Genomic DNA, 72,089 nt, shown 5'->3' with positions numbered 1-72,089 from the left:
AGTAATAGTGAGTAATAGAGTTAATACTTATGAGCTGTTATTTATAGATAATTTACATTGGTATTGTTTTTGTATATTGATACAAGTTTAAATTATATTTGTTAATTTTGTTTACATCATTGTACACCTATACAAAGTTATTTTGTCAGATTGTGTATATGCATGTTTATATCTTGGTTTAGAATATTTTATATATTGATACAACTTTTAGGATACATTTTCATATTGTGTAATATATTACTCCTCCCTCCTCAGGCCTTCAATGGGGTTGAAAATTAGCAAGTCATAGTTACTGTACTCTTATGATCTAGCAAAGCCCTTTCCTATACAATACTTAGATTCCATAGAATATAATGTTTATTAAAACATTTAGCATATGATTCTTGCTTAATATTGTTTATGCTGGTTGTAATTCTAATTATACTTGATATCTGTTCCTAGTATATATAGCTTTGTATTGGGTATAAAACTCTCTTATATAAACAAAAATGGGAGATGCTGTGGAAGCACATTGTGCTCTTTCAGCCGATAACCTTTAAGATACCAGCCCACTTGGGCATGGTCTCTTATACTGTAAAAGCAGTGGCAAACATGTGCCTGCTCTCTTGCTTCCAGCTCTCGCTTCTGGCTGCTAGACTCTGTTCCTGTTTGCACAGAGGATTGTTGTCTAGGACAGTGATCTGTAAGTTTTCCCCTTAAATAAATAATCATTTTATTATTCATAATTCTGTACTGGTGTGGGATTGTTTTGTAACTTAACTCATCAAAAGTACATCTGACTTGTTTCAAAAAATGGGTATAATTAACTCAGAAATAATTGAGGTAAACATAACGCCTGTGGGTGTTAAGATTGGCCTGACCTTATGATAATATAGATGCCACTTATCATATTATAAAGTGTAAGTGATAGCAGTCATACAGATGTGTCTTATGGCCTAAAAGCAATGCTCAAAAATTAGGGGAGAAGGGTCTGGAATAAGTAAATCATAAATTCTGAAAGATACGGGTGGGTGCTGTGTCAATATGTACCAAAAAATTTCACAGTTGCAAACTACAGCTAAACACCTCATACCACTGAAGTGATAAGCTGTGCATTTAACTTTCCCAAATTCTTCAGTGATTAAGTGTGTTCACAAGGACTCTCTTACCCTCTATATGTTTCCCAATGAAAAATCCAAGAATACAACATTTGTTGAGTCTCACAAGACTGAATGTCTCTGTTGGTTTTCATTATATGCTAGAATCCAAAAAGTTCTGGTGTCAGTAAAGAAATAAACTAGCAAGCAAAGGCAAGGGCAATAAGGCAAACAAAAATAAATATTCTTTCTTCTTTGTGCTTTACACAGACTGTCACCAGAAAATCCAGATTTAAGGTGGGTCTTCCAACTTCAAATGATCCAGTTAGTTAAAAATCTGTCAATGGTGGTTCCAAAGGCTTGGATTTCAATTAATTCCACATGTAACGAAATTGATAATCTAGAATATCCATTGCAAGTCTATCCCTTATCAAATTAATATAAAATAATATTTTCTTAAATCATGCTTAACTTTTAAGTACAAACAATAATCAGAGCATTACTAAATCTAGCATGATAGAACTATCCCACATACAATTGTAACACATTATATATTTTAGAAAAGGGGTCAGTATCCCTTGAAGTACAATTTTTAGTATCTCAAAATTTAAATGTGATAATCACTGAGATTATATCAATTGGTCTTATTTTACATTTCATTGAGGAATGAAAACAAAAATATTGGCATAATCACAATATTAACAAAATATGACAGAAACAACATTAATGAATTATGATTCTCATTTCTGTAATTTTCTGTAAGTTTCCAATGCATTCATTTGTATTTCATATTTTAGCCAGCCTTTACCTCCAGTGAAATTCCTCAGTGATTTTTCAGTTGTAAACACATAAATGAAATTATATGACTTTGGTCTTTGTCAGAAAATCTGTGAAGACAGGACTACTGGTTTCAAAAGGTGAGATCTCTAATTCAGTGTGGCTGAATGATGTGGGTGCTACTCCAAATAGCTATGGAAGATTATATACCTGTTCCAGTCTTTGTCTTTTTTAGAACCTCTAATTTGGTAGGCATAGAGGGGAAAGCATGTCAACAAAGATGTTTGTAGATGACACAAGAGTTATAATGGTATTATTGAGAGTTGTTTTTTTAATTAATGGTGACGTAAACATCGTATGCATAAAGAGCAATCCATACTGTAAGTTTTAGGTTATTGTCTGTTACCATCCTATATACATATTAGAAATATAGATTTCTAATATTCTGAAATGCAGAAAAGATAAATATAAATGTGTAAAATAAATATGTATTTGAAAATGAATAAATAATAAATTTTTCATGCAATATTCTCAGAAACCATTTACCCTTCCCCAGGTATCCCCAGATTTACAACCACCACCATCCATCTCCAGGCCTTTTTTATATCTATATTTAGAAAACAAACAGGCAGACAAAGCCAAAAAAAAATAGTAAAGAAATAAAAAAGCAGGAAAGTTCACAGACACACACAAGCACATGCATCCACACATGTACATACACAATTCATTAAAAACACAAATTAGAAATCATAATATATAAGCAAAAGTCCAGTAAGACACAAATATTCCTCAGCAAAGCCTTCCAAGAAAAAAAGTCTACAAAAAATGCCATTGCATTGTGTAAATATCTGTCCATTTGAATTATGATGTTACTTAAGTCCACCATTTCTCTGTTTAGTTTTTGTCTGAATTTCCTCTTTATTGTTATGACTGGGAACTCTCCCCAAATCACTGTGTGAGGATCACCATGTAATTTAACTTGTAGTAGGGTATCTTTTATGAATTTGTATGTCATTGCTTTTGGCACATAAATGATTAAAATTGTGATATCCTCTTGGTGAATTTTTTCTTTGATGACTATATAATGTCATTTCCTATCTCTTCTGATCTAGTTTATCTGATATTAAAATGGTTTTGCTGGCTTGTTTATTGTGTCAGTTTGCTTGATATATATTTTGCTAACATTTTACCCAGAGGTAATGTCTATTCTTTATGTTAAGGTGTGTTTCTTGGAAGCAGCATAAGGATGGATTCTGTTTTCTAATCCATTCTGTTCTGTGTCTTTTATTGGGAAATTGAGATTATTAATATTAAAGTTTTCAATATGCACTATTAATTGATTTCTCTTATCATTTTTTTATGGTATAAGCCCCTTTCTGATTAAATGGTTCAGAAATATATATTTCTCATGATTTTATGGGTATGGTTAACCTCTTTGCACTGAAGGTTTCCTTCTAGAACTTTCTGTAAAGTTCAAATGGCAGATAGATACTATTGAAATTTTGTTTTTGTAGACAGATGTTTCTATCATACCAGGTCCTGCAGTGGTTAAGTCCCAAAGAAACACACAGAGGGTTATATTAATTGAAAACCCTTTGACCTATTAGCTCAGGTTTATTACTAACTAGCTCTTACAATTGAAATAACCCATAATTTTATCTATGTTTAGTCATGTGGTTTGTTTCCCTTATATCTGTCTGGTAACTGCATGTGTGTCTTTCCTCTTCCCAAAATTCTCTTTGTCTACTTGTCCCACCTATACTTCTGCCTGGCTCCTGGCCTATCAGTATGTTACTAAACCAATATTGGTGACAAATCTTTAAAATGAACAAAAGCACTATCCCACAGCAGATTTTTATTGTGGGATGATTTTCTTTCTTCTTCTTTTGTAATTTTGCTAGGTATAATACTCTGGGCTGGTCCCTGTAGTTTCTCAAAGTTTATAGAACATCTGTTCAGGCCCTTATGACTTTTAGAGTCTTAAATGAGGTCAGACATCACTCTTATCTGTCTGCCTTTAGATGTTACTTGAACTTTCTCCTTTTCAACTTCTAATATTTTTTTTTTCTTTTTTGTCTGATTAGTGATTTGCTGATTGATAGATTGATTGATTTTACATCCCAGGCACAGTTTCTCCTCCATCCTCTCCTCCAAGTTCTTACCCCCATATGCCCTCTATTCCATCTCCCAATCCACTCCTCCTCTGTTCCTGTTCAGGAAACCACAGGTCATGCAAGGACATAAACTAAACATGGCGTATAAAGTAGCAGTAAAACTTGGTACCTCCCTTTGTATTTAGGCTTGGTGAGGCAAACCAGTATGATAAATAGGGTCCCAAAGACTAGTAAAAGAGTCAGAGGCCCTGCTCCCACTGTTCGTAGTTGTACAAGAGAACCAAGGCACACAATTCTAATGTATAAGCAAAGGGCCTAGGTCACTCCCAGGTAGTCCACATGCTAATCAGTTTAGTCACTGTGAGCCTTTTTGAGCCCTGGTTAATTGATACTGTGGGACATATTCTTGAAATGTGCTTGACCCTTCTGGTTCCTACAATACTTTCTCCCGCTCTTCTGCATGATTCCCTGAGCTCCACCTATTTGTTTTGCTGTGTGTATTTGGAGTTTTTGTTGTGATAACTGGCTCCCCAAATAACCACACAGAGGCTTACTATTAATGATAAATGCTTAGACAATAGCTTAGGCTTGTTACTATCTATTTCAACTTAAATTAACCCATATTTCTTATCTACATTTTTCCACATGGTGGTCCTTTTTCATATGGTAACTGAGACTTCTCTCAGTCTTGCTCTCCCCCAATTTCTTTCTGTCTAGATAATGACTAATTGCCTCTTTATTAAAAAAATGAGAGAAAAACATCTTCACAGTATACAAAAAGATTATACCACAGAATTTATGGATTGGAAACTCTTTCTGTTAATTACTGGATGAGCTCTCTCTGATAACAATTAAGGTTACATGTCTATCTATGAGTATAACAGAATATCATTAGGCATTATTATATTGATATTAACTTTTTCATTGTGTCTGGTTTTATTCTAGGTCTCTGGGTCATTATTATTATGTGTCATGGGGAATTTCTTTTTTGGTTCAATCTATTTGAAGTTTTCTATTCTCCTCTACCTTGATTATCACAACCTTTCCTAGGTGGGGAAACTTTTCTTAATTAATTTTGCTGAAATTATTTTTGTGTGTGTTATTGGCCTGGGTCTCTTCACTGACTTGGGTCTCTTCTTTCTAAATACCTATTATTTGGAGATTTGATCTTTTTATTGAGTCCCAGATGTCCTTGAATATCCGTGCCTATTTTTTTAAGACTTAACATCTCTTTTGATTGAAGTATCTGTTTCATCTACTTCATTATCAATGTCTGTTATTTTCGTTTTTATATCTTGTACTCTGTTGTTGAGGTGTACCTATGAGATTTTTTTTAGTCTGAATTTCTAAATTTTTCATTTCCAGTTTTACTTCATTTGGAGTTTCATTAGTCATTCTATTTCTATGATAAACTCTACTCTCATGTCATAAATTGTTTTTATTATTTCATTCAATTTATTTTATTTTCACAGATTTCATTAAAAGATTTATCTGCTCTTCTTTAATGTCTTTGGGCATACTTATGATTGCTATTTGGAAGTTCTTTACTGTGGAATAATGCTCCACATTATTGTAAAAAACATTGTAAAGTTTTTTCACTCATATTGGTTTAATAAAATGCTGAATGGCCAGTAGCCAGGCAGGGAATATAGGTGGAACAAACAGATCAGGAAAATTCTTGGAAGAAGAAAGACAGAGATGTAGTCATCATCCAGAAGCAGAGGAAGCAAGATGATATTGTCTTACTGAGAAAAGGTAACCAAACCACATGGTTAAACTTAGATAAAAATTATGGGTTAATTTAAGTTATAAGAGGGAGCTAATAATAAGCCTGAGCAATAGGCCAAAGAATTTAGAATTAATACAACCCTCTGTGGTTTATTTGAGACTGAATGACTGTGGGAACAGGTAGGACAGAATCTTCCATCTATATTTTTGTCTTCTGCTTCAGATATATTGCATTTCCCAGAGCCTAATGTCATAGGTTTACAAGGTTCTAGTGGAGGCATATTGTCTTAAATGTTAATTTTTTACATTGTCATGTAGTCTTCTTGAGTTATGATGATCAAGGTGATATTAAGTGTTGGAAACTGATCTTGACTTTGTTGGTTGGCTGTTCAATTCTTTGATTTATGTTGCCCTCTCTGGATATAAGAAAATAGAGTTGCTGTGGTTTCCTTGGAACAGATGGCTTCTAATGGTTGGTAGATGACAGAACAGAATGGAAATATAATAGGAGAGAAGACAAAGAGCAACTGCTGGAAAGAGCTAAGGAAATTCTGTCCAGATCAAGGGACAGTATCTCCAAGTAGTTGAAGTTACAGAGTGAAGAGGGGCTTCAGACAGTAAGCTGAAATAAAACAAGGAAAATTATGGAGAAACAGGAATGAAAGAGGGACAGAGAGATGCTGTGTCTGTATCAAGAACTGAAGTCTACAATGAATGGTGTTGAGGTGGGACAAGGGAAATCTGAAAGCTTGTTTTTACAGGCTGATGCTGGAGACAGAGATATTGCAAGAGAGGACAGGAAGCCTAATATGAAGCACCTTCCTGCCATGGCCATTGAAAGTTCCAAGTAGAAATTGGTTTGAGAAATATAGTGATGACACAAATGAATAGAAATAGACTAGAAAGAAGGGTTGTGAGAGTTGATCGGTAGGAGCAAAGCTGAGTTCTCACTAAGTTTTGGTTCAGGGGAATCAATGTATTTTGGGAAGAGTGGCACTTACTAGACAGGAGACGCTTAATGGAGGAAAGGAAGAAGAGTAAGTATTTCTTACTGAGTCCTCGGTAGGTGTGACTACTGGAGTCATTCTTGGGACATGTTTCTAGGTATCTGGGGCTGAAACAAATGAATGGGAGTGGGCTGTAAGGAAGGACTGAAAAGGTCCACAGGTAAAAACAAAAAATGTTGGTTCAGCACGAAGGTTTGTCAGGTGCCCTCATGAATTGGAGGTAGAGTGGAAGAAGGGGCACCTGCTAGCAGGTGGCTGCAGGGCTGGGAATGAAACTCAGGAGACTGGCAGTGTAAACCAGGAAGAAGCATAACAATCACCTACCTGAGTCCCAGCATGATGTGACCCCTGGGCATTAGCTAGAAATTATTTTTATGCATAAGGAGCTGAACTAAAGGAATCTTATTACAATTTCTATTTACATTAATGTCCTTGGTTTTGTAAGTTCATGAATGAAAAGGAATTTTGTCCTTAGAATAAAGCATATCTTGATTCTCACCCATATCTGATTTAAATGTTTAGATAAAATGTTAGACTTCAGTATTTTGAATTGAATCTACAAGGTATTAAGTGTCTGTGACAGTTCTAATGAAATAACAATTTTACATGTGAAGTTGACATTTATCTTAGAGAATTTATACCTCTTATCTAATTACACATTGACATCTCATTTCCTATTTGTAATGACATTAGAAACGGGAGGATCTTTAAAAAGGAATTGTGATCTCATGAGGACAGAGCTATATTTAATGGATTTAATGTCATTATAGGAACTCTGAGAACACATGTTTTTGTCTATTTTCTATTTTATTAGAGTTTGAGAAGAAATTGGCAACCTTAAAGTAGAAAATGAGCCATCATTAAAATCATGCCATGTGGGCACCCTAACCAAGGAGTTTTATTATCAATCTGTGTAACAAATAAATGTCTATTTTTATAAACCACTATGTCTATGGAATTCAAAGCTATAAAAATATCAATTGTCTGTCATTGTTGATTTTTAGGGTTATTTGTATATTTTTGATAACTGTCTTTCCTTGAAAATATTTACTTCTACCCTGTAGCATTTGTTTTCATTCTCTTCATAACATATTCTATAAGATTTATTTTTTAGTCCAATGAAATACAACTTATGGATTTTTTAATGAGCTATATGTTTGGTGATATACATAGTGAGACTTTTGTTTGGGTCTTGTGCCAGCCCGAACCCTAAATTATTTTTCTGGACCAGACCAGAGGTGTGACATTAAAAATACAACTCACATGGCTTTGTCGGGAGGGAGATTTTCAGTGATCCCTCATAAAATCCTGAATTCATATCCTGAAAATCTTTTGTGTTTATTCTTCAAACATTCTTATAAAACAAAACATAAACTGAGGGGGGATTTCATTAGCATTCTGTTTCCTAGGTAATCAGGTGAATGGCTGTGGTCATGTTCATAACTACCTATGCCATCTCTGTTACATAGGCCTAATTAACATGTTTTCAGGCATCCACCAAATTACAAAAAAAGGGAGCAGAACAACATTACCATATCATGACCCTTTGTTTTTTTCTCTTATTTATTTATTTTGTTTAAAAAAAATCTGCCTCCTCCCTATCTCCCATTTCCATCCCCCTCCTCCCACTCCTCTCCCATTCTCACCATTCCTCTCTCCCTCCCCCCACTCCATTACCCCTCCCTCTTGAGTCTGAAGAATAGTCCAGATTCTCTGCCCTGTGGGAAGTCCAAGGTCCTCCCCCCTCCATCCAGGTCCAGGAAGGTGAGCATCCAAACAGGCTAAGCTCCCACAAAGCCAGTTCATGCAGTAGGATCAAAACCTAGTGCCATTGTCCTTGGCTTCTCATCAGCCTTCATTGTCGGAAATGTTCAGAGTCCCGTTTTATCCCATGCTTATTCAGTCACAGTACAGATGGCCTTCATAAGCCTCGATAGATCAGCCCCACTGTCACAGTGGGTGGGTGCACCCCACACGGTCCTGACTTCCTTGCTCATGTTCGCCCTCCTTCTGTTCCTCATTTGGACCTTGGGAGCTCAGTACAGTGCTCCAATGTGGGTCTCTGTCTCTATCTCCATCCATCGCCAGATGAATGTTCTAAGGTGATATATATGCAAGATATTCATCAGTAGGGCTATAGGATAGGGTCATTTCAGGTTCCCTCTCCTCAGTTGCCCAAGGTACAAGCTGGGGACATCTTCCTGGATACCTGTAAGCCCCTCTAGAGTCAAGTCTCTTGCCAACCCTAGGATGACACCCTTAATTAGGATACATACTTACCTGTTCCCATATCCACACTTCCTTTATCACAACCATCCATTTCCCCAAGCGCCCCCCATCCTCCCCTTCTCACTTTTCGCACCCCATTTCCCCTTACCTCCTTCCCACCTCACCCCCAAGTTTCCAGTTTTTGCCCGGCAATCTTGTTTACTTCCCATATCCAGGCAGATGACTATATGTTTCTCATTGGGTCCACCTTCTTATTTAGCTTCTCTAGGATCACAAATTATAGGCTCAATGTCCTTTATTTATGGCTAGAAACCAATTATGAGTGAGTACATACCATGTTCATCTTTTTAGGTCTGGGTTACCTCACTCAGGGTAGTGTTTTCTATTTCCATCCATTTGCATGCAAAATTCACGATGTCATTGTTTTTTACCACTGAGTAGTACTCTAATATGTATATATTCCACACTTTCTTCATCCATTCTTCCTTTGAATGGCATCTAGGTTGTTTCCAGGTCCTGGCTATTACAAATAATGCTGCTATGAACATAATTAAACAAATGCTTTTGTCATATGATAGGGCATCTCTTGGGTATATTCCCAAGAGTGGTATTACAGAGTCTTGGAGTAGGTTGATACCGAATTTCCTGAGAAATCGCCACACTGATTTCGAAAGTGGTTGCACAAGTTTGCATTCCCACCAGCAATGGATGTGTGTGCCCCTTACTCCACAACCTCTCCAGCAAAGGCTATCATTGGTGTTTTTGATTTTAGCCATTCTGACAGGTGTAAGATGGTATCTCAAAGTTGTTTTAATTTGCATTTTCCTGATTGCTAAGGAGGTTTAGCATGACCTTAAGTGTCTTTTGACCATTTGAATTTCAACTGTTGAGAATTCTCTGTTCATTCAGTTCAGTGTCCCATTTTTTAATTGGGTTAATTAGCATTTTAAAGACTATTTTCTTGACTTATTTATATATTTTGCAGATCAGACTTTTGTCTCTTGTGGGGTTTGTGAAGATCTTCTCCCAGTCAGTGGGTTGCCTTTTTGTCTTATTGACAGTGTCCTTTGCTTTACAGGAGCTTCTCAGTTCAGGAGGTCCCATTTATTCAGTGCTGCCCTTAATATCTGTGCTGCTGGGGTTATACATAAGAAGTGTCCTCCTGTGCCCATAAGTTGTAGAGTACTTAACACTTTCTCTTCTATGAGGGTCAGTGTGTACAGATTGATTTTGAGGACTTTGACCCATTTGGACTTGAGTTTTGTGTATGGTGATAGATATGGATCAATATTTATTTTTCAACAGGTTAACATCCAGTTATGCCAGAACCATTTGGTGAAGATGCTTTCTTTATTCCATTGTTAACTTTTATCTCCTTTATGGAAAATCAGGTTTTCATAGGATTGAGGGTTAAAATCCGCATCTTCTATTTGTTTCAATTAGTAAACTTCTCTGTTGTTATGCCAATACCAAGCTGTTTTCAATATTGTAGCTCTGGAACAGAGTTTTAAATCAGGGATAGTAATGCCTCCAGAAGTTCCTTTATTGTATAAGATTGTTTTGACTATCCTGTTTTTTTTTTTTCATATAAAGTTGATTATTGTCCTCTCAAGATCTGTGAAGATTTTGATGGGACCTTGATGGGGATTGCATTGAATCTATAAATTGCCCTTGGTAGAATTGCCATTGCTATGTTGAAACTCCCAATCCAAGAGCAAGGAAGATCTTTCCATTTTCTGGTATACTTTCTTTCTTTCTTCAATGACTTAAAGTTCTTGTCAAATAGATCCTTCACTTCCTTGGTTAGAGTTACCCCAAGATATTTTATGCTATTTGTGTCTATCGTGAAAGGTGATGCTTCTCTGATTTCCCTCTCTGCTTCCTTATCCTTTCTGTATAGGAGGGTGACAATTTTTTTGGAATTGATCTTATATCCTGTCACGCTACTAAAGGTGTTTATCTGCTGTAGGAGTTCTTTTATGGAGTTTTTGGAGTCGCTTATGTACACTATCATATCATCTGCAAATAATGAAAGTTTAACTTCTTCCATTCCAATTCGAATCCCTTTGATCCCCTTATGTTGTCTTATTGCTATTGCTAGAACTTCAAGCATTATATTGAAAATGTGGGAAGAGAGTGGACAACCTTATCCTGTTCCTGATTTTAGTGGGATGGCTTTGAGTTTCTCTCTGTCTAATTTGCTGTTAGCAGTTGACTTGCTGTAAATATCTTTTATTATATTTAGGTATCACCCTTGTATCACTAATCTCTCCAAGACGTTTGTCCTAAAGGGATGTTGAATTTTGTCAAATGCTTTTTCAGCATCTAATTAAGTGATCATTTGACTTTTTTTTTCTTTCAGTTTATTTATATGATGGATTATATTGATAGATTTTCATATGTAGAACCAGCCCTACAACACTGAAATGAAGCTTACTTGATCAAAATGGATAATTTTTCTAATGTGTTCTTGGATTCAGTTTGCCAGTATTTCATTGAGGATTTTTGCATCGATGTTCATCAGTGAGATTGGCTTGTAATTTTCTCTTTGTGTGGTTTTGGTATCAGGGTAACTGTAGCTTCATAAAAGGAATTTGGCAATGACTTTTCTGTTTCTATATTGTAAAATACATCAGGGAATATAGGTATTAGGTCTTCTTGGAAGTTCTGGTAGAATTCTACATTGAAACCATCTCGACCTGGGTTTTTTTTGGTAGGGAGGTTTTTGATAACAACTTCTAATTCTTGGCAACTAACAGGTCTATTTGGATTGGTCACCTGGTCCTTGTTTAACTTTGGTATATGGTACTTATCTAAAACAGTGTCCATTTTTTTTCCATTTTCCATTTTTTTTTTTTTTGCATACAGGCTTTTGTAGTAAGATCTAATGATTCTCTGAATTTCCTCTGTCTATGGTTGTGTCCCCCTTTTCATTTCTTATCTTGTTAAATTGTGTATTCTCTCTCTGCCGTTTGATTAATTTGGATAGGGTTTCCTCAATCTTGTTGATTTTCTCCAAGAACCAGCTTCTTGTTTCATTGATTCTTTGGATTGTTTTCTGTGTTTCTATTTTGTTGATTTCACCCCTTAATTTGATTATTTCCAGTCTTCTACTCTTTCTATGTGAGTCTGCTTCTTTTTTTTTTAGAGCTTTCAGGTGGGCTGTTAGGTCTCCAATGTGTGCTTTCTCTGTTTTCTTTAAGTGGGCACTTAGTGCTTTGAACTTTCCTCTTAGGACTGCTTTCATAGTGTACCATAGGTTTGAGTATGTTGAGTCTTTATTTTCATTGAATTCAAGAAAGACTTTAATTTCTTTCTTTATTTCTTCCTTGATCCAGGAGTGGTTCAGTAGTTGACAGTCCAGTTTCCATAACTTTATAGGCTTTCTGGGGGTAGCACTGTTGTTGAACTCTAACTTTAATCCATGGTGATCTGATAAGACACAGAAGGTTACTAATATATTTTTTTGTAACTGTGGAAATTTGCTTTGTTTCTGAGTATGTAATCAATTTTCGAGAAGGTTCCATGAGCTGCAGTAAAGAAGGAATATTCTTTCCTATTTGGGTGGAATGTTCTATAGATGTCTGTTAAGTCCATTTGATTCATTATCTCCATTAATTCTCTTATTTCACTGTTTGGTTTCTGTCTGATTGACCTGTCCATTGTTGAGAGAGTAGTGTTGAAGTCTCCTACTATTAGTGTGTGCGGTTTGATGGCAGCCTTGAGTTTTAGTAATGTTTCTTTTACGTACGTGGGTGCTTTTATATTAGGGGCATAGATATTCAGAATTGAGACTTTGTCCTGATGAATTGTTCCTGTTATGAGTATAAAATGTCCCTCTCCATCTCCTCTGATTTTAGTTTGAAGTTAACTTTATTAGAAATTAGTATGGCCACACCTGCTTGTTTCTTAGGTCCATTTGCTTGATAAACCTTTTCCCAGCCCTTTACTCTTAGTAGATGTCTGTCTTTGTGGTTGAGGTGTGTTTCTTGTAAAAAGGAGAATGTTGTATCCTGTTTTTGTATCTGATCCCTTAGCCTGTGCCTTTTTTAGGTGAGTTGAGTCCATTGATAGATATTAAGTGATGTTAATGACCAGTGGTTGTTAACTCCAATCATCTTTTCTTTTCTTTTTTTTTTTTGGTAGTAGAGTTTGTAGTTTCCCTTCTTTGAGTTGTGCTGTTGAACGATCATTAGATGTCTGAGTTATTGTGTACATTGTTGGACTTCTTGGGTTCTGATTTTCCTTTCTATTCCTTTCTGCAAGGCTGGATTTGTGGTTACGTATTGTTTAAATTGTTTTTATCCTGGAAAATTTTGTTTTCTCCATTTATAGTGAATGAAAGCTAGGCTGGGTTTAGTAGTCTGGGCTTGCATCCATGGTCTCTTATTTTCTGCAGTACATCTATCCAGGACGTTTTGGCTTTCAGGGTTTCCATAGAGAAGTCAGGTGTAAGTCTGATAGGTTTACCTTCATAAGTAACTTGGCCTTTTTCCTTTGCAGCTCTTAATATTCTTTCTTTATTCTGTATATTTTGTGTTTTGATTATTATATGGTGAGTGGATTTTTTTTTTGATCCAGTCTATTCAGTGTTCTGTATGCTTCTTGAACCTTCAAAGGAATAGCTTTCTTTAGGTTGGGAAAGTTTTCTTCTATAATTTTATTAAATATATTTTCTGGACTGTTGAGCTGTACTTCTCCTTCTTCTACTCCAATTATTCTTAGGTTTGATCCTTTTATTGTGTCCCAGATTTCCTGAATGTTTTGTGATGAGAATTTGTTGGTTTTGCTGTTTTCTTTGATCAGTTTGTTTATTTTCTCTATGGTATCTCCAGTGTCTGACATTCTTTCTTCTATCTCTTGTAATTTTTGGTAGTACTTGTCTCTGTAGTTCCTGTTCGTTTACCCAGATTTTCCACCTCCATCCTTCCCTCAGTTTGTGTTCTACATTATTTCCATTTCATTCTTCAAGTCTTGAACTATTTCCCTTACCTGTTTGATTGCTTTTTCTTGTTTCTCTTGGTTGTCTTGGGTATCTTTGAGAGATTTATTCATTTCTTCTACCTTTTTGTTTGTGATCTCTAATTGTTTATGGCAGTTTTTCACCTCCTGTTTAAGGTCTTCTATTATTTTCATATAATTCAGTTTAGAGTCGATTTCTTCTGTTTCTTCTGGAGTAGGGTGTACAATTCTTCTTGTTTCGGGATCCCTGGATTCTGGTGATGTCATGTTGCCTTTCAGGTTGTTAGAGGAATTCTTGCATTGTTGCCTTCCCATCTCTTCCTTCAGATAGAGCCAGGAGAGGCCTGGTGTCTTGGTCCAGTCTTTGCTGTGACTGACTCTCTGGGTGGATCTCCTCATTGTAGAAGCAGGAACCGTTCCCGTGCAGATGGAACTCATCAGCACTGAAACAGGGATGCCTGGTATCCCAATTATCCAATGACAAAAGGGCGAACTTGGGGGGCATGGCGGGGTCAAGTAGAATGCAGGAGACCCTGCAGCACAAGCTGAAGGTGCCCGCACTCCCTTGCAGGGGACCTTCAGGCCTGTCCGGTAGGCAGGCACTCACTGCTCTGGGTGAGTAGCCTTAGTGTATCCTGACCCTTTTTATGGAGGTGACCACCTCTTGTGTGGCAGGTGCAAATTATATCCTGGAAGTCTGACTGTCATTCAATGTAGAAATACGGGAATACAGACATTATTAAAACAAGGCCAACTTCAATTGCTTCAAGTGTTACAATTTAGGAGTTACTTTTAGATTTTAAAGTCATTTTGAAATAATGTTCAGAAAGAATAGTATTTTCTGAACTAATTTTATGGGAATATCTTTTTGTTGAAAAACTTACCTCAGTCAATTATATTAAATTTATTCATTTGTTTGTTTATTGAGCTGAATAGTTTTTTTGTTGAAAACAATTTCTATACTATAAATGATGGCATGCATTGGACATACTATCATGTATAAAACCAAGAATTTTCTTGTGATCTGAAGAAGAGAATTATGTTTCTCACAGATTTTAATACTTGCTCAGTCAAACAAATTAAGATGCATTGGGCTGGCCGGAAATATCCTATTTGTTCAGATAAAAATTCTGAATCAAGTTTTGTTAGTGTAGAATTGGCAGAAATAAGACAAATGTAAATATGAAGATTTGTGAAGGTATGGATTTCAAAGATAGTCATCTGATTTTCTCCTTTTTAAATCTATTTTTTTATAAAGCTATCTTGTCTCATTTTTACATGCCAATTCCATTTCCTACTCTCTCCTCTCCTTCTGCTCCCCCCACCTTCCTCTCTCGAACCCCCCATCCCATGCCCATTCAATCCTCAGTGCCCTGATAAGGCTTCCCATAGGGAGTCAAAGAAGTTTAGCACATTGCTTTCAGGCAGGATCAAGCCCCCCCCCCCCCATTTCTAGGCTGAGTAAAGTATCTCTCCACAGAGAATGGGTTCCAAAAAGCCAGAAAAAGCAATGGTACTAAATCCTGGTTCTACTGTCAGTGGCCCCAAAGTCTATACCAGCTATACAACTGCAATTCACATACAGAGGGCCTAGTTTGGTCATCTGCTGGTTCCCTCATGGTAAGGCCAGAGTTGGAAGGCTTCCATTAACTTAGGTAAACTGTTTCAGTGGATATCTCCATTATGTTCTTGACCTATTTGCTTTTGTTCTCACTCGTCCTTCCCTTCCACTTGACTTTGGCAGCTCAGCCCAATGCTCCACTGTTTTTCTCTGCATATGCTCCCATCCGTTGCTGGATAAAGTTTCTATGGTAACATTTAAGATAGTAATCAGCCAGACTACAGGTCAAGGCCACTTCAGGCACCCTATCCATTATTGCTTAGGGTCTTACCTGGGGTCATCCTTGTGGATTCCTGGGAATTTCTCTAGTGCCAGGTTTCTAGATAGTCCCATAATGGTAGCCAAAATAAAGATATCTCTTTTTTTTTTGCTCTTTATCTCTGTCCTTCCCCTATCTCAGCCATCCTGTTCCTTCTAGTTCTTCTCCCTTCTACTTTCACTTCTCCCCTCACCCCAAAGCTCCCAATTATCTCACAAAGGTTGACAAATGGAATAAAATAAAAAAAGATGAGCATGGTATGTACCCATTCACAAGTGAACACTAGCTCTAAAGCAAATGATAAGGAGCCTTTAGTTTGTGACTCCAGAGAAGCTAAGTAGCAAGGACTATCCTAAGAAAAATATGGATAGATACTCAGGGGAAGGAGAAATAGGCAAGATCTCCTGAGAGCTGGGTGGGTGATCACTCACCTCCCCATCACACAGGTTAAGGTACCAAGTTAAATAAGGTTGTCAACAACTTGGCATGTTACCTGTCAAATGATGGCACAGATGGTCAGTTTTACAGTAATCATTACATGGTACTAGAAAACTAACTGTGTCCACATTAATGCCTAATCAAATAAGTATACATAAAAAACAGTGTTGTACTGATTTTGTTGTTTTTTATTATTATTTTCCATCTTGATTTGTTTCTGTTTAAATGCTTATTGACTTCACGGAGAACTGCATAAGACACCTTGGGCTTCCATTTTACAGCTGCATTTGAAAATAATGCTAGGCCACTCTAGCATAGAATGAACAAAAAAGGAAGTGAAAAGAATCTGAGCAGATGTGACCAAAATGGATGGAGACCTACAAAGGCCTAGACACAAAAATATAGCTATATTTGTCACAGCAAAACATAACTTGGAAATGAAGTGAAGGCAGGTCCTTCTGGTCATTTATTGATGGAGATCACCTTTCAAGGCAGATGCAGTTAGGGAAATGTCTTAGATATTGGTTTATTGCTGTGTAGAGACACTATGACCAAGGTAATTCTTAAAATTAATGTGTTTAATTGGGTACCTGTTTACAGTTTCAGAGGGTTAATTCACTTTTATCATGAGAGGGGAATGGATGGACATGGTGCAAGAGAAGTAGCTAAGAGGTTTTTTATTCTGATCCACAGACAACAGGCAAAGAGAGAAAGAGAGAGAGAGAGAGAGAGAGAGAGAGAGAGAGAGAGAAAAGAGAGAGAGAGAGAGAGAGAGAGAGAGAGAGAGACTTGACTTGCCATGGGATTTTGAAACTTCAAAACCCACTCTCAGAGGCATAACTGTCCCACAAAAGACATAACTACACCAACAAGGCCACACCTCCTCATCCTTTCCAAATAGTCCATTGACTGGGTAATAAACATGTACATAAATGAGAGTTTAGGGGCCATTCTCACAAAACTACTACCAAAAATGAGTTTTAATTAATGCATTCTTTCTATGAGTATATGAATGCATACATTTAAACACTTTACAATTAGTAGACAAAAATGTTGCTTCTTGATATATATCATTTATATGTATACATATGACAGTCGACTATAACATAAACTAGGAAATGAAATGACCAGTGCCAGAAATCTGTAACTTGTTGTAGAAAATTATTTTAAGGTGTGTTACTTTTGTTTATGCTATATTTGTTTAACTCTGTGAAGCTGTGATCCTTTGTCTGTCTAAAATAGATGATGTTCTAATAAACAACTGAGTGGCAAATAGTAAAGCAGAGAAAGTATAAGTAGGGCTGGTAGGAAAAGAGTATAAATAGGAGGTGGAATCTTGGGAAAAGAAGGGGCAAGACAGAATGAGGAGAGGAGAAAGTCAGAGTTCAGCCACCTAGCCAGCCACAGAGTAAGAGTGAAAGTAAGATATACATAAGCAATAAAAAAGTCCAAAGGCAAAAAGTAGATGGGATAATTTAAAATAAGAAAAGGTGTCTAGAAAAAAGCCAAACTAAGGCTGGTTGTCCACAAATAATAATATATCTCTCGGTTTGTGATTTATTTTGTACCTGGGTGGCAAGCCCCCCAAAAGAGTCCAAAGACCAAAGTATAAAGGACAACAGAGTAAAAAGGGGGAGAAACAACCAACAACAGGAAACTCTTTTGGAATTGATTGCTGGTGGGATCATGTAGACTTCTAGAGATTACACCTTTACCCCAAGAAATTGACGATAAGATTATATTGCTGATGGTATCATATATAGGCAATATATATATATATATATATATATATATATATATATTTCATAAAATTTAGAGAAATCAAGCTAGTACTGCCCTAGAAGCTTCTTATCTATTCTCCAGCATTCAGAGTGCTGGGAGGTGCTATGCACCCTACCAAAAGAGAAAAGTAGTTAGCAGTCTTACCCAACTGTGAATCTTGAAGGATACCATAATGACTGTTCCAGCACGATATGCCTATTGGCAAGATTGTGGCACAAATGTGTAGTTATATTTCATTTCTATTCTAATAAATAAAGTTTTCCTGAAATTCAGAGAGTAAAACATCCATCCTCATCAACCGTACAAACCAGGAAGTCATGAAACACATTTTCAATCCCAGTAGCCACATTAGTTTGCCATAGAAACTAGTCATTTTGGTGCATGTCTCTTCAATACCAGAACTAGAGAGGAATATAAGACAGGAGAAGATAATTCTCAGGCACAGTTTCATTTTGAGGATTCCTGGAAGCAGGATCACTATTTTGGGCTGAGGTAAAGGTAAGAACAAGTGACTAGCTGTTCTGTTTTGCTTACCTTCAGGTTCAACCATAAGAACTGTCTCTGGGTTTTTATTAATTGTGATACACAAATGTTATGGAGAATAGCCAAACACTTTAAGATTGGATTACCACCCTGTCCACAATATGGACCCTATCTATACCTGGCACCAATATTGGCATCAGCAACCTGTGACTAGGCAAATCATAGGCTCTATGAGAGAACTTACTGTTATTATCCTGCTAAATGGACTCCTAATGACTTCTGACTTTAACCACAGAATAGTACATCTCTCAACCCTCATAGAGAAACTTCATTTTGCAAGAGATACTGATATACAGTAAGGCCTATAGCCTTTTCACATGTGGAACATAAGAAACTGTGGAATGCTTAACCATAAATAGTAAAATTACATCTTACAGGAGTAGGGAAATAGATATCTTAATTAAGGGAGCCATTTTAGGGTTGGCAAGAGACTTGACTCTGGAGGGGTTCCCAGGTGTCCAAGGAGATGCCCCAACTTTTTCCATGGGCAGCAGAGAAGAGGGTGCCTGAACTGGCCCAATCCTATAGCCACACTGATGAATATCTTGCATATCACCATAGAACCTTCATCTGGCGATGAATGGAGATAGAGACAGAGACCCACATTGGAGCACTGGACTGAGCTCCTAAGGTCTATATGAAGAACAGAAGCAGGGAGAACATGAGCAAGGAAGTCAGGACAGCGATGGGTGCGTCCACCCACTGAGACGGTGGGACTGATCTAATGGGAGATCACCAAGGCCAGTTGGACTGGAACTGATGGAACATGTGATCAAACCAGAATCTCTGAATGTGGTTGACGGTGAAGGCTGACGGAAAACTCAAAAACAATGGTGCTGGGTTTTGATTCTACTGCATGGATGGGCTTTGTGGAAGCCTAGTCTGTTTGGATGCTCACCTTCCTGGACCTGAGGGGAGCAGGGAGGACCTTGGATTTCCCATAGGGTAGGGAACCCTGACTGCTCCTTGGACTGAAGAGGTAGGGAAGTGGGAGGAGGGGAGGAAGTGGAAATTCTTAATAAAAAATAAAAAGTTACATCTTACCCCAGCCTCCCAAATCTCAGGGTTCTTAGAAGAATAGAAAACAGAAAGATATGCAAGAGTCAAGGTGGTAGAGTACTAGAGTTAAATTGTATTTTCTGAACAAATAGAAGAATTAAACATATGATCTTTCAGGAGCTATAATAGCATATTCAATAACTTTACAAGCTCAAGTCAAACAAAATGTGAGCGTGGGAGTCAATGGTGGGGACAAAGGAAAATTGGTCATTGACAACTACTGAAATAAGAGAATCAGTTTCCTTTAAAAATATGACTCCTGGTAGATTTCCTACACTCTAGGAAGTAACTCCAAACCCAATACAGTAACTCAATCCAATACAGTAATAGGTTTGGGGGGGAAACACGTGAGGTTGGGTAGGTAGAGAGTAGCAGGTGGATCTGAGATGAGTTACATGGCCTATGGAGGTCACAAAATAAAAGGATTAGTATTAATGTGTGAGAGAGATTTGTGGGGAGGAGAGTCACTCAAAGTATTGGTAGAGAGATAGAGGTGGGAAACATGAATGTGCATTGCACATGTGCAAAGCAGTTTAAACAAAATTTAATTAATAGAAAATATTTGAAAGGCTTACTTGATCTGAAAAAATTGGCATGAACTACAGTGGAAGGTACTGAGCAAGACTTTTCTTACTTTAAAATAACCCAGAAATAAGAAAGTCAGATAGCGACCTGCCTCAGCTGCACTAGCCTGCCAGCAGGCAAGTTTTCTTGCAGGTAGTCATCTCCAACCCCCACCCCCAATTGATGTGATCTTCTAAGCGACAAGGCCCACTCTGCCCCCTAATCCACCTATCCCCTGATACTTCAGAAGAACTCTTAACCAGAAGTGGCAATGGCACACAGCAGATCATGAGAGAAGGGCAAGAGAGATCTCAGCAGCTCCCTGGACACAGAGAGTGACTGCACAGAATAGACTAAGAACAGTTTCCTAAGACACAAATACCAACTGCAAGGATTGGACCAAGAAGCAAAGACACTGTTGGCACCAATTGGAGGAAGAGATGTGTAGGCACCAAAAGCAAAAATTCATTCAACTACATTAAAAGCAACATGGTAATGTCAAAACCCAGTAGGCATAAAACAGGAAGACCTAATCATCCTAACCCAGAGGAAGCAGAAGAAAATGTCCTTACATATAACTTTATGAGGATGATAGAGACCCTTAAAGAGGAAATGAAAAATCCCCTTAAAGAAATGAAGGAAAAGACAAAAATTGAATGAAATCAAAAAATATCTTAAATAAACTCAAGAAAACCAGGAAAAAGCCAACAAACAAGCGAACAAAATAGTTCAAAACTTGAAAACTGAAATAGATGCAATAAAGAAAATATAAACTGAGGGAATTCAGAAAATGGAAAATTTGGTTAAATGATCAGGAAGTACCGATGCAAGCATAACCAATAGAATATAAGAGATGGAAGAGAGAATCACAGGTGTTAAAGATACCGTAGAGAAAATAGATTCATCAGTCAAAGATAACATAAATCAAGACCAGGTGAGCAATTTAAGTAGACATAATTTAAAAACAAATAGAAGATGTCATCAAAAGCCTCCCAACAACAACAAAAAGACCAGGGTCTGATAGTTTTAGCAAAAATTCTACCAGAACATCAAAGAAAAGCAAATACCTATACTCCTCAATTTGTTCCACAAAATAGAAACAGAAAGAACTTTGCTAAATTCTTTTTATGAGGTTACAGTTACCTTGATACTGAATCCACATAAAGACTCAACCAAGGAAGAGAATTACAGACCATTGTCCCTCATGAACATAGTTGCAAAAATAGTCAATAAAATACTGGCAAACCAAATACAAGAAAACAAAAAAATCATCTACCCTGATTAACTAGGCTTCATCCCAAAGATTCAGGGATGGATCAACATTAAAAAAATCTATCAATGTAATCAACCATATAAATACACTGAAAGAAAAAATCCATAAAATTATCTCATTAGATGTTGTAAAGCTTTCGATGATATTCAACATTCCTTTATCATAAAGGTCTTGGAGAGATCAGGGATACAAGGAACATATCTAAATATAATAAAAGTAATATACAACAAGCAGACAGCCAACATCAAATTAAATGGAGAGAAACTCAAAGTGATTCCACTAAAATTAGGAACAAGACAAGTCTGTAGACTCTTTCCATATCTATTCAACATAATTCTTGAAGTTCTAGCTAGAGCAATAAGAGAACATAAAGGGGACTCAAATGAAGAAGTCAAACTTTCACTATTTGAAGATGATATGATAGTACACATATGTGACCCCAAGAAATCTACTAGGGAACTTCTATAGATAATAAATACTTTCAGTAATGTGACAGGATACAGATCAACTAAAAAAAAAATCAGTTGCCCTCTTATATTCAAATGATAAAAAAGCTGAGAAAGAAATCGGAGAAACATCACCATTCACAGCAGCCAGAAATAACATAATATATCTTGAGGTAAAACTAACCAAAGAAGAGAAAGACCTGTTCAACAAAAGCTTTTAATTCCTCAAAGAAATAAATAGAAGAAGATAAAAGAAAATCAAAAGGCCAGGCAGTGGTGGCGCACGCCTTTAATCCCAGCACTCGGGAGGCAGAGGCAGGCGGATCTCTGTGAGTTCGAGACCAGCCTGGTCTACAGAGCTAGTTCCAGGACAGGCTCCAAAGCCACAGAGAAACCCTGTCTCGGAAAACCAAAAAAAAAAAAAGAAAAAAAAAGAAAAAAAAAGAAAGAAAAAGAAAATGAAAAGATCTCTTGTGCTCTTGTATAGGTAGAATCAACATAATAAAAATGGCAGCCCTACCAAAAGCAATTCAATGCAATTCCCATTTAAATTCCAAATCTGTTTTTATTGGCATAAAAAGAGACAGGTTGTCCAATGGAATCAAACTGAAGACCAAGGTATTAATCCACACATATGAATACCTGATTTTTGATAAAGAATCTAAAATTACACAACAATAGAAAAAAAGCATCTTCAACCAACAGTGTTAGCATAACTTGATGTCAACGTGTGGAAAAATGCAAATAGAGTTCAAATGGACTAAAGACCTCAATATAAATATGACTACACCGAACATGATGGAAGAGAAAGTGGGAAGTAGTCTTCAATACATGGGCACAGGGGACCACTTTCTAAATATAACACCAATATTACAGACACTGAGAACAACAATCAATAAATGGGCCCTCCTGAAACTGAGAAGCTTCTGTAAAGCAAAGAATACAGTCAATAAGATAAAAAGGCAGCACATTGAATGGGAAGATATCATCACCAACTCTATATAAGACAGAGAACTGATTTCAAAAATATATAAAGAACTCAAGAAATTAGACATCAAAGTATCAAATAATCTAATTTAAAAAATGGGATAAATGTCTAAGTGAGAATTCTCAAAAGAAGAATCTCAAATGGGCAAAAGATACTTAAAGAAATGTTCAGCATCCATAGCTATCTGAGAAATGCAATTCAAACCAATTCTGATATACCATCTTACACCTATCAGAATGGCTAAAATCAAAAAACAGTAATGATAATTAATGTTGGAGTGGATGTGCAGCAGGGGGTCATTCCTCCATTGCTGGTGGGAATGCAAATTTGTACAACAGTCTGGAAATGAGTATGGTGTTTTTTTTTTTGTTTGTTTGTTTTTGTTTTCAGAAAATTGGGAATCAACTTACCACAAAACCCAGCAATACCACACTTAGACATAACCTAAATGATGCTCAATCATACTACAAGGATATTTGTTCAACTATGTTCATAGCAGCATTATTTGTAATATCAAGAACTTGGAAACAAATTAGATGCTCCTCCACCAAAGAATGGGTAAAGAAACCGTGATAGCTACATAATGGAGTACTACTCAGCAATATAAAGCAATGACATCTTGAAATTTGCTGTACATAGATGGAACCAGAAAAAAATAAACATGCTGAGTGAGGAAACCCAGACACAGAAAGATGAACATGCTATGTACTGACTCATAAGTGGATTCTAACTGTAAAGCAAAGGATAAGCCTATAATCCATGACTCCAGAGAGGCTAAGTAACAAGGAGTATCCTTAGAGAAACATATATAGATCCCCCTGGGAAGAGGGGATATAAATGATCTCCTTGAGAATATTAGAAGCATTGGGAGTGAAAGAAGGAAAGGCAGAAGAGGAAGAGGAGGGAAGAAGGGTCTAAGAGGAGGAGAATTTACAGAATGGGATGGTTGAGATGGAGCAAGGACAGAGATGGAGAACAATGAAAGAGATATCTTGATTGAGGGAGCCATTATGGGTCTGTCAAGAAGACTGTCATGAGATAAATTCCTTGGAATCCACAAGGATGACCCCAGCTAAGATCGTAAACAATAGTGGAGAGGGTGCCCGAACTGGCCTTGCTCTGTAGTCAGATTGATGACAATCTTAAATATCACCATAGAAACTTTTCCCAGCAACTGATGGAAGCAGAGGTAGAGATCCACAGCTGAGCACTGGGTTGGGCTCCCAAAGCCTAGTCAAAGAGCGGGAGGAGTGAGAATATGAGCAAAGAGATCAAGATACCCACTGAAACAGTTTACCTGAGCTAATGAATGCTCATCAATTCTGGCTGGACAGGGAAGTAATCAGCAGATGACCAAATTAAGCCCTCTGTATGTGGGTGACAGTTATATGGCTGTGGCAGACTACAGGGCCACTGGCAATGGGACCAGCTTTTATCCATACTGCTTGTACTGACTTTTTAAAATCCATTGTTTCTGGAGGGAATACCTTGCTCACTGTAGATATAGTAGGGAAGGCCTTGGTTTTTCCTTAAAGCAATGACCCTTACCCTCTCTGAAGAGGGGGTGGGGTGTGGGAAGGAAGGTGGAGGGAATGGGAAGAGGGGAGAGAGAAACTGGGATTGTTATGTAAAATGAAAAAAACGATAGGTTTTTTTTTTTTAAAAATAAAATACAAAATAAATAAAATCTGTGTTCTCCATTTCAAACATGTTCATATTCATGAGGAAAAAATTGTGATGGGGTTAAAGAATTGTGACATTTGTACTTTCACATTAATTTGATAAAAATACAATTTAACACATCTAACCAACCTGTCACCCATGCTACTGTAAATAGCACTAATGGAACTCATTTGTTTACAGTGAGTTCAAAAAGGTAAATATAAAAGTTATTAAAGAAAGAGCTAGCTAAGGAGAGAGAGGAGATTAGTAGGACTAAGGGAAGAAAAGAGATGGTATATAAAGGATTAATATGATAAACATGCCTTATGTACATGTAGGAAATGTCACAAGGCAACTTATTAGTATGTATAATTAAAAAATGCTAAAATAAACATTAAAATCCAGAAATGTCTTATGTTTCTTTTTTTGTGTGTATGCTAACCTTTCTATGCCACCTTTGATGTGAAGTCTGCACCACTTTGTTGAGAATTATAGACAAAATAAGAAACAAAGGAGGGGAATTGTGTATTAGCATTAAAATATTTTTGCTTTGGGGGCACTACAGCATCAGAAAAATCATACAACTTGCACTGGACATATTTTAGAATGACAATCATTATAGTCAGATGGAAAAGATTTTATTTAGATTCAATTTACCAAAGTACAAATACCTTTTTTCAACATATGCTGTGATATTAAAAAAAATTAATAGGTAGTAAGTAGCATTTTTAAAGCATTACTCTGGATTTTGTTGCTTGTTTTGATATTCTACAAGGCAAAGTTCCTTTTATGAGAAGTATTATAGAAATTCAAAAATGGAACATTTACTTGAAAAGTTAACTTCAAAAACATGAGTTTTCAATATTTCACCATAATGTTTTATCTTTAAGTAGTGTAAATGAAAATAAAATAAAAGCTAAAGTAATACTCAAATACTCTTTTTATTTTTATTTTCAAAAGTATAGTTTTGTAGTACATGTGTCTTTACTATTTACTGCTAGGTAAACATGATTATGAAATTAAAAGATTAGGTATAGATAAGTAAAGAAAAATTATAGAATTGACTATCTATGTTAAACTTTTTAGTGTTTCCGTTGTTAATATTGTGCATCATATTCTCAACTTTAACTTTGTTTAGATCAAATTTTAACATAATGGAAGGTGTTTATTGAGAAAATATTAAATGTTTGAGGAAAGAATAAACTTCTGTACAATGAGGCCCTCAGGCAAAGTTTGTAACAATATAATATTCACTATTAGATGATAGATTGTATATGCGACATTATGATACTTTACTGCAAATGAATCTATCAACACACCATGTCATGGGATAGAAAATTTATATACATATTTTAGCAGAAAGTTAACTGAAAATAATAGCCTGTGAAAAGTTTGACATTGTGTAATTAGTATAGGAAATTACATCAGTGAATGACCTGTTTCATGCATGGCACAGAAAACACTTTCTTCTTGGCTAATGTGAGGTATTATTAGCTAGGTGAGCTATTGTTTGAAACAAGATGGTATGCTTTAAAGCTTCTGTCATTCTTTTTTATTAAGTTATTCCAGATGGTAGAGTACCTTCAATAGAAAATGTTTTACTTCCTAGACCCTTACACGAAAACTGTTAATGCATTCATCACCTTCAAATACTGCCCACTGCCAAATGTTTGTTAGGTACTTTAACATTTTATGCTAATGAGGCTAAACATAGCCCATGGGATTTTGCATTAGATTATAAGCTGAGACAGCACATATACTCAACAGTAACATGTAATCCACATTTTTCAGCCGTATGAATGTTAAAAATTTCAACTACACGTGAAAACAACACAACAGCATTTGAATCTGCTATCAACTTCTGAAAAGAGGATATGTCTTCTTCATTCTTGAGATAATTCTATTCCATTGTATTAGCTAATGAGAGTTTCAGTGTAGCTTCACAACTACAACACATGCTCCGGCTCTTCCAACATTCACAGGTACTTCCTAAAACACAAACAAAAAAGAAACACTGCCTTTAGTATAACCCAGAAGGTTGGCCTTCAAAGAATTTTTACTGCCTTGACCCAACTTTTGCCTTGTCCTTAAATAAGGAAGTTGCAGCTCAGATCATTGAAGACTGTAGATGGCTTCTGGAAGATCAGGTGCTTTGGCATTAAGTTTTTACTTTTGTGACAATTTTCTCAGTTTTTCAACTGTGCTTTTTCACACAGCTAATGATACTACTACTCAAAGTTTTTTGAAAATTAAATGAAATAATGGACCACAAGAATTTGATATATAAATTCTGAAATATAATAACATGAAGATTTTTACTATAATACCTCTTTCCATTCATCTTTCTGAGCATCATATGATTCAACAGTATTCAGATATGTATGACCATCATATCCGCCAACCACATAGAGTTTGTCTCCAAGGGGGCATACTGCAACAGCATCACGAGGAACACTCAAAGGTGCCACAGTTGACCACGAATCACTTTTTGGATCATATCTTAAGAGATTTATGAAGAAAAATGAGAGGTAAAATTCAGTAATATCACAATAAAAATCAATAGGCATTAATAAAATGTGTTATTGTGTAAAATACATAATTAGGAACACTGAAAAGCATTATCAACCATAGGTTTGCTATACAAGACAAAAGAGTTAAAAAAAAAGTATAAAGAATTGAAGAATTAAAGAATATGTACACGATATAGCTCTCTCCAGCCACAAGAGGACACACAAAGCATACAGAAAAAGTGCTTCCTTTTTCCATCAGGTATTTCTTTTGTCCATACTCAATTCATATGTTATACAAATTTGGCATTAAAGTCTCCCATAGATAACTTTTCTATAACTTTGACCTGTATGCTTAAACTACGTAACATTGACTCTAAAAAGTGTGAAAAGTAAATTAATACAAGTATACATTACATGCGCTCTAACCATGTTGATCTATTTGTAAAAGCACATTGAAAGTGTTATCTTGTATATCACCTTTTACTAATTATATTAGGATTACATCTTTTAATCTTAACAAATTTTCAATAGATACCTAAAAGTCTCATTTTAACTTTTTTCTGAATTTTAGATTATTTCAATAATATTTTAATAATATCAGAAACCCACAAATTATCAAGATTATCTTTATGTATCTTTTACATTATTGAATGTCCTTACTGTGTCATGTTAAATTGTTATCGTATGTTGAAATTTAGAATAAGAAAAGCTACAGTTGATTCTCTATGTGTAGTATTTTCCAAACAATAATGTAATTGAGTCTATAGTGGTCAAATTAATTAATTATAAGTAGAAGTGAGTGAAAACTCACAGAGGTGATTCCTCCCATGTTCACATAAATTCTCAAGTATTTTTAATTCATACATAATCAAATCTCAAAATACTAATATTATCAGGTTATTATTTAATTCAGAAAATGTTGAATTGTTATGATTTTGCTTAATTTCTTCATTATTGGCATACTTGAGAATTGAAACTAGGTTTTAACATTGTTGACAAATGTTAAGGCACTAGCACTTGGATAAAACCCAGCAGAAAATATTGAATTTTAAGAAGGAAATGAAATTATTAATTAATATGAAACCTATAAAGTTATGAAGCAACACGCTGACTAATTAATTATATTCAACTTGTAATAACACCACTTATCTCCCTGTTTCTTTCTCTTTTCACTCAGTCTATATAGACACATAAATTAAACACATTAATTCTAATGGAGATTTCTAATGTTCTTACAAATAGGAGACTTAATAATGGGCCCATTGCACACATGATAGAATGCTTAGAAATAATTTCTTTGACTTCTTGAACTGCATTTTAAATTAACATTATAGAAAATAAACACTGATGGATGGGGAATCATCAAAGTTAAATTCTCCTATGTTAAGTAATGGTTAAGACAATTCCAGGGAAATGGGCAAGTCACCATTTTTCAACAAGTAATAATGTTGTAAATGTAAAACTTTTTTTTTTGTTTTACTGGTTAGTTTTGTCAATTTGACACAAACTGGAATCACTGGAAAAGTGGGAAACTCAATTAAGGAATTGTCTTCAAATCATTGGATTGAAGGCATGCCTGTGTGCATTTTCTTGCTTAATGGTCAATGTGAACTCCATTTTTGGCAATGCCATCACAGGGCAGATGCTCGTGGGCTGTATAAAGATACAAGCTTAGTAAGCCTTTAGGAACAAGTAGTGTTCCTTCACTGTCTCTGCTTCAGTTCTGCCTCCATATTCTTGCTGCAATTCATAACTTTGCTTCCTCAATAGTGGATTATAACCTAAATAAGTCATTTCCTCTATTAAGTTAAGATTGGTTAGCAGTGGTTTCAGTGCTGAGGAGTTCCATCTGGATGGGTGAGTGTGTGCTATCCAGGGGCAGATTGTCCCGGAAGAGAGCACAACCCCCTCTCCCCCAGCTCCTGCTACAGGGCTGTCTTTCTTACACACCAACCAGCCCACCCCCCCCCCAAGCCTGGCCTGTTGTCTGTTAAGTCCTTTGCTCAAGAACAGTTCTCTGCTCCTACACTAAGTATACCCACCAAGAGCAGTGAGTGCCTGCCTATCGGTGAGGCTTCTAGGATCCCCAAAAGAGATCGTGGGCACCTTCAGCTTGTGCTGTAGGGTCTCCTGTGCTCTACCGACCCCGCCAAGCCCCCCCCCCCCTTAAAGTTCGCCCTTTTGTCCGCAGGTCATTGGACTACCAGAAGTCCATGTTTCGGTGCTGAGGAGCTCCATCTGCACGGAACGGTTCCTGCTTCTACACTGAGGAGATCCACCCAGAGAGTCAGTCACAGCAAAGACTGGACCAAGACACCAGGCCTCTCCTGGCTCCATTTGAATGAAGAGATGGGAAGGCGCCAATGCAAGAATTCCTCTAACAACCTGAAAGGCAACATGACATCACCAGAATCCAGGGATCCCGAAACAAGAAGAATTGTACACCCTACTCCAGAAGAAACAGAAGAAATCGACTCTAAACTGAATTATATGAAAATAATAGAAGACCTTAAACAGGAGGTGAAAAACTGCCATAAACAATTAGAGATCACAAACAAAAAGGTAGAGGAAATGAATAAATCTCTCAAAGATACCCAAGACAACCAAGAGAAACAAGAAAAAGCAATCAAACAGGTAAGGGAAATGGTTCAAGACTTGAAGAATGAAATGGAAATAATGTAGAACACAAACTGAGGGAAGGATGGAGGTGGAAAATCTGGGTAAACGAACAGGAACTACAGAGACAAGTACTACCAAAAATTACAAGAGATAGAAGAAAGAATGTCAGACACTGGAGATACCATAGAGAAAATAAACAAACTGATCAAAGAAAACAGCAAAACCAACAAATTCTCATCACAAAACATTCAGGAAATCTGGGACACAATAAAAGGATCAAACCTAAGAATAATAAGGGTAGAAGAAGGAGAAGTACAGCTCAACGGTCCAGAAAATATATTTAATAAAATTATAGAAGAAAACTTTCCCAACCTAAAGAAAGCTATTCCTTCAAAGGTTCAAGAAGCATACAGACAACTGAATAGACTGGATCAAAAAAAATCCACTCACCATATAATAATCAAAACACAAAATACACAGAATAAAGAAAGAATATTAAGAGCTGCAAAGGAAAAAGGTCAAGGTAAAACTATCAGACTTACACCTGACTTCTCTATGGAAACCATGAAAGCCAGAAGGTCCTGAATAGATGTACTGCAAAAACTAAGAGACCATGGATGCAAGCCCAGACTACTATACCAAGCCAGGCTTTCGTTCACTATAAATGGAGAAAACAAAATTTTCCAGGATAAAAACAAATTTAAAACATACGTAGCCACAAATCCAGCCTTACAGAAAGGAATAGAAGGAAAATCACAACCCAAGGAATACAACAATGCCCACAATAGCTCAGACATCTAACGACCCTTCAACAGCACAACTCAAAGATGGGAAACACACAAACTCTAATACCAAAAAAAAAAAAAAAGAAAAATAAAAAATGACCGGAGTTATCAACCACTGGTCATTAATATCACTTAATATCAATGGACTCAACTCACCTAAAAAGAGACACAGGCTAAGAGATTGGATATGAAAACAGGATCCAACATTCTGCTGTTTACAAGAAACACACCTTAACCACAAAGACAGACATCTACTCAGAGTAAAGGGCTGGGGAAAGGTTTATCAAGCAAATGGACCGAAGAAACAAGCAAGTGTGGCCATACTAATTTCTAACGAAGTTGAATTCAAACTAAAATCAATGAGAGGAGATGGAGAGGGACATTTTTTACAAATAACATGAACAATTAATCAGGACAAAATCTCAATCCTGAATATCTATGCCCCTAATATAAAAGCACCCACGTACGTAAAAGAAACATTACTAAAACTCAAGGCAGTCATCAAACCAAACACACTAATAGTAGGAGATTTCAACACTCCTCTCTCACCAATGGACAGGTCAATCAGACAGAAACCTAACAGAGAAATAAGAGGATTAAGGGAGGTAATGAATCAAATGGACTCAATAGACATCTATAGATCATTCCATCCAAATAGGAAAGAAAGTACCTTCTTTACAGCAGCTCATGGAACCTTCTCCAAAAATGATTACATTCTCGGTAACAAAGCAAACTTCCACAGTTACAAAAAAAAATTAGTAACCAATTGTGTCTTATTGGATCACTGTGGATTAAAGTTAGAATTCAACAACAATGCTACCCCCAGAAAGCCAACGAACTCATGGAAACCCGACAGTTAACTACTGAACCACACCTGGATCAAGGAAGAAATAAAGAAATTAAAGTCTTTCTTGAATTCAAAGAAAATAAAGATTCAACATACTCAAACCTATGGGACACTATGAAAGCAGTACTAAGAGGAAAGTTCATAGCACTAAGTGCCCACTTAAAGAAAACAGAAAGCACACATTGGAGACTTAACAGCCCACCTGAAAGCTCTAGAAAAAAAAAGAAGCAGACTCACCTAGGAGGAGTAGAAGACTGGAAATAATCAAACTAAGAGCTGAAATCAACAAAATAGAAACACAGAAAACAATCCAAAGAGTCAAAGAAACAAGAAGCTGGTTCTTGGAGAAAATCAACAAGATTGATAAACCCCTATCCAAACTAATCAAATGGCGGAGAGAGAATACACAAATTAACAAGATAAGAAATGAAAAGGGAGACATAACCACAGACACAGAGGAAATTCAGAAAATCATTAGATCTTATTACAAAAGCCTATATGCCAAAAAATTGAAAAATGTTAAAGAAATGGAAACTTTTTTAGATGAGTACCATATACTAAAGTTAGACCAGGAACACATGAACAATCTAAATAGACCTGTTAGTTGCGAAGAATTAGAAGTTTTTATCAAAAACCTCCCTACCAAATAAAGCCCAGGTCCAGATGGTTTCAATGCAGAATTCCACCAGAATTTCTGAGAAGACCTAATACCTATACTCCTTAATGTATTTCACAATATAGAAACAAAAAAGTCATTGCCAAATTCCTCCTATGAAGCTACAGTTACCCTGATATCAAAACCACAAAAAGACTCAACCAGGAAAGAGAATTACAAGCCAATCTCTCTCATGAACATCGATGTGGAAATCATCAATGAAATACTGGCAAACCGAATCCAAGAACATATTAGAAAAATTATCCATTACGATCAAGTAGGCTTCATGCCAGGGTTGCAGGGCTGGTTCAACATATGAAAATCTATCAATGTAATCCATCATATAAATAAACTGAAAGAAAAAAACCATATCATCATTTCATTAGATGCTGAAAAAGCATTTCACAAAATTCAACACCCCTTTATGATAAAAGTATTGGAGAGATTAGGGATACAAGGGTCATACCTAAATAGATCTTTAGAGAACAATAATCAACTTTATATGGAAAAACAAAAAAAACCCAGGGATAGTCAAAACAATCTTATACAATAAAGGAACTTCTGGAGGCATTACCATCCCTGACTTCAAACTCTATTATAGAGCTTCAGTATTGAAAACAGCTTGGTATTGGCATAAAAACGAAGAAGTCGATCAATGGAATAGAAGACCCGGATTTTAACCCACAAACCTATGAACACCCGATTTTCGATAAAGGAGCTAAAAGTATTCAATGGAAGAAAGAAATTATCTTCATAAAATGGTGCTTGCAGAACTGGTTGTCAACCTGTAGAAGAATGAAAATAGATCCATATCTATCGCCATGCACAAAACTCAAGTCCAAATGGATTAAAGACCTAAATATCAGGCTGAACACACTGAACCTGATAGAGGAGATAGTGAGAAGCACTCTACAACACATGGGCACAGGAGATCAATTCCTACGTATATGCCCAGCAGCACAAACATGAAGGAGAACATTGAATAAATGGGACCTCCTGAAACTGAGAAGCTTTTGTAAAGCAAAGGACACTGTCACTAAGACAAAAAAAAACCCACTGATGGAGAGAAGATCTTCATGAACCCCACAAGAGACAAAGGTCTGATCTCCAAAATATATAAAGAACTCAAGAAACTAGACTTTAGATTGCTAATTAACCAAATTAAAAAATGGGACACTGAACTGAACAGAGAATTTTTAACAGAAGAAGTTCAAATGGCCAAAAGACACTTAAGGTCATGCTCAACCTCCTTGGCGATCAGGAAAATTCAAATTAAAACAACTTTGAAATACCATCTTACACCTGTCAGAGGGGCTAAAATTAAAAACACCAATGATAGCCTTTGCTGGAGAGGTTGTGGAGTAAGGGGCACACACATCCATTGCTGGTGGGAATGCAAACTTGTGAATCCACTTTGGAAATCAGTGTGGCGATTTCTCAGGAAATTCAGGATCAACCAACCCCAAGATCCAGTAATACCACTTTTGGGAATATACCCAAGAGATGCCCAATCATATGACAAAAGCATTTGTTCAGTTATGTTCATAGCAGCATTATTTGTAATAGCCAGAACCTGGAAACAACGTAGATGTCCTTCAATGGAAGAATGGATGAAGAAAGTGTGGAATATATACACATTAGAGTACTACTCAGCGGTAAAAAACAATGACATCGTGAATTTTGCATGCAAATGGATGGATATAGAAAACACAACCCTGAGTGAGGTAACCCAGACCCAAAAAGATGAACATGGTATGTACTCACTCATAATTGGTTTCTAGCCATAAATAAAGGACATTGAGCCTATAATTTGTGATCCTAGAGAAGCTAAATAAGAAGGTGAACCCAAAGAGAAACATATAGTCATCTGCCTGGATATGGGAAGTAGACAAGATTGCCGGGCAAAAACTGGGAACTTGGGGGTGAGGTGGGAAGGGTTAAGGGGAAATGGGGTGAGAAAATGAGAAGCGCAGAATTGGGGGAGCTCAGAGGAATGGGTTGGTTACGATAAAGCAAGGGTGGATATGGGAGCAGAGAAATATATATCCTAATTAAGGGAGCCACCTTAGGGTTGGCAAGAGACTTGACTCTAGAGGGGCTCTCACGTGTCCAGGGAGATGTCCCCAGCTAGTACCTTGGGCAACTGAGGAGAGGGAACCTGAAATGACCCTATCCCATAGCCATACTGATGAATATGTTGCATAACATCTTAAAACCTTCATCTGGCGATGGATCGAGATAGACATAGAGACCCACACTGGAGCACCGGACTAAACTCTTAATATCCAAATGAGGAGCAGAAGGAGGGAGAACATGAGCAAGGAAGTCAGGACCACGAGGGGTGCACCCACCCACTGTGACAGTGGAACTGATCTATTGGGAGCTCACCAAGGCCAGCTGGACTGGGACTGAATGAGCATAGGATGAAACCGTACTTTCTTAACATGGTGGACAATGAAGGCTGATGAGAAGCCAAGGACAATGGCACTAGGTTTCGACCCTAATACATGAACTGCCCTAGCCTGTTTGGATGTTCACCCTCCTGGACCTTGATAGAAGTTGGAGGACCTTGTAGTTCCAGCAGGGCAGGGAATCTGGACTGCTCTTCATTCTCGAGAGGGAGGGGGAATGGAGTGGGGGGGAGGGGGAGAGGAGAGGGGGAGGGGGCAATATGTGGGAGGAGGGGGAAATAGGAAATGGGGAAGAGGTGGAAATTCTTTTTCAACAACTAAAAAAAAATAAACAAGAAAAAAAGAAAAAAAAAAGAACTGCAAGCAAAGCAATTCATTTTTAATTATTATTACATATTTCCAAAGTGGACCCATAAGGAATATCACAGACTAATGAAGTACTGTAGATCTCATTTCAAATTACCATGGTTGTATCTCTTATGTAGTATAAGCTTCCAAAATTCACACAAATAATTTGAAATCATTTTTATATTCATATAATTTAATTTCATGATTTTTAAAAATATAGTGTCCAATTATTATTATAATTCTCTTATTACAGAAGAAAATGCCACGGTAAGGGGAGAAGGGGTTAGAGAAGTGAGAAGGGGAGGATGGGGAGAGCTTGGGGGAATGGGATGGTTGGGATGGAGGAAGAGTGGATATGGGAGCAGCAAAGTATATATCTTAATTAACGAAGCCATTTTAGGGTTGGCAAGAGACTGGACTCTAGAGAGGTTCCCAGGTGTCCAAGGAGATGTCCCCAGCTTGTTCCTTGAGCAGCTGAGAAGAGGGCACCTGAACTGGCCCTATACTATAGCCACTCTGATGAATATCTTGCATATCACCATAGAACCTTCATCTGGCATTGGATGGAGATAGAGACAGAGACCCACATTGGAGCTCTGGATTGAGCTCCCAAGGTCCAAATGAGGAGCAGAAGGAGAAAGAACATGAGCAAGGAATTCAGGACCACGAGGGTTGCGCCCACCCAGTGAGACGGTGGGGCTGATCTGATGGGAACTCACCAAGGCCAGCTGGACTGGGACTGATGGAACTTGTGACCGAACCGGACTCTGAATGTGGCTGACAAGGAGGGCTGACTGAGAAGCCAAGGACAATGGCACAGGGTTTTGATCCTAATGCATGAACTGTCATTGTGGGAACCTAGTCTGTTTGGATGCTCACCCTCCTAGACCTGGATGGAGTGGGAAGGACCTTGGACTTCCCACAGGGCAGGGAACCCTGACTGCTCTTTGGTCTCAAGAGGGAGGAGGAGTAGGGGGAAAGGGGAGGGAAAAGAGAGGAGGTGAAAATTTGTAATAACAATATAAAAATTAAAAAAAAAGAAAAAAGAAAAAGATTGGATAGCAGTGATGGAAACCAGAAAACTGGAAAGCCTTCTCTTTCTTTACAGTAATGGCTTTAATGTGTGTGACATTTGTGTACTTGTGTTCAATCCTGTGTTTATTTGTGTGTGTATATGTGTGTGTGTGCATGTATGTGTGTGTTAGTAAGAAAATTCCAACAGAAATATATGTCTACAACGTACAAATTCTACCTGTTCCATGAATTTCTTTAAGGGAATATCTCTTATATCATCTGTGTTTTCTGAGATCCCACTGATAATTTGTGATTTGGTGATAATTTAACATTATTTTAACTATTTTTGTGCCTATGTATTTTGTCTACTTTGAAAGAGAATACAGACAGATGATCTTTATTTTAAGCAACAAATAATGTTATTTATCTAAACCAATGTTTTCCACTCTAAGAACTCATGCCATGGAATATTATTTTAAGTTGTTTTCTATTCATTTATGCTGTGGAAAATTGGTTTAATGATAAAAAGATGTGTTACACTCTTTTAAGTTGCATTTATTTAACTCTGTGAAGCAAAGTTTTTTTGCATGTGTAAAACACAAGACTGATGTAATAAAGAGCTAAATAGACAATAGTTTACCAGGAGAAAGATAGTTGGGGCTGCCAGACAGAGAAGATAAATGAGAGAGATGAGAGAGAAGAGGAAGAGTGAGAAAAGAAGAAGGAAAGGAGGAGGCAAAGGTCCAACTTCCCAACAACATGGGCAGTCATGGAGTAAGAAGAAAGGAAAGACATAGACTAGAGAAAGGTAGAAACACAGAGAAAAAACATAGTTGAAGAGAAATGGAATAATTTAAGAAAAGCTGGCTAAAAGTGCAGCAGTGGTCCTAGCCACACCACTTAGCAGTTTAAAGACTCATACAGTCAAAAGCAGCTATTCTATATGCAGTAAACGAGGTCTATATGGAGACACATTTAAACAGGTTACAGTGAGTTTTACAATGTATGTAGGCTTAAGAAAAGAGACAGGGTAAAATAGTTACTAAAAAAAGTTAAAAACATAACAAAACTTTATAGCTAGAAGTAAAGTAATATAAAAAAGAATAAGCCATGTAAATTTTGAAAACACACATGGAGTCTGTATCCTACATATTGCCTTATTGAACTTGAGTTTTTTGATTGCTATAACCAAAGGGCAGCAGGCTAACAGACATGAGATTGTGAACTAGACTGTTAAGTGGAACCAACCTGCTTTAGGTCTATCTTAACTTTTAAAAATAATTTTTAAAAATGAATTTCCTTGGAGAAGAGCTTTTGTTTTTATTTCTACAAAAAAAAAAACCTATAGATTCCTTCCAGGTTGATAAGTATCAGGTTTGATTGGGCAAGGGCTGCTGATATTGACAGGTGATATATATCAGCAAAAGATATATCTTGTCTGTCAGGACTTGGCCATTATCTCAATATTTACAGGGACCCCCTAAAGAAGCCTTCACCCACAGATATCAGGAAGCAATTTGGAGAACATGAAACCTATATTCCAAAAAGATGGAGTAGATCGTTGTTGGTTATTTGGTGGGTTATGGATGTTAGTTATCATTAAAGAAATATAGCAATATAGGATAAGAAGACAATTATTAATCTCTATTTTTTTGCATAGGCATTGATTTTCGTATATTTATACAAATTTAGAGTTATTTTTGTTATAATGTATATATGTTTCTACTTTTATTTTGTGTATTGTGCTTATACAGCTCATTTAGAAATACAATGTATAATTAGGATATGGGGTGTGTAGTTAATCTATACTAATGAGGCTTTTAGTTATATCAGATATGTTTTCAAGGTTAAGCAAGTATATTTTAGACAGATAGGTGATTATCAAACATTTAAAATACCTATAGAATGTGGCAGTTAATATGTTTAATAACCTAAGGTTTTCAAGGTAATGAGACACATCTGCTTTTGGCATCAACACTTTACTTCATAAAAGAATGATGGACATTGAAGAAACTCCATATGGAGTTTGTTTTCAATGGGCAAGTATAGCACATCAAAAAAAACTGTTAAAGTTTGCCAAGAGAAGGTGGAACAGTCCTTCAAGAATCCTGCTTCACAGAAAAGTCTGACAAACATTCTGCAGGACACAGAGGAAAGTGACTGTCAGATTTTGCCAATACAAGGTAGAACAGTCCTTCAAAATTTCTGCTTCACTGAAAAGTATGCCAGATATGGTAGGCCTGTGGCTAAAAATAGATGCCCCAACATTGCAAAGGAACATTGGGTGAATGTCCAGGAAACAAAATGTCTCTGTTGTTAGGTAATATTACATCCATCTGGGATCTTTGGTGGAGATAAAGACTAAATATTGTTATAGCTTTACTTAGGCATGATAGAAAATAAATTAGGCATAGCATTTCAGAATCACTAAGATAAGATAATCAATGGAGTATTTTATTTTGAATTTGCTAAATACAAAGGATCTGAATTGTAAATGTAACTCTTACTTGATAACTGCTTTTTTATATTTATTTATTTGAAGTGGGAGTGTTGTTATCTATCTGTTGCTTTCATTGGTTAATTAATAAAGAAAACTGCTTGGCCTGATAGGGCAGAATTTAAATAGGCGGAGTAGACTGAACAGAATGCTGGGAGAAAGAAAGCCGAGTCAGGCAGTGGCCATGATTCTCCCACCCGACACAGATGCAGGTTAAGAATCTCCCTGGTAAGCCACACCTCATGGTTATACACAGATTATTAAATATGGGTTAAAGCAAGATGTGAGAATTAGCCAATAAGAGGCTAGAACTAATGGACCAGGCAGTGTTTAAAAGAATACAGTTTCCGTGTAATTATTTCAGGTAAAGATAGCCGGGTGGTGGGAAGCGGCCTGCCGCTCCTACCACTACATTTATTTATTATGGATACAATATTCTGTATGTGTGTATGCCTGCAGGCCAGAAGAGGGTACCAGACCCCATTACAGATGGTTATGAGCCACCATGTGGTTGCTGGCAATTGAACTCAGGATGTTTGGAAGAGCAGGGATTGCTCTTAGCCTCTGAGCCATCTCTATAGCCCCTATAACTGCTTTTTTTTTTTTTAAATAAAAGCAGTGTATGGTGTTCTGTCTGCATGCATGGCTGCAGGCCAGAAGAGGGCTCTCACTACAGATGGTTATGAACCACCATGTGGGTTTTGGGAATTGAACTCAGGACCTCCGGATGAGCAGTCAGTGCTCTTAACTGCTAAGCCATCACTCCAGCCTGATAATTGCTTTTGTTGTGTACACTTTTACAATGTTAAAGTTAAAATATTTTATTTTTATTTAAAGAAAAGTGAGAAATATCATAGAATGTTAGTTAAAGATATATTTGTTTAATCTGTGGAATATTTGTTTAATGATATAAAGATGTGTTTCATTCTTTTATGTTGCATTAGTTTAACTCTGTAAAGTTGTGTTACTTTGCCTGTCTAAGACAACTGATTGGTCTAATAAAGAGTTGAATGGCTGATAAATAGCTAGGCAGGAGAAGGATAGGTGGGATTGCCTGGTAGAGAGATAAAACAAGAGAATAAAAAGAGAGATAAGTAAGAGAAAGAGGAGAGAGGACACTGGGGGCCAGCCACCCAGCCACAGATTAAAAAGAAAGAAAGATATATAGAATAAAGAAAGGTAAAAAGCCCAGAGGCAAAACAAAGTTAAAGAGAAATCGGATAATTTGAGTTAGAAAAGCTTGCTAAAAACAAGCAAAGCTCCAGCATTCATAAGTATGAGTAGGTCTCTGTGTCTTTATTTGTGATCTGGGTGGAGGATGCCCAAAGAGCAAAGACTAAAACTGTAAAATTAGCTTTGAGCAAGGAAATATTTATTGCAATAAGTAAAGTTGTTGTTCAGAAAAGTAATTTTGTTTGGAAATTCTGCTCATATTTTTGACAGTCCATTTTATTATCACTTTGAAGACCAAATTGAGTTTTGAAATGGTAAACTTAATTTGATTTGGATAACATGACTGATTGATAACTTTGCATAAAAATGTCCTTTTACGTTTATCTCTTTTGTGCCACTACTTTATAACATAACTAAACAAATATGTTTCATAAAGTTTAATACTAAATTTATAGGGCCTTTTACAAAATACTTTGTAAAAGCATAAGTGTAGAATGTTACAAAGTACAAATCCATTATAAAAACTAATGAATCCAATTACATTTTTGTAGTTTAAATTTTTTTTCTCATTAAATAGTCCAAAAAACCACATGTGGAAAAACTTACCTTTCTACACAGTCAGAAAGCCTGGAACAATGGTTAGGAGCAGGAGCATCATGTCCCCCTACAACTTACAAGTATCCATTGTGCGTTGCTACGCCTACACCTCCACGTCTTTTTGACATTGGAGCACACAGACTCCACTTGTTAGTGTGTGGGTCAAAGTACTCCATTGACTTGAGGCAGGAACTTCCATCACGCCCACCAATAGCATACAGCCTACAAAAACAAAAAAATAAACACACATACATATATACACATATGTGTGTACATAGTCACACAAATTCATTTACAGTGATGACAATAAAGGCATTTTTATTTTCTTACACTTTATAATGTATATTCTAATCCATTGCTGTTGTCAACAGAAAGACTGGATTTGCGAATGGGTATTTATCTATGGCCCTTGGTGAAGCCTAGTCTATTCCAAACAACCCTCTTTAATTTTTGTCAAGAAAAATTTTGACTTAACACTGAAAGATCTGGAAAATATTTATGTGCAGAAATTCAGAAGGTATCAAGAAGATTTATTTTCATATGTAGTCCCAACAATCAGTTTCAACAAAGTTGCAGTTACAGGAGGTCAATCTGTTTCACTTCATACTTTCTGTCATATATGAGCTGTTTAGTATTAAATATAATATTTTTCCTAAAAGATGTTTATATAAGGCAACTAATGAAATATAATAAAATTGAGAAGGTAGATTATCCTTATGAAGAAAATGTAACTATAAAATGTTGTTTAATAACTTATGAATGTAAATTATTATAATATATAATGCTTTAATTTAAATATTATATGGTAATAATAAAGATGATAAACAATCATCAAACCATATGTTTGTAGCTTTCTTTCACACTGAATTGAAAACAATATAACTCAATAAAGCAAAATGAAATAAATTCAATTTGATGATTTGAATCTGGTGTGGTGTATAGAGGGGTTATGGAATTGAATCACTTGATATTACAGATAGGAACCTCTCTTCTGCTTTAACTATTTACTATTTCTTTTTCTGTTGAGCTCTAAAATACACCTGTGCTGAGTTTTTACTAAGCTCATTGATGTTCAGGTAATAATTTCATACATAGTAGTACAGAATCACATAAATCTTGACACTGGTTACACTATTGTCTGAACTATCTACCATGTAAGCTATATGTGACTGAGAGTAAGGTTTCATATCTCTGAAAAACACACATGTAAGTAGCATTATACAGACTAAGCAGGTTATATTTATTTATAATATAATTTATAATTATATTTAATAATATGCATATATATGCATGAATGTGAAAACAATGAAAAGGAACCTTAAATTTGCAAGAAAGATATGAAAGGTATATGGGACAGTTTGGATGGAGGGAAAGGAAGGAAGAAACGATGTAATTATTTAATAATCTCAATAATAGAAGAAAATAAAATAAAAATAAAGAAAACCATTATAATTATGTAGTACTGATTCAAGGTTTGGAAGCATCAGGAGAGCTTGTTTTTACAGAATCAAAAAAATGTGAGTCTTCAGGAAGGGAAAAACCAGATGGAATTCATTACTTATGCACCTTAAACTCTCAGAGGAGAGATTGGTGAACAATAACTTACCTTATTCATAAACATAGGAAGACAAATTACTTTTATAAATTTAGAGTGACTTGTAATGCAAAAGATGTCACTTATTTAGGGCAAATTGGAAATGATTATCTAAAATAGTGTTCTTCAAATTCATGAGTATATACTTTTCCTAAAGATTTAAGTAAAATGCAGTTTCTGATTCTTTTAAGATAAGACTAAGATGTAAAATTTTCCCCAAAGATTGCTTATATTTCTGGATCCAGGACAAAATTTTGAATAGAGTCTATATTTTTTTTAATGTAGCATTTATTGTAGAAAACTATTTTCCATCACAAAGAAAGGAAGATTCCACCAAATGACTTTTTTTTTTTTTTTTTTTTTTTTTTTTGGTTTTTCGAGACAGGGTTTCTCTGTGGCTTTGGAGCCTGTCCTGGAACTAGCTCTGTAGACCAGGCTGGTCTCGAACTCACAGAGATCCGCCTACCTCTGCCTCTCGAGTGCTGGGATTAAAGGCGTGCGCCACCATCGCCTGGCACCAAATGACTTTTATAATTGCTAATAAGGATGATCTGATAACGTATAATGTTTACTGACTGATGATCAAAACAAAGAAACTGCACAACATGGTCTGGTAACAAAGAGCTTGTATATTTAAGTTTACTTGTTATTTAGTGCAACAACTCCAACCGTGCTTCTAGGAGTTGACATGCTGGCCACATAATTCCATTGACGTCCATCAGGATCCCATCTTTCTACAGTATTTAGATAACTCCATCCATCGTGACCTCCAACAGCATACATTGGTCCTTCAAGTGTCGCTACACCTAAAGGATAGCATAGTATAAAGGGTCATTTACCTATGCCTTATGAAGCAACAAACTGCTTTAAGAACTATTTTGTATCTGAAATAGTTTTCTGCCCATGTGAGTCATTAATTGATTACATATGAGGCTAAATATGGGATTATTATCGTAGAAAAACTTCCCCTGACCACTATATTTCATGATAAGACATCAATAATCAGATTCTCATTGCTTTTTGTACATTCTTCTCACATATGTGATTTGTAACATGTGTTAGATTGCATTTTTAAAGCTTGCATTTATATCTTTTCAGGACATGTACATGCATAAGAATTATAATGATATAACAGATAATAACTACATTGTGTATGATTTAACAGAAACAATTTAACAAAACAAATGGTGAGAAAATTCCAGTCCTGGATCTGACACGTAGTACCATAGTACCATATGAAAGTCTATTGTGATCTTGCCAAGAACTGGATGAGTTCAGTTATGGCACTCATGTCTGGCAGTTCTCAAATGCCTGCAATTCTGGCTTCAATAGATCTGATACTTTCTTCTGATCTCCAAGGCACCATTTGCATGTATGTAAGCCCACATATAGATACATTTGCTTACACATATATTTTTTGAAATCATAAAAGCGTACTTTGTAAAAAATGCCAAATACTTCATTTTTTCAGATACCATAATATTTAAGCACATAGAACATAGTATAGAGAAATCAACGTACCTTGATATATATTCAAGAGAATTAATGTTTTCCAATATTCTACACAACATTACTTATCCATAAATTGTGTAGAGACCTCTGCCTTAATTATGCTTTAGAGTTCTGATCAGCAAAAGTACTAAACATAAATATATTTATCCTGTATTTGCATTCAAAAATATCTTAATATCTTAGTGAATGCAAATTTGCTTGTTGTGCAGAGGCATAATTTTCTGACAAGAGCTTATAATACTTTACCATTGTCAAAAATTTTACTCCCAACTGAGCTTGAGGGAAGTGTTCTGTTGCATTTTATATTCTCCATAAAATAGACCTTCAGAAAATTAACATCTTCTCTGAAATGGAACCCTTTCAAATGTTGGTAGAAGGGACATAGAATTAAAATATAACATTATGTTACAATTAAAGATTTCCATGAGCATTTCAAGTTTGCTTAACTTTCCCAGAACCTTTAAGCCACTGTGATTCTTGGAATATCTCCTTGTAAAGTGCTCCTTGATCTAGTATGAAAAGTTTTCCTACATATTTTTGAAAAATTATATAGCATTAAATATCTTACCAAGCCCATGTCTATGTGTTGACATAGGAGGCATCACAACCCAGGTTTTGGTAACTGGATTAAAACATTCTACAGTATTCAACGTTTTTAAACCATCTCTTCCTCCCACAACATAAAGTTTATTATCAACAACTGCAACTCCAAACTGAAGTCTACGACCACTCATAGTGCCAATATGGAGCCAACTGTTGGTTCTGAGGTCATACTTCTCAATTGTAGTAGTACCTGTTAAAGATGTAATTAGCAATAATAAAAACAAAATTAAACAATAAGTGTGGTTATTTAATATTATGTGTTCTAACTCACAACATAACATCAGGAAAGAGAGTTGAAATTAATTTAACTAGCTCATGTCACAGTACTAACAGATATATAAGGCAAGGAGTGATAGTTCCACTGCTTTTAAATTAAACTGGAACCCTGAGCAGAAAGTAGTGTATTTGGTTTTGACATCAAAATATGAATTTAATGATAATATTAAATAATACATGAAATAAAATTGTGGGCAATTACAGTAGTACCAATACATGGTATATATATATATATATATATATTATGAAAATATAAATATATATATTATGAAAAAGCTCGTGTCTTAGTTATTTTAGTGCATATTTATATAAAATATGAGATGAATTAATAATTCCTTCAATAGCTTACTAAAGCCAGTGAACTGAAATTTTAATTATGCTAATAATTATTTTCTTTATATTTTCTACAATGTAAGGGTTTTCTGTTGTATGTTTATAGATGTATATGTGCGTTGAAAATTATTTTAAATGAATTAAACATTAGAGGGAGGACTAAATAATTATGAATTACAATTCATTTCACATATGGTTTTGGCATTATTTCTCCAAAATTTTCATGGTGTTTATGTGAAGAATTGCAGCTGAAGTTATAGAATTCTAAAGAATTACTTCATTGATGAAAATTTTAAGTTATACTTTTGAAATATCAATTTAGTGAAGTAGTATATTCTCACCAGTGAAATAGTAAATTCTAAACTAATATTTTAATGAATTTTTACTTCTATAAACACTGCATTTTGTAATTTACTCAATGTTGCTGCTGAGCATTTTCAGTGAAGGCTGATTCATCACAATGGCTATGAGTATAATGAAAAAACTAAAGTAGACTTAATTGGTATTAATTCCTATAGTTTATCAGAGGGACAAGCAAAACACTTCCCACATGTTCTTTACTGGTGGATTTGTAGGAAAATTAGTTTGTAACAATGAAAATAAAGTTAACATTTGCAGTGTTGTTATTGACAGCTGTAAGGCTATGGTCTAAGAGCATATAAAGGCAAAAATTTAGGTGGAGGTTATATTGTCTCTATAGCTAATTTATGTTGATTTAGGTCATCTTTTCTGCACTACAAATATTTAGATGATACAGTTAAACTTAAATACATACAAATTCCTACATGATTTCGAATACACATTTCTGAGAATGTTTTGTTTTTATTTATTACAATTTTCAGAAATCATTCTTTTAATTCTCCTGATTTGTTTTAATGTTGGTTTATTCAGTGAAAATTATCATAGCCAATTTATATTGGAATTCAAAATTAAGCTATACTAATTATTAAGAAAATATAGATACCATTGGAAAGGTAATAGGTTAGGAAATTAGACAAGGCTACATTAGCTATCATAGAAAAATGAACTAGAAATATCTCGATATCCAGCGTAGTAGGCTAACTACACAAGGTAAGATTTTATTTAACTTCTCGATTGCAATCACAAAAGTTTGGATAAGTACTTTAGAATTTTGAACTTTAAAGACTTTCTCAGTTTCTTTAATCACCATCTCTGATAATTCAACTATTCAAATTTAAAATTTTGACTCAGATCTTGACTACAGTTTCTGATGATGGTTCTTTTATGATAATTTCTAGTCATTAGCATTAGCTTCAGACATTTGTGTGTTGTCTGTATTTAATCGTAGTTCTGTATTTATTATATAATTTAGAACCAAAAATAAATAATAGAGTACTATATTCCTAGACATTAATAGGAATTAATTAGATTCAAAAAACCTCATCAAGGCAACTGAAACAATATACTATAAGAAAAGGCATATATAGCACTGTAATGATAAATGCTTTTCAATATAATACTGATTTATGTAAGTAGACGCTACACTTTCCACATTTTGTGCATACTACTTAGATTTTGTATCTAATTCTGTACTGTTTTATTGTTGATCATAGGAGCTCACACTGGCTGTTCAAGAACCTGAAACCACAAAGAGTACAGAGGGGTTTACTGCTAACCCTTCTAGAATTGTGACAATGGCGATAAAGGAACAAGGACTTCTAGTAAGTATTATTCAGTCACATTTCAAGATTATCAAATCTTAAATTGCCCAAAGTAGAAATAATAGAAGTTCTCTTCCAGTATTATGGTCAGAGTTATGAAGTATTTCCAAAAGGTACTTGATACTACTAGTTCTTGTTATTTTCCTAATAGTTGTCAACTTCCCATAGAGCTTTATATGGTGTTTCTATATAGAGACCCTCAAAATGAAAGGTTTACATGCCTTCAAAACAGAACTGTGGTAAGAGAGTTCAGGTATAAAAAGATCCTATTTCATTGATCTTTAGAATCAGACATGAAACTGGATACACTTACAATCATTTCATTGTTTAAAATAAACTATTCATTTAAGGATAACATAGACAAGAAATACTTGAAAATGATAAGAAAGAGCAAATGCAACAAACACACACACAAGAGATTTCTGTACTGTACCAGAGAAATGGCTCAGTGGATCAAGGTGCTGGCAGCTAAACCTGATGACTGGAGTTTGATCTCAAGGAGACAACTGATGCCTGTTAATTGCCTTCATATGCACACTGTGACACACATGTGCTTGCGATACAATTAATAAATAAAATGAACAGAGTCTCAATACTTAGAAATGTTTCTATATTGCAGATTATGTTTTTAAAGATATCACAAACTAGAACCAGAATTTATAGTGCATAGGTAGAGCATAAGCCTAGCATAAGTAAAGCGCTGAACTGATTCCCAGCACTGAAAGAAAAAAAAAATCTCAACAAATGATAATTGCATTTATGTTTTGCACTTAATACCTTCAGTTTTTAATTTAAGTACCAAGAAGCTGTTAATATTATTCTATTCAGTGCAATAAAGTCAGAGATAGTCATTTATGTCTGTAATACCAGCACTTGGGAGGCTGATGCAGTAGGATTGCCATCACCTTTTAAATCAGCCTAGGCTATGGAAGCAATATGTGAAAAATTAGACAATCAAAAAGTAATAAAATGTGAAACTGTCAAACCTGAAATTAATTAGGGTATCCTATAGTATTTGTTATTTTCTGAAGAACGCTAGTTATATGAAGTAGTTCCAGAATTTTGGAAATTATTTCCTCTATAATCTCATTTTCAAATGTGTTAAATTAGATATATATTTTGTAGAGTTTATATATTGACAAGCTGATCTATATTATGGCAATGTTTAAAGGTTTTTTGCATTAGAACTGATAAGATGATGAATATTTACTCTCACAAATTGATCAATTTTGCTCTCACAATACTCCGCTAGTTATCATGAAAGCAGACTATTACCAAACAAAAATCAGACAGGAGATGAGAAAAGACAATAGAGGGCAATTTAAAAAAAAAAAAACTATGCTATATGTATGTATTACAGTATCATAGCGAAACAACTTTATTCTACAATTAATGGGCAGTAATAAAAACAAAAGTTTACCTTCTATATGTTCTTTGCTATTTTCACTTTCTTACTTTTTTTGTCCCTCAAGCTCATAATTTTTATTATTTTAAATTTCTTAGATTCAGATACCCTATTATAGTAATAGAAAATTCACTAGGTAAAAATTCTTTGTAATTAATTGGCATATTTCTTATATCTATTCCAATTTCAAATGGAAATAATTGATTGTTACTAGGATAAACCTTCAAGTTGTAGGTCATTTATTCAATCTATCAAATAAAATTTCAACTTATGATTTATCAGTATTCTCACTTTGTTTTCAATAAACTTCATTATAAAATCATTTCTTTAGTTTGGAGAGATGATTCAGTTGGCAAATCACCAGCTGCCCTCTCACATGACCCAGTTTCTATTTCCAAAACTCACATGATGGCTAAAAACAAACCAAGGGATCTGAAGTCTCTTCTATTCTTCTTGAGATTGGACTCATGGGTGCTAAACATGCATTTGCAATCATGTATGAAAACAAAACACCCTTCCATGTAAAATAAAATAATAAAAAAATCTTCGCTTTGTTATTTTAGCCAAAAGAATCATTAAAATGAAAAATTCACATGAAAATAATAAAGCCATAGACGAAGTTTTTCAAGAAGGGGAAGGATAATAGCTTCAGAAGCTGCTCCTTTATCTTCATGGAAGTTTTATTTATATAAAATTAACCTTATATTGCAATTCAAACAGAGGATCTTACAGTTAACATTTCAGTATTTTTTTATAATTAGTCTTTAAGCATGTAGCAGAATTAAGAGAACTAACTAGATGTCACTATTGTATTTGGGAAAATACATTTATCTCTTTCTAAAATAGAAACATGGATAGAAAGAAAGATGATACAGATAGATAGACTGAAAGACAGACAGACAGACAGATAGATAGAGCTAGATAGATAAATAAAATTTCCCTGTAAAGGTTTGACAGAGAAAACTGAATAGTCAAACCTAATATTGTGTTCTTAAAGTAAAATATCTATTAAGAATTAAGTAATTCATAATTAACAGATGATGATCCATAAGATAAGGAGGAAAATGAGGTATAAAATAATCATACAAACTACCCTATTTATGAAAATTCAGCTTCTGATACACTTACTTAACAAGGATTTAATAGTCTCCTTATAATGCGGAGGCTGTTAGAAATATCTCTCTCTTCTTTTTTTTCAAATGGAGGTATTTTCCCAATTAATTAATGTGTTGCTTTTACCTTTAGCAGAATCCATACCTCCCACAGCATAACATGCCCCCACAGTTGACTTTCTAGGTTTTGTACGAGGGCTTTGCAACATAGATCTTCTCTCAGGCAAGAGATGATACTTCATAGCTTCCATTAATAGCTTCTGACACTCCAGATCATCAGCAAACATCGAACTGTTTTCCAGATCTGCTAGTAACTGGAAAGCAACAATGCATGGTACATATATAAGGAGTCCAACATAGAAAGAACATGGTTTATTTCTATAACATGGAATACTAAGTATGAAAAATGACAAGAAAAATATTTGTCAAAAGTAATCAAAGAGACTAGCTATAGCACACAATGCTAAGTACGTTCATCTACTGCTTAAGGCTAATTCAAACAGTTCATATTTTTGTGTATTTGGGATATTGGAGATGTCATGGAAACATACTCTGTAAAGATATTATCCCCTTCATCTGTACTGTATCTTTATCATTACATCACAGCACTATTCTAAAAGCATATGCTTTTTTAAATTGAGCTAGTATATATATATATATATATGTGTGTGTGTGTGTGTGTGTGTGTGTGTGTGTGTGAATAATTACTAGTCAAGATCAGAAAAAGTGGGTGATAGATATTGCCATTACCTAATACATTACAGGATCCTAAATAACTATGACAAAATATAGGTAAAATATTGTTCCCAAGAGGAACCGTAGAAAACTCAAAGACATATTTCAGAATGTTGATATGTATCATTGAATCCACACTGGCATAGTATATCAAAAGAAATAGCAAACAAGTTTGCTGGATTAAATTGTTAGTCTTATACCATAAGATTTTTATGACAATTCTTTTTCTGGTTAACTTTAGTTCTGTTTTATTTGACTTGTTCTCTGGTGAAGGAATATTTTGATTTGCCAGACTAAACTGCAGGCATTTCTTAAACATGATATTTGAAATAGGTTTGAAGATTATGCTATAAAACTTTCCTCTAAAAAACACTTTATAAATTTATAATGTTCATATATTTTATTTCTTTAGTGTTTGTTTGAAATATTGCGTAAGTCAAAAAATACCGGCCCATTTCCACCTTGTCTGATAATCAGAAAGTTTGGAGATTTGACAATAATTGTCGCATGCCCTAAGTCAGAAGGTGATTGCTCAGTTCTTTTGAAATTAAAATAGCTCATTCTAGTAAGTCCATGCCGTTCTGACAGGTGGTCAGGATATGCAAATGTGCTTCTGCCCTAACCAACCCCCACGCCCCAGCCCCACCCTTTATGATGAGTACAAAAGTTGTGAAAAAAATAAACGCTAGAGAATTTCAGTATTTCTGTCACTGGAATGCCCTGCTGATACTTTCCAAGTTTTCTGTCTCATTATTTTTATGCGTCTTCATATTCTTTACTCATATTTCTTAATTTCCCATGCCTCTACCCAGCAAAATATAATCAATTATCTTAGAAACTCTACATGCCCATCTAATTTCATATTACTAACAATATTAGAAAATTTTCAAATAAGACATATTTTACGTATAAAGCATTATTAAAGTTCAGAGAACAATAGTTGTATGATTAGGTATGACACATCCCCTTATTCTAATACAGAGAAGTTTAAACTAATGCCTGCTGAAAAATACCAAATCTAAATAAAGAGCTCTAAATTTAAGAGCTTTGTATACATAAGTGCTTCCCAGGATTTTTCATGTCTAAAAAATATGATGAACAGGTTAAAATATATATTATTCAACCTAATTATAGGGTCTAAAAATATAGATTCTAAAAAGTTCATAGAAAATATCTTGATGTTGTTCTGTGAAAATTACAGAATCTAATCATTTTCCTAGTTTCGTATGCTTAGATAAATAGAAATTTTCTACATAATCGGAATTTCAACTATCTGTTCTTTATTAAGAATTTTGAGAAATATTTGAGAGAGAGAGAGTAGTTATGTTTTAGGTATTATTATTGTCTTATCTTTTGGATCAACAATATGCTCAAGAAAGCACTTGAAGAAACATTGTCTTAAAAAACCCAAAAGGCTATTGATATTATGTCATGATATATGTATATATACATATATATATTCTCAATGAGCACATAAAATTTTATAATTTAATAAACAAGAGGACTCATTAGAAAGTATGAGATTGCAAAAGCAGTTCTAAGAGGATATTAATGCTTTAAAAAAACAGAAAATACAAACAACTTAAAATACACTTTGACACCATAAATATATTAATAACAAACTAAACTCAATATCAATAGATGGAAAAAATAACAAAGATTATTGCAGAAAAAAATGGAATGGAGACCAGAAGAACATAACAAAAATCAACGAAATATAGTAAGATAAGGGCCAAATTTAACAAGATGATAGGTGAAAAAGGAAACACTACATTAGAAACAAATTAAATCCAGAGAATTGTTAGTGAATCCTTTCAAAATGTTTATTTAAAAGATTCTGGAAAGTCTATGATAAGGAGTAAATTCTTAGACAGATAGAAACCACTAAGATTAAATTCAGAGGTTATAAAAAGTGATAATAATAGTATAAAAATAATGAGCCAAAAGATTCAAGCATTATCCAAGTATCTCAGCAAAAAAGAAAAAAATATGGTTCATTAATGAATTCTACCAGACCTTTAAAGAATAACTAACATAACTATGTCTTAGAAAATTCAATAAAGCAGAAAGAGAAATCATTCTACAAAAATCACACCAAAAGAAGGTAGCATTATTCTGAATCTGAAACCAAAAAGGAACACACACAAAAAATAGAAAAATTCAAACCATTTTTTCCAGAGAAATTAGACACACATTATCTCAATAAAATATTTTCAAATGGTCTTAAAAATATATGAAAACTGACAAACAATATTTTTAAATATGTTTCATTTTCAGTATGTGAAGAAGGTACAATAAATGTATATCAACATATGTAAAACAGTAAGTTAATAGATTTAGGAATAGAAGCCACAAGGTGATTTTAATAGATATTATAACAATATTGACAACCACAAAAGCCTTCAGTGATCTTCAACACCACTTCAGGATAAACAGCCCTAAAGAAATTATGACTAGAAGGAACACACCTCAAAATAATTAATAGGCCAACCGGTTTATAATTAATTTAGGCCTCTGTGTGTTTTCTTTGGGACTGAATGGCTGTGGCACCAAGCCGGACAGTAACCTTCACCAACAAATGTTGCCAACGTGGACAACTACATGCACATAAAACCTGAGAGATCTTGGGAAGTAATTTGAGACAAAAGAACAGAGTTAAGCATGACATTTTGGTGGCAGCATTTTCTTGTGTGAGCTCCATTTGCTAGAAAAAAAATGTATCTCATTTAAGAGAGGCTTTCTGACTCAGGTTTAGCTGTAAAACCTTGCAGCTCTTTTAAGAAGCCCACCACAAAACAATTAAATGGTATTTATGGATAGCCGATACCATGCTTCTTGGTGGTTCCAGGGACCTTGAAACACCATACAGTTGTAGCAATAAACATGGCTCCAGCTTCACCATGAAGATAGACTATCAGAAAACTAAGGAATGGGGTGGATCCAGTTGTCAAATCTACAGCTTTAATCCTATCCATACCACTTAGCAAATTAAACACTCATGCGGTCATAAAAGGAGAGATATAGAGTAAAGATAGATTCCGATAAAACAAAACAAAACCAACCTCTAAATAGTTTACAGTGTGTTTAAAAATATATGTAGGCTTGGGAGTGAAAAATAAAAGGATAAAGTTGAAAGAGAGAGAGAGACAGAGAGAGGGAGAGAGAGAGAGAGAGAGAGAGAGAGAGAGAAGTGGTGGCACACACACCTTTAATCCCAGCACTTGGGAAGCAGAGGCAGCAGACAGGTCTCTGTGAGATCAAGGACAGCATGGTCTCCACAGTGAATTCCAGGACAACCAAAGATATACAAAGAAACCCTGTCTCATAAAAACAGAAATTAAAAAGAAAAGGAAAAGAAATAGAGTTCAAAATAAAGCCATGTAAAGATGGAAAATACACAGAAAATCTGGGTAGTGTATGTTATTGTACTGTCTTTGAGTTGTTTGATGGCTGAGGATGAATCAACACCTGCTAAAAGACATTTGGTTATAAATGCTGCTGGATTAACATGGCATATAAATTTTGAAAAATGCCTTGACTTCAAAATTTAAGTAAAAAGATATGTTAGTTTGGAGAAGAGGTTTTGTTTTTGTTTCCACAGAAAATGAAAGGCTGTGGATTCATTCTGGGCTTAGAAAAATCAGGTTTGATCAAGGAAGACCCCCTGAGAAATATCCAATAATGGCATTTGGCCCAGATGTCTGAGTTTTACATCCAGAACAGCCTCAATACTGCTGGCTGAGATGATCAAGCCTCACAGAATAGTCCATTCAGGACTTGCCCATAACTCTAAATTTTCTTTAGGTCCCTATAAGATTATCAGCATCTCTAATCAGCAGGAAGTATCATAGAAAACTCTGCCCACATTCCCTAAAAATGAATTATGGATGTTTCTTTCTCTCTTTTTTTAAGAGTTTTAGTTAAAAGTTGTTATGAATAATGGTCATGGAGAAAGCTAAACAAAGGAGATTAGATTCAGAGTTTTTGCTTTGAAAAAAAAGGGGGAAAGTACTGTGGGGCAGTGGTCTTATACCCTATAAAGAATTGTCACCTGTATTGATTTAAGAAAATTCCAATTGGCCAGTATTCAGATAGAAAGTATAGGTGGGCAATAAGAACAGGAGAATTCTGTGAAGAGGAAAGGCTCAGTCTGTAGTCATCACCCAGACATAAAGGAAGAAAGATGAGAATGCCACATTGACAAAAGGTACCAAGCCATGTGATAAATACAGACAAGATAATAGATTAATGAATGATGTAAGAGTTAGTTAATAAGAAAGCATGAGCTAATAGGCCAACCAGTTTATAATTAATGTAGGCCTCTGTCTATTTTTTGGGAATGACTAGCTATGGCACTAAGCAGGACAGAATCCACCGCCAACACCTAACTTTTGATAAAAACTATCAGTAGCAAAGATCTTCTCTTTGTCAGATGGAGGGAGGAAAATCGGGTATCGGCAAGCTTAAGAGCAAGTATAAATTATCTGCCTCTTACATTGTACCAATCATATCTAAATGGATCACAGATGAAGAACAAGATCATGTGAAATAAATAAAAAGCATCATGAAAACAAATTTACAAACCTCTACAGAATGCAAGAAAATTCTTTGCCAACTATATATTTTAATTGGTTAATAGAATACAGAGTCAGGGGAATACTCCTCCACTGTTGGTTGGAGTACAAACTTGTACAGCCACTTTGAAAACCACTATAGCAGTTTCTTAGAAAATTGGGAATCAATCTACCTCTAGACCCAGATATACCATTCCTAGACATATAACCAAATGATGCTCAGTCATACAACAAGGGCACTTGCTCATTACTGTTCACAGCAGCATTATTTTAATAGCCAAAGCCTCAGAACAACCTAGATGGCCCTCTATTGAAGAAAGAATGAATGAAAAGAAAATGTAGTACATTGACACAATTGAACTCTACTCAGCTGAAAAAAGAAGTGACATTGTGAAATTTGCAGACAAATAGAACTAGAACAAGAAATCCTGAGTGAGGTAACCCAGACTCAGAAAGGCAAACGCAGTATGTACTCACACATAAGTAGATATTACATGTATAGCAAAGAATAACCAGACTATAATCCATAGTGCCAGAGAAGCTAGGTAACAAGGAAGACCCTAAGAGAGGTACATGGATTGCCCTGGGAAGAGGAATTAAATGAGATCACCTGTATAAATTGGGGGAAAGGTTGTGGTAAAGAAAAGGAGATGGGAGAGGAGAATGTAAGGGAATAGGATGATCAATTAAGGAGAGGGATGGAGTGGGAGAGCAATGAAAGAGATATCTTAATAGAGAGTCACTATGGGGTTAGGGAGAAGCCTCCTCCTAGGAAATTCCCAAGAATCTTCAAGGATGACCCAAGCTAAGACTGCAAGAAATATGGAGTGGGTGACCAACCTGGTCTGACCATGTAATTAGATTGGTGAATAGCCGAACTATTATCGTAGAGCTTTCATCCAGTAACCAGGGGAAACATATGCAGAGAACCACAGCCAAGCACCATGGCGAGCTCCAGAAATAAAATAAAAGTGAGGGAGGAGGTAATATATGAGCAAGATCATGATGGAGAAATATACAGACAGCTGGTTCAAGCTTGTGGAAATTTATGAACTCTAGACCGACAGCTGTGGAGCCTCCATGGGATCAAACTATTCCCTCCAAGTATATGGGAGACAGTGATGAAAATTGTAGTATTTGAGAGGCTCTTGACAATAGGACCAGGATCTCTCCCTGGTGCATGAGCTAGCTTGTTAGAGCCCATTGTCTATGATGGGACCCCATGCTCATCCTTAATGCAGGGGGGGGGGGGAACTTTGTCCTGCTCCACCTTACTGTGCCATATTTTGTTGATTCCCCATTGTAGCCTCCTTACCCAATGGGTAGACTGAATGGGGATTGGGCTGTTGGGGAGGCAAGGGGGAGGTGGGAGGAGAACTGTGGTGGGAATTTAAAATCAAATTAAAACAATAAAAATAAATGTGATTTTAGAAAGTGTTAATATCTAGAATCAACAGAAATTTGATTTAAATATCAAATACGGATGTAGGAAGTCCTTTTGTATATGTTGCTTTTATTGGTTAATGAAAAAAGAAACTGTCTGATGCCTGTGCAAGGCAGAACTTAGCTAGGCCGGGAAAACTAAACTGAATGCTGGGAGAAAGAAGGTGGAGTCAGTGAGAAGCCATGTAGCCCAGCAGAGAGAGATGCTGGAACTTTACCCAGCAAGCCACAGCCTCGTGACAATACACAGATTAGTGGAAATGGATTAATTTAAGATATGAGTTAGTCAGAAATACACTTAAGCTATTGGTCACACAGTATTGCAAATAATATTATTCTCTGATTATTTCAGGAGTCTGGGTGGCCAGGAAACAACAAGCAGCTTCCTACTACAAATTTATTAAATCAATAAAAGGACAAATGAATTGAACAGAACAGATAATCCTCAAATTAAAAAACACAAATGGTCATTCAACATATGTAAATAAGTTTCAACATCCTTAGACATCAGGAAAACACAAAATAAGAATGCACTGAAATTCCATATTAATATACACCTATAAGAAAAAAATTTAAAAAGATATAAAATTTAAAAAACTCCATTGAGTAACATAATGATATAATATAAGGAGAAATAAAACCTTATATACTGCTGTCTCAAAAGTAATCTGGTAAAAAGAAACTAGTAGGAAGTTTCCTCAAAAATCTACAATAGAGCTACTAAATAATCTAACTAAATAATCTGAGAAATATTTACAAAGAAATATAATTCAGCATCCTATGTAGATAGTTACCTGTGCACCCATGATTATTTTAACACTATTCAAAAATCTATGATATGCAATAAATATATATATATATATTATATAAATATATAAATAAATATAGATGCCTACCAACAGTATGAAATAAAACAGTGCTTCATAAAGAGGAACTAGCCAATAGTATCTACAAGCTAATCAAGTAAATTAAGACCATTCTCGACAAAAATAAACTATTCAGAAAGACAACACCTTTCCCATGCATGTACAAAATCTAAATTTAGTTATATGTATGCGTCTCTTCTACTTTCATGATGTGCTTATTTGTGAGAGAATAAAAGGAAGGCAAGATGAGGACATGGGATGTGACAGTAAGCTGAATATCAATAAACTATAATAGATTCATATGAATGAAATATCATTAGGGAAACCTTAATTGCATTGTATATAGATTTAAAAATAAAAAAAAAGTCAAGTAAGCATTTTTCACTTTATTTGATTGGGAATAACAGCTACCTTAGAAACTACATTTTTTCTATTGTTTGGTTTGATAATAATGTCTTATGCAATCACATACAAATAAGTAACAGGTGAAAACTAAGAGAGAAATTATCAATACATTAACATATGTTTTTCAATATTAACATTTAATTGGGAAATATGTTATAAAATGTATGAATTTTATATTAATTTTACAAGACCTATTTTTCTTTTTATAGTAAATGATTTGTGGCACTTTAGCCAGATTCAATAAACATGAAACTCATATGAGCAATGTGCTTTTCTATATTGTATAAATCACACGTACTATAAGATTAGTTTACAATTAATAAATTGTTATTAACACAAATGTTGCAATAATAGGCCTGCACTGCATTTGAGGAAAAATTCATGTTAAAACTGAACAACATGCTAGGCAGTCACGGTGCACATCTTTAATCATAGCATTCAGGAAGCAGAGAAGGCAAATCTCTATGAGTTCGTGGTCAGCCTGGTCTACAAGAGATAGTTCCAGGACAGGCTCCAAAGCTACAGAGAATCCCTATCTCAAAAAAACAAAATCAAACAAACAAACAAAAAGAACCCCCCAAAACAAAAGAAAGCAAACAAAGACCCTGAACAACATATGAGCCAATCTTAGGTCTTAACTAAGGACATTTATTTTTAGAATCGTTTTCTGTAATCCTTTAGTTTAGTACACATAATGAGAATACCATTATAATGAGTGCACCTGAAAGGACAGGAGCTTGTTTTCAATTACAGGAGATATTTGCCCATGTTTGTAGGTAATATCCTGTATCTAACTCCTCCTAAATCCCCTTACATGAAGCGCTCTCTTGATTATTAACCACTTTGCTTAGAAGGTGCGTGGAATCAGGAAAGGAGCCTCAATCATTTTCCTTGTTTGCTATAATGCTGTCTGACAAAGGATGAAACTGAAACTGATGTATATTATGATGTTTAGGATCATCTGTAGGCTATTATTTTCAACTATGTTCCTTTTTCTCCATTATTAATAATTTCAATTGAAGAGTATGTTGTTCTATGAAATGATTCCTGTATACACCATTATTAGATATTCTTTGTAAAACTGGATGGATAACGACTGGTCTGCTGCCTAGCGGTAATTTAGAAATCCAATTTACATTACCTTAATAAATTTCCATACCTGTGGTGAAAGTAATGGCAGTCTGATATAAGAAAGCAGCTTCGCCAGATCTCGTTGCCTAGTCTGAACATCATAACCTACCCACTGCATAAGAGCATGGAAAATTGTTTCTTCATCAAGCACATTAATGTCATCACTACACAGAAGTTTTGATATTTCATTAGCTGGAACCAGAAGGAATTCTTGATTCTTTACTACATCAATGAAATGTTCCTACAAAAAAATACAATGTCTTGTGATAAAGTAGTTGAGAATCTGTTTAATAAAATAAGAGTTCAATGTATTTTATTTTGTTAATTTCCATAAAGATCAGAACACACATTTTACTGTATGTAATTTCAAGTTTCCATTTGCAATTGCCATATATATTTAATCTAATATCAAAGTATAAGTAGCTATGTTTCAATTTTTCATTAAAGCACACCCATAATTTCTAGTTCTTAAATACATATTATTAACATGGATTATTTCAAATATTTATATAATTGAATGTGTCAATCTTTTTAAGTATATAAACTCTTATACTCTTGAAACATAATTAAGCATTTTCTTTCTAGATTGAGTTTTGATAAAAACAGATATTCTGGAGAATCTTAAAACAGATTATAAATAATTTGGAGTTTTAACTAAATCAAATAATTACATTACTTCTTCTACTTTAATCATTAGCAAAAGGAGAATAAATATCAAATTTTTTCATGAAGTAAAAAAAGAAGGCTGATAATTCCATATTGAAATGCTGGTGGCTTAAATTCCTAAATCAGTTTGCCTATTTAAACAATGAACCCTTTTGTGACTAAGGCAATCAGTTGAAACAAAACTGATGTTCTTCTGTCGCATACCACTCTGGCTAACATTTCTCCCATTTATAGAAAATTATTGCAATGTTCTTTCACACATTAATTAGTAATTTTACAAGTGATAAGTAATCACTATAGGATCTTATGAAGAGATGGATTACTCTAATGACAGATATGCAGTACACATTGTTTGATCTCCTATATGAGTTGAAAACTCTGAACTCTAACATTAATATCTGAAATCATGTTTATTTTATTTTGCTCAACTATACAACTGTCTTTTCGAGGTTACAGAGTATTTGTAGAAATGTTAAGAAAAAATTGACCAAACACCAGGCCAAGCTCCAGGAATCCAGTTGAAAGGAGGGAGGAGGGGATATATGAGCAAAGGAGGTCAAAATCATTAAGGGGAAATCTATAGAGACAGCTGAACCAAGCTCATGAGAACTCATGAACTCTAGACCAATGGCTGTGGAGCCTCTTTAAAACTCAACGAGGCCCTCTGCATATAGAAGATAGCTATGTAGCTTAGTTTATTTGAGGGGCCCCTAGCAGTGGAACTAGGATCTATCTATCGTTGGTTCATGAGCTAGCTTGTTGGAGCCATTCCTTATGATGGCATGCCATATGAAGCCTTAATACGGGGGGGAGGGGGTCTTGGTCCTGCCTCAACTTTATGTGCCAGATTTTGTTGACTCCCCATGGGAGGTCTTGCCCTGTGGGATGGGTTATGGGTGAAACAAGGAAGGTGGGAAGAGGGGTAGAGAGAAAACTGTAGTTGGAAGGTAAAATGAAATTTTAAAAAATAAAAAATTAAATGTATGATTAACTGTCATGGTCATCAGGTGTTAATTCTGAAACTGTATTTATTCCTTAAATAAAAACAAGAGACAGAGTATTTCTGTGTGTAAAACTTACTCAGTGCCAAATTGTATCATAGAGAAGTTTATTTAAAATGTCTTTATTGAGAGTTAAAGTAATGATAAGATATGTTAATGTGATATTTAATACACAAGCATACATTTACTTTGTGGTCCAATTGCTATCATTTCAGAGTCATTGCTTCATATGTGTATTGAAAACTGATGAGCAATATAGACTAGTGTAAATAAAAGTAAATATATTATCTTCAAACATCTGTGCATGCCACTGTGGAACTTCAAACTATAGACAAGTAATCATTTTAAATGGTTTTATTTTGAAATTATTTTGAACCTGATGCCCTTTTTTTTGCAACTTCCAGCAAGATTTTCTTTTATGTTTTTGTTAACCATTTATGATCTGTACTTAACTTCATGTAATATTTATAAACTAAATATTTTGTTTATTATATTTTGATTATTTATATGACTGAGATAGAAACTTTTATGTGTAGGCTTGCAGTATGTATCCAAAGCTGATTGTAGATAAAAAACACCCAAATCAGGGCAGGCAAGCTGTTTTCCTTATTCTATCAACTCAACTATCATTTTCGTTCATTAGTGATTAACTCTATGCATCACCAATAATGCATTGGTGTCTCATTAAGGAAAAAAAAAACTAAACATTTACCCTGTGAGTCATTTAACCAAGAGTGAGTCCAGATTTGAATTCTCTACTTAATGCTCCCTGTGTGTTCTCTTCTGTTTGTTGTATGAGTCTGAATCTGTTCCTGAATATGTATATGTCCTTCTGTGTTTATATATGTGAGTCTCTGAATCTGTCACTGATAAAGAATTTGCTTTGTATTTATCGAACAGCATAGAAAATATCACATGGAGAAGGAATGGCATACCTTACAGGAACCTTTATAACAGAATTTTATAAGGTAGTAAGTCACTGATTCCAGCTAATCCCAACTTATTCAAGCAACAAACATCATTGTTGGCCAACCAAAATCCACTTCTTTCAATCCTTATGTTAGATTTTAAAAAGTTGTTTTCAACTTCTGTATTTGCTGCTTTCACCAAACAATACACAAGAATAGTCTATGTCAGTGTCAAGGAAGAGTATATAATTTCAAATTGTAGGTATGCATTGATTATCTTAGGCTGTGAAAGTTAATTATGTGGGAAATCCAAAGGAAGTAAGGTTGTCACTTTTTTTCTGTTCAAGTCAAGCTAAGCAGACAATTTGAGTACATAACATGAAACAGTTTTAAGTCTGAAGTGACTTCAAGGTGCACTAATAACTGGCTTTGAGGTCCAGGAAAGCTATAGTTTCTTAAAATGTAAGAGATATTTTGATAATATTTCATAGCCACAATAACCTAATTTGCCTAACAGTATTTTTAGAAAGTAATTATTTGCATTCAAATACTATCAATACAGAATTGTAAACATATTATAAGAAGTATTTTTTTTTCTAATTTTATTATATTCTAAATAGATACTAATATTATTGAAAAGGGTGTTAAGGGACAAAGCTCTATTGCGTATTTATGGACATCTTGCTTTGACACTCAGTTTGGATACCACAATTAAAGAGGAAGGCAAGTTCATTTTGAGCAGCAAAAAATAATACAAGTTGTTTATCAGAGTGCATTTTGTCTGCAAGAGTAAGATACCAGACAGGAAACTGTTAATACTTACTTCAAGAATTTAAGCAATTTAACAGGAAGTTTTCATGATTGGCTTTTATAGTAGGATTAAACTTTGAACTACATAACTGCTGTTCTTTTAGATTATATGGCATCCATATTTATGACACAGGAATATAAATAGCATGACTAAATAACATATTTACAATGTTAGTCTGTGATTATGTGATTCTCCACATTCTGGTATTGTTTCAGGACTGTATATGAAACTTCAAATTCTAAGCAATGAGCTGGTAGGGGTGGGGAAAAAGAAGAATAAAATTTATACAAAACTTAGACAACTCATATTTTATGTTTTGAGTTTGAGAGGAGTGTTTGTATATATATGCATATCGGTATATATGAATTTATCCTACAATCTATTATTTCTATTGAATAATTTTACACTGAGTGTTCTATTTTTCATTAATATGCAATTACCTCTTTCTAAAAACCCAAATGTCTGGTGCAATTTAATTTGTTCAAAGTATTTATCTTTTGATAAAGTTTCAAAGAGATCCACCTCTCTGTTAATCTACTGCATTAGAGGTTAGTTTGTTTTCATTTTATCAGAGAAATATTAGTAACCATAGTAAAGATTTTATTTTATATCTAATATCCTATTTTCCCTTCCCCTTTATATTCCGTATTTCATTTGATTGTTATCTAAATAAATAATGATGGTTTTACTCTGTACAAATTCTAAATAAGTATTATCTACTGATAATCAATTGATTCATTATAACTTGGTAGAGTTAAGAGTAATTTCTAAAGTTCAATGAGTGAACTGAAAATTATTTTCTCCAAACTACAAGGTTTTTCTAATACTTAAAGCCAATTCAATAAAATCATTTGAGTTACTAATCTTGATGAAATATTGCCACTTATACTTTTCTTTTCTTCTGCTCCTTTTCTGAAACAGTCTCATGTATCCCAGGCAGACCTGAGATTCTTTGTGGAGTTGAGGATCACCTAGAACTCCTGATGCTCTTATCTCTAGCAACCAGGCTAGAATGCAGATATTAACCACCATGCCCAGTTTATAAAAGGCCTGGGAATTATACCAACTACGTTATACATGATAAACAAACAATCTATAAACTGAGTTGTATTCACTTTTTAAAATTGAATAATATATAATTTTAATAGAAATCCTAATTTGTCAAATTTTACAAAATAAGTTGCTAATTATTGAAAAGGTTATGCAGGTAATGCTTTCAATGCTGTATATTCAATTAGAAATACAGAGTTGTTCAATTTAAGAATGAGCAGTATTTTATTTCTCTGTAGTTTAGAGATTTAGTAAAATTCCATTTTAGTTCTAAAGTAAAAATTTTGAGTATTATTCACCTGAACAAATTTTTTTTAATTATTGATAATGTACAAGTTACCTGAAAATTATGTAAGTTTATATAGGCTTTAAGTTTCATCAGAGAAAGTATATATTATTACAATCAGTTACTTTGAAACAAATTATTTTACCATGGTGTACTTATGTGCCACATTCTGGAGCTCCACACAGCCCTGGGCATCTCCAAATGAGCGAATCCCTAGGCAGTTTGAAGGATGAAGTTGCTTTATGAGGAAATTGCAGCAGACATCAATGACTTGAGTCAGTTGTAAGAGACATGCTGCAGCCAGCAAGTTTTCAATGGTGTCTTCTCTCAGTTGAAGCACACCTAAATGGTTTCAATTAGTAGAGAACAATTAGATATCACATAAAATAAGAAACAGATATTTTAGGCGACATTTTAGTTGGCCTTTATAGGGCAACTATGTCTTTTGTTGTTCAGCAGCTTCTTTCAGAATATGGTTTAAGACAGAAATACAAAGGAGTCTTTGTGTACATACAAATAAAGAAGGAAAAAGGGTGTCAGACAAGATTAAACAAAATGAATGCAGCAAATGAATAGTGAATATTATAAAGAATGGTAAGTTAGTATTTTCTTTTTTTAAAAGATTTATTTATTTTGTACACAGTGTTCAGCCTCCGTGTATGCCTGCAGGCCAGTGGCACCAGATCTCATTACAGATGGTTGTGAGCCACCATGTGGTTGCTTGGAATTGAACTCAGGACCTCTGGAAGAGAGCAGTCAGTGCTCTTAACCTCTGAGCTATAATATTTTCCAAGGTGTGCAGTAAGTCTACATATTTTATTGTGTTATTTCTTAAACTGGGGAGAACTACTAGTATCTTAGAAAAAGGAAAGTGTAATCACATCCTATATTTTTAAACTGCTTACTTCTCTTATCCACTTGCAACTATGGAATCCTATAATAAGTAATCTTTATAGTAGTTTTCCTTCAACTAGCATGGCATTTAAAAATTCATTTCAACAGGAGAATCTATCAGTGTTTCCTTCATATTTCATTGCCTATTAACAGTCCATATTATCTAACTAATCTATATGTTTCTTTATGTTATAAATATTCCTATTTTTCATTATTTATAATTATGACTAACAATAACTAATTTATCACTTGCAGACACATTTTTGTATGCTCATATTCTTCCCTTGGGTCAACTTGATCATGGCAATTGACATTTTTATATGTTGTTGAACTTGAAGTGTTATCAAGACTGTCTTCATCCATGTTGATTATGGAGTTTGACCTATAACTATATTTTTGTTTTGTATTCAGTTTTGGTATTTATTGTGTAGCACTTTTTTCATTACATGTTTTAGATTTATTAAAGTATTTTTTACATTAACTCGACTTAATTTTAGTAATTGATGTGTGCTTACAATTTATCCATCTCTTTTAGTTTTTCCAATTTATTGAAATATTTATCTTCGAATTACATTCTAATGATTCTCTGAGTTTGATTGTCTCTCCTGTGATGTTTTCCCTTTCCTTTCTAATCTTATTAAACTTGTTTATTTTAAAAGACCCAACTCTTTGTTTAAGTGATCCTTCCTTCTGTATTATTCTTATCTATTTAATGTATGTCCTGATCTTAATATTTGATTTATGATTACTAATAATGAAATTAAATTGTTGTGATGCCTGTATGTTCATTATGTTGTTTGAGATTTCTCTAACATTTTATATAAACACTTATAGTGATAAATTTTTTGCTATTTAAGCTTCTTTTGTTTTATCCCACTGTTTCTAGTATGTTATGTTTCCATTTTCCTTTGAAGGTAGGAATATTTTAATTTCCTTCTTAATGTCTGTGATGATACATTAATTATTTAATAAAATGGTGGTAAATGCTCATGTGTTTGTATAGTTTCTGTGTTTCTTTTATCAATTTCTGGTTTTACTCTATTGTAATCAGATGGAAGCTGTATTTATATTTATAACTGTTCTACTTTTTAATCAATTATCCATGTTCAAGAACTTACAAATGCCCTTAACTCCAGCTCCATGATCCAATAATCTCTTCTTTCCCCAATGGCAATTACAATCAGATGCACATAGCCTCCCCACCAAGCACACATAATTAAAATTAATATAGATAAATTACTCCACACTTTTAACCCATATAAGACACAATCTTGCATTTTATGTTAAAATATCCCTCTCCTCTCATGGTAGCAATATTTAACAGCACATTCATTATATTTTACATTATGGTGATTAATTTATTATTTTGTCCTTTTAAATTTTCCAGTTTTGGAAAATTCTTTAATTGCTAAATGGTATATTTCCATTTTTTGTAGAACACAAATAACTATAATGCAGGATGTATAATGTAATGTTAATGTTAGTTAATTCACAATGAGAGCTTACCTGTATAAGCATACTGCACCAAAGAATTAAGTGCATTTGGATCTACTCCTTCCATCTTGACCTCTTCTTGTCTGGCTTCAAGCACGTCATTAGTAAATATTGCAGCAAAGTAGTCAGACACAGCACTGAGAACCAATCTAGAATGATAAAAGTTAAATCAATACTATATCAATCAACAACATCACACATAATCGTACAATGTTTTCAATAAGTTTGTGAAACGTGTAAGTCTGCTTTCTTCATTAAATGTTCAAAATTCCCATGCATGGTTGCCAATGCCATTAATTCCAGGGAGGCAGAGCTAGGCAGATTCTGTGTGTTCTAGGTCAGCTTGGTCTGGCATAGCAGTATCCAGGCCAGACTGGGATACATAAAAAGAGTCTGTCTCAAAACATACATATAAAATATCACAATATTTTGTATTAAATTTATGAAATTTTATTTAATATTTAATTAAATTTTACTAACGTTAAAAAGGGCAGTTAAGTAGACTGATCTTTTCAGAGGTTTTGGTATTTTGTATGCATCATGAAATCTCCAATTTTGGCTCTATTAGATGTTGGACAAATAATAATAATTTTTCAATATTTCAAAGTAAAAATGATTTCTCCACCATATAATTTGTAATAAGTTTACAGATTCATTCTCATTCATACTTGCTTTCTTTGCATGTTCTTTCTGCATAATAATATTTTCCGATGAGCTGGAATCTTGAGAGGTCCAGCAATAAGTAGCACATCACATAATTTTTTCTCTTTCAAATAGTTTTCCATTTTACAGAGAGTGTGATTTGCATGGTTTTGAGAACGGAAGTGATCCTCAGAACTGATATTCATTTCTTCAGATTCTTCAGCATACAGTCTAGAAGTTAAGTGAAAATGAAAATATGATTTATCATATCATCATTTATATGTTTTGATCTTCTAATACATAATATAATATCTAGTAGAAATCTAGTCATGACTTCTATATATAACATTCTTGAGTAAATTACATTAAAATTTTCTCTATGATAATAAATATTTTATCATTATTTCTGCCTAAACTTCTATTCAAATGAAGAGTCACAGTATTTTATTTAGAACATTACAACTAGTATTTCTCTCTATATAAATACATTCCACAAAATATAATATCACCCTATATTTGTGCCACTTCTTTAATTCTTATAGTTATAACTATTATGTTTAGACTTAATTCAAAATAATATCTTCAATCATATTCGGGCAGATAGGTAGATAGATATAGATGTATAGATATAGATCGAAAAGACATGCCCATCTTTCTTAAAATGAGTCTATATGTCACATTTACCAGCACTTTTCTGACATTCTTTTTCATATATTCAAGTCATACTTCACCCGTACATTCTAGTCATTTTTGTGTGAGAAGGTACTCTCCAATCTATGGAAGGAGAAACTTGGACATCAATTAAACCATAAAGCACTTGACAATCCATTAGGCATTCAAAACATGGTGGGGCATTGGTAATCTAGAACATGTGAAGAAGTCAATCAATGTTTGATTTAGCCCGAGGCACACCTCATGCCCTACACTGACTGGATGGTCAGGAACTGAAGATTGCATATCCCAGAGACCTAGGATAGAACCAAACAAACGTGGGGAAAAAAGCAGTTAAATGATTCCTAATGATATTCTGCTATACTTATAGATTGTTAGAACAGTGAGTACATTCTTATTATCAGAGAGGCTCTCTCTGGCAACAGGCTCCTGTACAGAGACCCACAACCAGCCATTATGCAGCAAAAGTCTAAATTACATGTCTTCGTTGGGTTCCTTCCCTTAGGAAATCTTATGAAATCTGGCAGAACAAGGGGCATAAAGATTATAGGATTCAGAGGGGACAGAGGACATCAGGATAACACACCAGAATCAACTAAAAAGGGCTCACATGGGCTCACAGAAGCTCAAGCCACAATCAGCACGATCCTCTGCATATATACTATGGCTGTTAACTTAGTGTTGAATTCCTATCAGTGGCAGCAGGTGTGTCTCTGACTCTATTGTCTGATCTTAGTACTCTTTTCCTCCTATTGATTTGCCTTGACCAGCCTTGATATGAGGAGTTTTGTCTTGTTTTATTGTATTTTGTTTTGTCCTGTCTAGCTGTTGAAGAAGAATGGAGGGAGGATTGGCTCTGGGGGAGAGGGGAAATGAGAGGGAGTTAAGAGAGAAGAGAAACTGTGTTTGGGATGTATTGCCTGAGGGAAGAATCTGCTTACAATATAAAAAACTAAAAACAAACAAAACCCAAAAACAAACACACAAAAATAAAGTCTATTTTATGAAGAACTCATAGATCCCTAGCCTATTTTTAATTGAGTTTAATTGGCTTAATTGTTTTTTTGACACTTTATTCTTGAGTTTGTATATTCTGAATATGAGTTCTCTGTCAGACATACAGGAACTATAAGCAACTAATGACTACTGAAAGTTGAAATAGCTTACTACATGCATGAGGCCCTTATGGATTCTCTAACACAGTATGATCAGGCTTAAAAGTAATATACACACCAATAACAAAAATCGACTCAATAGCTTGTAGTTATATATAATGTGCAAAAACATTTAAACACATTAATGAATGTAACAATAATAGTCAATTAATGGTTGCCAACTTGAGAATGGTGGAAATGAGAGGGATTTTAGGAAGGGGAGACAGGAATGCCTGGAGGGTAGAAAGGAAGGAGAAAGTCATGTGTTTGCATTTCAATGAAAACAATACTTAAAATATAATAAAAATTAAGGCTAAAATAGACTTCTGTTTTCGATGAATTGGCTGCACCAGTTTTTGAAAGACAATTTCTTCATCGAATGGACTTTTTAAAAATATTAGTTTCGTTCTAATGCTCACTGTCTTCACTTAGCCTTTCCCGAAGATCATGCTTGTTCACATCTCAACTAGCTCCCTTCCAACTTTCACTAATTTTTGTTCAAGTGTTTCGCTGGTAACTCACCAGATTTTAATATGTTGAAATACGGAGCGGCGGGCTGTGTCCTGCCACCCAGCTAGCTTTACCCGAAATAATTACACGGAAACTGTATTCTTTTAAACACTGCCTGACACATTAGTTTCAGTTTCTTATTGGCTAGCTTTTACATATTGATCTAACCCATTTCTATTAATCTGTGTAGCCCACGAGCTGGCTTACCAGGAATGATCTTAACCTGCGTCTGTCTGGAGTGGGAGAATAATGGCGACTCCCCGACTCAGCTTCTTTCTCCCAGCATTCCGTTCTGTTTACTCCGCCTACCTAAGGGTTGGCCTATCAAATGGGTCTAGGCAGTTTCTTTATTAATAAGAAATCACTCCCACATCATTTCCCCTTTTTCTGTTTAAACAATAAAGAAAGGCTTTAACTTTAACATAGTAAAATTACATATAGCAAAACAGTTATCAAGCAAGAATTACAGTTACAATATTTATATCTATTTTATCTTTTATCATAACTAAGGAAAACTATAACTATCTATTCATTCTTCAACTCCATCAAAGACTCCAGAAGGATATAATACTACCTAAGTAAACAAGAAATAAGAAAACTCTAGAAATGACAGAGACATCTTGCTGCCTGGACAGTCACCCAAAGTTCTTTTGTACCTTTGGGGCATCCATCTTCAGCCTTCAGGCCCAAAGTATCCAGCAGACATTTTCATGAAGCAGGAAATTCCAAAGACAGTTTAGTCATTATCTGTTGTGTCCTGTAGAATGTCTCGCAGACTCTTTCATGAGTCATGAACCCCGAAAGACCATCTCACCTTTAGGCAAGTTCAGTAGTCCTCTCTCTGCGGGTTCTCTGTGTCCATTTTATGCAACAGTCCAGGCAAGAGCAGTTTCTTGCCCAAATGGCTATCAAACTCCATAAGGATCCTCTTTGATGCCCATCTTTCTCTCGAAGTAGATTGGTGCTGCCAGCAGCAGACGTGTCTCATTGTCATGAAAAGTCCTAAGTTATTAAAATATTTTAAATGCCATATTCTGTAGCCTTTGAGAGATATGAAGAATGCCTATCTGAAATATATCTCTATATATCTAGAAAATCTAAGTAACATGACTACAAACTTGACTATTATTTATGATTATCCATCAACAACCTATATTTCCTAATTATACATTACATTTTAAAAATGAACTACACAATCACACCTTATTCAAGATCAAAAATACATATACATATAACAAAATTGACCTTAAAATCCATACCAATGCAAATTATTCATACCTATATCATATCCCCCTTTAAATGTAAAAGAACATTTATAAACAATATTTTGGGAACATGGGTGCAGTTTTTCTCTCCAAACTGCTTCCTGCTGAATGGGGGCGTCGTTAATTAGGGCTTTCATGGTATAACCTGTGTGCTAGTTTCATCTTAGTTGGCAGTTGAGCGAAGCAATTTTCTGAAGATGTTCACAACAACCTTTCAGGAGGGCGTGGTCTATCATACCAAATTGTAATAGAAAAAATCCATAGAGTCTCATCCTCTGTGAAAACAAAAGAAGACTCTCTCCAAAGCATCATATCCTTAGACCCAAATTTTGAAGTCATACCCTCATGATATCCGTTCTGGTTACACTTGGCAGTCCATATAATGAAATGTCTCTCTGTACTTAGCTCCTTCACAGTCAAAAATTTTAAAGAAAACACAATGTACATTATCCAGACTCTCTGTGAATTTTCCATTCTTACGTGGCTTATTTTTCTTTATTTCTTTTAATCTCTTAACTATCTGTACTCTGTCTCTTTTAAGACTTTACCTTTTTTTTTTAAACCATTAACTTTATTCTCTATATTCTTTTCTTCTCTCTCTCAAGCCTACGAACACTCATCCAACACTGTGGTCTTTTATGTCTGAATCTGTTTTATTGTGAATCTGTAACATTTTTTTTACTATCCAGGAGCATTTCTTAAAATGTTCAGCAGTTCTTAAAAACTTAAGTTGCACCATGTACAGGTAATACGGTACCGCCTGTGTCCTGCCCAGTTGAAACCTTAAATGTGCTGTTTTTATGGTAATTACGGTAGTTTCTGCCTGAGACCAGCACAGTTCAGCATGGCAGAGCTGAGCCAAGCCGCTCGCCTCAGAGCCATTTGGTGCCCCTGAGCCACACAGAGTTCCAGGCACACAGCAGTCCACATTGCCATCAAGCAAGCCGTAGAGCTTTACTCCAAATGTTCCATTTAAAAGCTCTGTCTCCCACAGGAGCCAGACAGAGATCGTAATGGCGGCACAGCCCAGAAAGCCGGCATTTTAAAACAGCCAGTTTTTTCCTGCTGCTGAGTCAGGACAATTTCTCTCTGTGGCACGCCACCCACAAACAGCAAAAAGCTATCTTTTCCTTATTTTTAAGCCTTCTCAGGTTTTTAAGTGGATTTAGCCCCACGTTGGGCACCACTCTGTTGAAATACGGAGCGGCGGGCTGTGTCCTGCCACCCAGCTAGCTTTACCCGAAATAATTACATGGAAACTGTATTCTTTTAAACACTGCCTGACCCATTAGTTTCAGTTTCTTATTGGCTAGCTTTTACATATTGATCTAACCCATTTCTATTAATCTGTGTAGCCCACGAGCTGGCTTACCAGGAATGATCTTAACCTGCGTCTGTCTGGAGTGGGAGAATCATGGCGACTCCCCGACTCAGCTTCTTTCTCCCAGCATTCCATTCTGTTTACTCCGCCTACCTAAGGGTTGGCCTATCAAATGGGTCTAGGCAGTTTCTTTATTAATAAGAAATCACTCCCACATCATTAATATTTCCTCTCCTCTAATGATTTACTGTGTAATAATTTTTAGTTATTACTAGTAGTTGTTAAAATAGTAGAATATAGTCTCAATAGAGACAAATGGATATTTGGAATTTTGTGATCAGAAGTGATTTTTTTTTCTAAGTTTTCTTTGGATCAATTTGGTTAACATCAAAATAATTTCTCTAAATACAAGCTAATTCAGAATTTTATTCAGTTATAATGACTAATGAGATGCTTGGAAGATATTTTATTTTTCATGGAGATATTTAGAACCTAAATGTCTTACAAAGATGAACCCTACATAAAAGCTCACAATATTTCATGTAAGTATCACAAGCTAAGCAGTTGCACTACTAGCAAATCAAGTTTTAAATATTTCAAAGCAAAGATGTAAATCTATGATTGATCATTTTAAGAAATAAAAAATGAGTGCATAGGGAGATATATGTAGATGAAAATGCATTATAAACATAATAAATATATAAATATAATACATATGTAACTTAATTTATAGTATGAAACTAAAAATATAATATATGCCCATTATTATTTGAGGAGAAGGTAATGAAACAAAGAAGCAAACCACTACGTTTACAAACAAAGCCAGTCCATTTTCCTGACTTGTTCTCAATAATTTCATACAATTCATTAGTTTTTCACTTACCCTCATTTTAAATGCTATACTATTAGGTCAGATATTATAATTAATACTATAGCATTAGACTTTCTTTCCCTTATGATGTTCTAGCCACAGGGGGTGGGGAGCATACGGTATCAGAAAAAACAGTCTATGGGGGTGAAATGTTTACATTAAGTGCAATCATAGCTATCTATTAGATAAGTCATATTGAACAAATAATTTATCCTTCCAAGTATTAATTTTATCCTATAAAAATGGGATTAAAGCAATATTAATGCTTCCTTCTGTAATTATTCAGCCACCCATAAGGCTGCACTTTCGGGTCCTAAAGGCAGGCACATGTGAGCAGACCCTTGGGAACAAAGGGTCCCGCGTGACCCACGTGCGCGCAGGCGTGGTTACCTCCACATATGACTCAACTAAAATCCTTGAGTGCATGCATGGATTGTCCATCATCTGTGTCATCAGCGTGACGTACTCACACTAACCCTTTGTGCGCATGTGCAAGGCGTGGGTCGCCCGTCATCAGTGTGTGATGTAGCCATGTCTTTCCCCCTGTGCGTATGTGCTATGCAGCTTTTAAAAGCTGGATGTGCCATCTTTACTCTCTCTGTACGCCACTCAGTGAGGCAGCCTCTCTCCCTCTCTCCCTCTCCCCCCTATACAGTTTTTCCCAGGCCTGTGTGCACTTCCCCCCTCTAATAAACTCCTAAGTGGGATGGTTCATATCCTGTGTTCTCTTCTTGCTCACCCAGATCATTTTACCTTCTCTGGAGATTCTGGCTCTTTTTACAAACTCAGCTTTGCTCCTGGCTCCTTCCTGTGGATTCTCTCAGCTTCCCTTCTAGCCTATTTCCATTTCCTTGATTAAGCCACCAGCATCCAAAAGACCTTCTACCAG

General features: G+C 35.0%; 1 protein-coding gene across 1 annotated transcript; it reads right to left on the bottom strand.

The window, feature by feature from the left end:
- Positions 1-25,700: 25,700 nt before the first annotated feature.
- Positions 25,701-66,324, bottom strand: LOC121440437 (kelch-like protein 4). Its single transcript, XM_041641193.1, is given in 11 exon segments — positions 25,701-26,517; positions 26,856-27,027; positions 39,994-40,206; positions 42,222-42,384; positions 43,659-43,883; positions 48,629-48,815; positions 57,684-57,896; positions 62,523-62,719; positions 64,778-64,917; positions 65,477-65,638; positions 66,320-66,324. Coding segments are annotated over 11 exon segments (1,737 nt in total). The 3' UTR covers positions 25,701-26,457.
- Between the last annotated feature and the right edge of the window lie 5,765 nt (positions 66,325-72,089).

Source organism: Microtus oregoni, unplaced genomic scaffold, assembly GCF_018167655.1.
Source record: "Microtus oregoni isolate MIOR12 unplaced genomic scaffold, Mior012 000067F_ref0000223, whole genome shotgun sequence".
In the NCBI taxonomy this organism is placed as follows: Eukaryota; Metazoa; Chordata; class Mammalia; order Rodentia; family Cricetidae; genus Microtus; species Microtus oregoni.
Note: the sequence above shows the minus strand (reverse complement) of the source record. Positions and strands in the feature narration are given on the sequence as shown.